The sequence below is a fragment of the Lolium rigidum genome, chromosome 6 (genome assembly GCF_022539505.1).
Source record: "Lolium rigidum isolate FL_2022 chromosome 6, APGP_CSIRO_Lrig_0.1, whole genome shotgun sequence".
Taxonomy (NCBI): Eukaryota; Viridiplantae; Streptophyta; class Magnoliopsida; order Poales; family Poaceae; genus Lolium; species Lolium rigidum.
Genome location: NC_061513.1, coordinates 199,861,578 through 199,933,666, shown reverse-complemented (window position 1 = coordinate 199,933,666; position 72,089 = coordinate 199,861,578). Strand labels below are relative to the sequence as shown.

General features: G+C 46.5%; 1 long non-coding RNA gene across 1 annotated transcript in view; it reads left to right on the top strand.

Annotated features, from left to right (window-relative positions):
- LOC124666309 overlaps positions 1-53 on the top strand; it is a 1,468-nt gene extending 1,415 nt beyond the window's left edge. The window contains exon 2 of the long non-coding RNA XR_006990857.1: positions 1-53. This exon is cut by the window's left edge and continues 251 nt beyond it. This is a non-coding gene — a long non-coding RNA (uncharacterized LOC124666309).
- Positions 54-72,089: the final 72,036 nt, after the last annotated feature.

Here is a 72,089-nt window from a genome sequence, read left to right as displayed (position 1 = left end):
TTTGTTGTGGATCTTCTTATAAATAAAGGAGGTGCTGCCCGATTTTAGCATTATTCTCATACTTGAGTTATTTAGATAGTGTGGTAGCATCGCCATGTATGGTAGAAACATGGGATGTTACATGTGCTTCTGCCGCCGCCCCCGTGCGGGTCTGCCACTGCCCGCGTGCGAGTCCACCGGCGACCTCCGTGGCTCTCGTTCGCCGCCTCCGCCATGAGCCCCTACTCGTCCATCCAGAGAGTATCCGCGGAGGCCAGATGAAAGGCTGGACCGAAGTGGCGGACCCGCACCTCCGACTGTCGGAGTTGAGGCCAACGGCGCTGCAGCATGACCATGACGCGGAGCCGCAAGCACATGCCACATCACTTTCTAGCGCCGCCAGGATCCTACCATCCTCAGGTATGACGAATCGAGCTCCAGGACGAGGACCTCCTGTGATATTGACTTTTCTCTCTCAATTATTCCATGTGATTTTCTGCTTTGTTCCAAAAATCTGGATGAGTAGTAGGGAGCTACCACTTCACCGACCTGTAAGTTCGATCGATCTAGGCGAGTCCGCAAGAACATTAATCGCTGCAACCTCGGCGAGTGTCGCCTGAACTTTTTCTAGTAGTGCCTCTGAACTTTCTGAAACGCCACCTCTGATCTTCCTTGAGCAAGTTCTCCTCTCATCCATCCATCGCCCAGACGCAGCAACCTTGATCTTCACCTCGTGTTCTTGTTCTGATTACCAGCGTTGCTGTCGGGCTGGAGAAACACGCTACGCTGTCCACTCTTTTGAATCGGAATGCCTTCATGGACTGCAGCCACTAGCTCCAGCTTGCGAACGCGGCTGTGGGCATATTCTGAACTTCCTCCTGAATCCCTTGCTGCCTACGCTGCACGTAGTCAACGATGGGAAGCATGAATGACCCTCTCAGCTCTGCTATTTTTCTTTAACGTTTATATCATTTTTGTTTGGTAAACTGTGAAATTATGTTGATGTAGAATAAGTACAAGCGTATTATTGTTGGCAGTATAAGAACATGGTTGATTGCAGTGCATCTTTTCGAGGAACAGGCACATGGTATGCTTCATGCATGGCTAGCCTCCTACTTATCTGCCTCTTGGGGTCGTCCATCAGCCACATAAGTTCTCCGACGTCTCTGGCGTTCGTCTTCTCAGCCTTGCACATTTTAGCGCCGCCAGTGCGCAAGTTCGGCGGCCGTAGGAAGAAAAGGCCGCGGCGACAACACCGCATCATGAGTGCGCCCGGCCGGAGGCTGCGGCGGTGAGACATTCCGTAGCGGGCTGTTCGGCCAAAGCGGAAGGTTGTCAAGACATATGCATTGGTCACCAGTGAGGCCTCCCGCTCCTCCATCCTATCCAGGTCGTGCTGCAGCCTGCAAATTCTTCACCTCGCCAGCGAAGCAGAGCAAGCAGGGAGGATGATTCATCCTGTCCAGTTTTTCTGCATCTTGCAATTCTTGGTTCCTTTGTCTGTAGCCTCAGGTGTGAAATTTGATTGCGGAAGGAAGCTAGGAAGGCCTCCAGTGAGGAATCCCCTCCACTTCGTCTGCGGTTCGCTGGCCGGGTCGTGCTACGGCAAAGCATCCGTGAGCTGAGAAGGTCAGCAAGCAGGTAATTCAATCCAGAGGCTTTCTCTTGTTCATTGCCCCATTTCATTTCTTACGGTTCGTGCACCACTTTCGTGTTCACTGAATAGGTACTTTTAGCGTGCCAAACATATTTTTTGTATGCATATGTACATCATCGAGAGGTGGGAGTGTCCTTTGCATTTTTATTTATGTAACCTGATAATTTCTTAGCTTCTTGATTTGTCATCGGATACTTTATATGTCCTGGACCAGCTCTCACTGAAAACTCCTAATGATTGCGGGGATTCAGCTTGACAGGCAGCTACATGAAGCACTCAACGAAAGGTCGAGTACTCGCCTATGTTCCCTGGATATGGGCAGCTTTTTCGAGCCTGAAACTAAATCATGTTGTTCTCATTTCTCTGCTTCCCCCTGTATGTATGTAGGAGGAACTATCCGGTGATTCTTAGACCGAGCAGTCTTCCGATGAAGTCGCTCATTCGGAGAGCAGGCATGTCTGATGGTAATTGCTCAGGTACAACAATGGAGCAAACGACTCCTGCTGCTGTTATTGTTGATAGAGACGAGAAAGTGGTTGTTAGCGGGTATGCATGGACCGTGCCGTGGTTCCACGAAGATTACTACGGGCCGGTCAGCCATGAATCAAACCACCACGCAGATATTTACTTACCTTAGAGTAGTAGTAGTTATTCTCTCTCAATGCTACAGCTTGGTTTGGAGCTGGGATAATGTAAAAGGGATAAGAAGCATCATGTAGTTCTGCTATTGTGTGTTGAGTTTTTATGTCACATAGTTAGTTCAACATGGTGTCCATCATATAAAAGACAATGAGTATGACTCTCTGCCAAGACGAGTTCTGATTGTGTGCTTTTTCCCCCAGTTCTGCACCTTCTTATTTTGTGTGTGTGTCAACTTTATGAATTGTCAAGAGAAACAAAAGTACAGTCGCAACTCTGCAGCAGTGCATTATATTTGTGGATAGCTAAGTGTTTAAAATGTTCATACCGGGTTGTGCTTTTCTTAATATCATGAAGTGTAAGTATACTGTGTTCTTAATATCATGAAGTGTAAGTATACTGCGTCGAGAGTGCTCCTCTATGTAGTAAAATGGGACATTGTCAAAGAAAGTGAAAATATGGTGTAATGTTGTCCGTAACAAAATACACAAAAAAAAACACACACTGGGAAGTACATCAAGCAACTGTTGGTAAGTACAAACTTACGTTAAGGGAAGTCTAGGCAAAAGAATAAATTTAAAATGATTAGATGGGGTAGAAGAGAACTTAGGCAAGTACACAAACAAACGTTGAGAAGTACAAACCTTGGTAATAGCTCAAAAGTACATTGCGTCAATCTGGGAACTCCAAAAATATACCAATGAATTTCCTTTACATGTTTTTCATACAAGCACTGAATAAATATTTCCAACAAAACAACAGTTCCCCTATTTAGGGTTGGCTGATAGGTCTAAATAAATTATCTATTAAATAAGTACACAAATATTTATTTTCGAAGTTGATAGAAACTAAAAAAATCATCTACATGGAAGTACAATATGCGTATTGCGGGCAAGTACATAGAAATATGACAAGAAGTAGAATGTACAATTTTAGGGAGCACACATATCAAAAATAATAAAAACTAGCGATCTAAAAATCGGTATGAACAAAAAACATTTATCCCATGGGAAGTGCAAGTTATGATTCCGAGAAGTACAAGTGGTGACTAGAGGAAGGACAAATGATCAACTTTGAAAGAGCAAAGTTCTTCGTGAAGTGCAAAATAAATAATAAAATATCTGGAAGAAGCTCACATAGCAACGTACAAACTTCATCCTTAAATTTTCATATGTTTCTTTTAATGTGGAGTGAATGTGCACCCTCAAAAATATGGCGATGAGAAGTACACCCATTCCACATGAGTAGTACACCCCACTTAATATATAAAGTACAAGAAAACCGACAAAAAGCAAATGTAGAAAAAATAAAATAATCCCGTCATTTGAGGAGAAGTTCAAATGCTTGACGGTAAGAAGTACAATCATTCGGCACAGTACACCCACTTAATATAGAAAGTACAAAAAACATAATCCCGTCATTCATGAGGAAGTTGAAATATTTGATGATGAGAAGTACAACCATACGACATGAGCAGTACAACCACTTATTGTAAGAATTACAAGAAAACCGACAAATTCCAAATGTAAAAAAGTAAAACAATCCCGTCATACGTGAGGAAGTTGAAATACTTGACAATGAGAAGTACAACCATTCGACATGAGCAGTACAACCACTTATTGTAGGAATTACAAGAAAACCGATAAAAACCCAAATGTACAAGAAAACAAAATAATCTCATCATCCGCGAGGAAGTTCAAATACTTGACGGCGAGAAGTACAACCATTGGACATGGGCAGTACAACCACTTATTATAGGAAGTACAAGAAAACAGATAACAATCCAAATATACAAAAAACAAAATAATCTCGTCATTCGCGAAGAAGTTCAAAGACTTCAAGTTGAGAAGTACAACCATTCGACACAAGAAGTACACCAACTTAATATAGGAAGTACAAAAAACCGACAAAATCCAAATGCACAAAAAACAAAAAAATCCCCTCATCCGCGGGAAGTACAATCAGTGATTCCGAGAAGTACGAGTGGTGATAGCAGGAAGTACAAGCGGTAACTACGGGAAGTAGAAAGTGTTTAGATTAAATTTTATCAATTTTTCTGAACAATTTCATGAAACCTCACCAAGAAGTACAAGCACATGTCGAGAGAAGTTCAATGCTCTGTTTTTTGCGAGGCGGAAATTTATTGTGCAAATCTCCTTGTTTTGATCACCAACCACCTCAACCATTGCCACCCAAAGGTTTGTATGATAGATTATGAGTCTAATTTCATCACCTACAACATTTCACAAGAAATAAATGGATCTAATCCATCAAATTCAAGTCGTGATCTCGCAAAGTATACCAGAAACATGATTTCAAAACTTCTAAAATTAGTTTTAAACCATTTGGATTTAGGAAAATGATAGATATGAAAAAGGTGCGCAATTTTGACACCTTTCCAACCGTATATCATTTCCATTGTTTAAATATACCACATGGAAATCGCGGGGGAAATCATTCGATGTCCGTCACATAAAACGGTCGGACAGTAATTCGAGTTATTCTCTTAATCTCTAAGGAATTAGAGAAAACAATTGGAATAAGAAAGATGCGCCTTGTTCATAGCTTTCCAACGCCATATCATTTGCATCATTCCGACAAACGGTTGAAACAAATCATTCAAATTACTATCCGCTCGTTTTCAAGTACGTCCGAATTTCGGTATTTTAAAAATTATTCAAAAACTGTGAGGATTTTGAAAAAACGTAAAACATGAAAAGGTTGCGAAATTTCATTATCAATCCAACGGTGTATCCTTTGGATAGTTTCGATAAGCGATTCGAAAATCAAACTAAAAGTTCGTTTTCTGGCCATATAGAAGCGTTTTTGTATTTTTCAAATTCAATTTAAACCGTGCATAATCTGCGAAAATTGTGAACATGAAAAAGTTGCGGTTTTTCATTATCTATCCAACGGTATATCATTTGCACAGTTCCTACAAATCATTGGGAAACACGAATTAGAATTAGTAGCTCTGAAGAAAATGAGAAGTTCAAGTATGTTCGACAGAAAGGTCAACCATGTTCTCCGGGAAGTTCAACTTTCTGTCGAACTTACCTGAACTTCCCATTTTCTTCAGAGCTACTGATTCTACTTCGTGTTTCCCAACCATTTGTCGGAACTATGCAAATGATATACCGTTGGTTAGATAATGAAAAACCACAACTTTTTCATGTTCACATTTTTCACAGATTTTGCACGGTTTAAATTTAATTTTGAAAATACGAAAACGCTTCTATATGGCCAGAAAACGAACTTTAGTTCGGTTTTTGAATCGCTTATCGAAACTGTGCAAATGATATACCGTTGGAAAGATAATGAAATTGCGCAACTTTTTCATGTTTTATGTTTTTTCAAAATCCTCACAGTTTTTGAACAATTTTGAAAATACCGAAATTCGGACGTACTCAAAAAACGAGCGGACAGTAATTTGGATGATTTGTTTCAACCGTATATCGGAATGATGCAAATGATATGGAGTTGGAAAGCTATGGACTAGGCGCAACTTTCTTATTCCAAATGATTTCTCTAATTCCTTACAGTTTAAGAGAAAAATTCGAATTACTGTCCGCCCATTTCATGTGACGGGCACCGAATGATTATCCACACGATTTCCATCTGGTATATTTAAACAACGCAAATGATATACGGTTGGAAAGGTGTCAAAATGGCGCATCTTTTTCGTATGTACCATTTTATCCAAATCCAAACGGTTTAAAAGTAATTTTAGAAGTTTTGAAATCATGTTTCTGGTATATTTTGTGGGATAATGATTTGAAATTGATGGATTAGATCCATTTATTTGTTGTAAAATGTTGTTGGTAATGAAATTAGATATATACTCTATCATATAAAGCCTTTGGTGACAAAGATTGAAGTGGTTGGTGATCAAATCGATGAGATTTGGACAATAGATTTCCGCTCCGTAAAAACAGAGCACTGAACTTCCCTCGACATGAACTTGTACTTATCGGGAAATGCGGTTGTACTTCTCGGCGTTATTTCATGGAAGTGTTCAGTAAAATGACTATAAGTTTCTCATAAGGTGTCCGTTTGAGGTCCATGGCCACACAAAATGCTCAGCACAACCGCCCGCATCTGAACTTCCCGCGACATGTCCTTGTACTTCCTAGCCTTCGTGGTTGTACTTCCTGGAAATATTTTGATACTAGTGCTTCGAAATGATAATTTTAGATTGTCCCTATATTCTATTTAAGAGATTCTGTACTTCCTGGATCCTAATATTTGAACTTCACAACGTTGCTATGTGAACTTATGTGGGGGTATTTTCTTGATGTAATTACCGCTTGTACTTACTGTTGTGTCCACCTGTACTTCTCGGAATCACTGCTCGTACTTCCTCGTAGATGATGACATTATTTTGTTTTTTTTCTAAATTTGGACTATATCGGGTTTCTTGTACTTCCTATATTAAGTGGGTTTATTGCTCGTGTCGAATGGTTGTACTTCTCATCGTCAAGTATATGAACTTCCTTACGGGTGATGGGATTTTTTTTGTACATTTGGATTTTGTCGGTCTTCTTGTACTTCCTATATTAAGTGGGTGTACTACTGGTGTCAAATAGTTGTACTTCTCTACGTCAACTATTTAAACTTCCCCTAGGGTGATGGGATTATTTCATTTTTCACATTTGGATTTTGCCGGTTTTCTTGTAGTTTTCTATAATAGGTGCTTGTACCGCTCGTGTAGAATGGTTGTACTTCTCGTCATCAACTATTTGAACTTCCTTGGGGGTGACGGGATTATTTCATTTTTACTACATTTGGATTTTGTCGGTTTCCTTGTACTTCCTATAATCAGTGCTTGTACTGCTCCTGTCGAATAGTTGTACTTCTCTTCGTCAATAATTGAAATTTCTCGGAGATGACAGGATTATTTTGTTTTTTCTTCATTTGGATTTTTGTCAGCTTTCTTGTACTTCCTATATTAAGTGTATGTACTGCTCGTGTCGAATGGTTGTACCTCTCAGCATCAAGTATTTGAACTTCCAAATTTTGAAGCACACCTATGTACACATCTCGAAGACCTTTGTCACTAACCGTGGTCGGCCAGCGTACATGCTCTACTTGTTTATTTTATCCCCTCTCTACGTTTTCTCTCTCGATATAGAAGGTTCCAGGCTGTTCGATGTCTACTTCTCGGATCTAGACAATTATACTACCAAGACTATAATTATTGTATCGCCGATATTAAATGGTTCTACTGCCGAGACTATAACGATGTGTACTTCTCGGATATAAACGGTTGTTCCTCCAAGACTAGAATGATTCTGCTGCCGATACTATAATGATTGTACCGAGGGTCTTAACGATGTATACTACTCGGTTATTCCCGCAACAAACAATTGTACTTATTTGCGACAAATAGTTTTACTTCTTTGACTGAATTGTTATACTTGTCTGACCAACTTTAGTGTATTTATTGAATTTATGTACCTCCCAATACTATTTAAAAGGTACACCGTTGGAACATGAGTGTATTTCTAGTTTTTTCAGATTATTTGCATAATTATCGACAAATCTGAACTACACTTGTACTTCTTGCGACTACAAATCGATATTGTTTTCCTTCTAGTAGACATTTTTAGTACGCATTTGAAATGAGCGTACTTCACTTCATTTTTTTATTCCTACACGTTCTAATAAATCATTTTAGGGATCGAACTACGCGGCGGCACCGCATGCTAGCGGTTCTATGCCGCGGATTGTGCCACGCGAAACTGCAAGCGAAACGGTATGCATGTGCATCACGTGGCTCAGCCCCATGTAAGAAAGGCTTTTGTTGGGCCAAAGTGTGGCCCAATCGTTCAATATCAGCTGCCGGTAATATCTCTCGAAAAACAAAACTCCCCGTTACCCGTTCTCTTATTATGCATCACCACATGTCCACATGATTTGCTGCTATCAAGATTTGTATCACGAGAACATTCAAAAAAAATCCGCGCTAGGCTTCAGATTCACTACAAACTTGCAATAGAGCAGCGGGTGCGGGCTCCGGTTCTCCGGTGAACAGAGAAAACAAATGAATAGGCGTGCCCTTCTCAGGCACGCGGCTCCATGTGCTCAGGACGCGCCTCCCACCTGCTTGCTCGTCGGCGGAGAACCTCCCCGCTCCCTGCTCGTCGACGGCGACCTCTTCATGCATGCCTCCTGCGTGGTGTTCCTCGACCTCCTGGCACCTCGCCGATTTGTGCTCGGCGGTGGCGTCCGGCTCTTCGCGAGCCTCCCGGTGTGGCGCCTCGCTGCTGTGTGTGCATGGCAGCATCCCCTCCTCTTGAGCATCCCGACGTGGGGCTCCGCAACCTCCCGCTCAATCAATGTTGTCCTCCACGACGGTCTGAGAGAGATAGAAGAAAGCGAGGAGAATTGTGTGGTCAGGAGTTCATGGCTGCGGGGGATAAGGATAAGCTCTGGGTGCGGGACTAAACAACATCGGGATGTTACACGCATCTCTACGCACCGTCGCAAGGTAGAGCGATGTGCGGAGCTTCTACATAGAATTTTCCTTCTATAAATTTCCCATGATTTCTTTTATTTCATCTGTATTGCCCGATACTGATTGAGCGACCTTCCAGTATATGTAAACTTTTGCACTTCCTAGTTTCAAAGGCTATATTTATCCACGAGAAGAACAGTTGTACTTTCCTGTATAAATGGGTTGTACTTACTGCTTATAGCCAGCTGCACTGCCCTCTACCCTGAAACTATATGTACCGGGAGAAACAAACAGAGAGATTAAGGTAGGAAAATCATGCAGTGGATCGAAACAAATTGAAGCCTACCATGGCCGGGAGCCATTAGCTGAACGAGCGTACTTTCCAACACGGAAGCAGAGTAGACACGCTCCTGCTCATCTCTATCTTCATGCTGCTCATCGTTTTTGCACTGCCTTTTCACAGATGTACAAAACTGAAGAAAAGGAAGTATAGAACTGAACAAGACGAACTGCACAGCGACTCTTCTTGGGAGCACCCGAAACAATTAACGGCTTCATTGTGCAGCGGTGTGCAGGGGTCGTCGGGGGCAGTAGCGCGTGGCTCAGGACAAACCACGGCGTCGGGTAGTCGGGGGGCGGCTCGCCAGAGTCGAAGACGTACGGGGGAAGGCCGGGGACAAGCGGCCGTCGACAAAGGAGGACGCTCGCGGAGCCATGGAGCCTGGCCGCAGGTACCACGGCGGCGGCGCCAGAGCTCGCGCGCAGCGATGCTGAAGCCAGGCGGCGCTCGAGAACAGCGGGATGCGGGAGATGAGCGTTGCCGGCGGCAGAGCCTGGGGTCGCGGTGTCGACCGGCCGTGATGAGGGAGACCGGCGGCCCGTGGGGAAAGGTGTGGGCGGCGCGCGGGGGCAGGGGCCGGCGGCGCTCAACGCCAGGAGCCGGCGGCGTGCATGCAGCGGGGCCAGCGGTCGCGGTTGCGGAGGCGCAGGGATTGGTGTGTCGTGCAGGAGGTTGGGAAAAAAAGGAGACGACGGTGCTTTTTTGCGGAGAGTTGTTTCGGGCTATTTTTCGTGGAACGGGCCTTATACTGACCGGGATGCTCAGAATATTATTTTGAGCACTGGTTTCAGAATAGTGTTACCCTATATATATATATATATATATATATATATATATATATATATATATATATATATATATATATATATATATATATATATATATATATATGATCGCACTATTCTGAAACCAGTGCTCAGAATATTATTTTGAGCACCACCGATATAATAAAGGTCCGTTCCGGCCAAAAACAGCCAAACAACTTTCGGGAAAGAAAAATGCAAAGACATTCTTCCGCAACCTCCCGCACAATCCACCAATCCATGCGTCTACCAAACCGCACACCACCGATCTCGCCACCCGTACGCCACTGGCCACTTCCCCTGCGTGTCTGTAGCACCCTACCTTTTAATAAAGGTAAGATACCTGTGTATCGTGCTATTCCCGGGATCACTGATAGCACACACATTACAAAATATAGTAATCATTGCAATAGTATCAAATTACTACATCTTTGATCCAGAGGGTAAAGTAAAACCTTACAAATTGCATAGTCACATGGACTAGCTCTGTACAATGTTCAGAACAAACACAACGGAAATGTTAATCATCAATGAGCCTTCATCATTTTCATGTGCCACAGGCAGTCATGTTGGAATGTAGACTCGAGATCCTACCACGTACTTCTCCTCAGAAAAACCTGCACGTTTGAATATGCAGCCCCACGAATGGAGGTCAGTACAATGATGTACTGGCAAATGACACTTATATGGTGGCAGTTTTTAGGCATGACTATCTACATGATATTTGGCTAGTGGAGTTTAGGCAAATTTGCATAAAGCCAATTTTATCCTATGTTTTTCAAAACAAAACATTTTATAACCTTTGAAAAAGATTTTTACAAAAAGGGGCACAAGTCGAGATGACTCCCAGGTCACCACCACATACCATGGTTTTCACTGCCAGGTATGTAGCCCTGGGGCCACTCAACTAGGATAAACCTCAGGTCACCACCACATACCATGGTTTTCACTGCCAGGTATGTAGCCCTGGGAAAATCCCGTTATATGTTTCTACACAAATTTTTAATCATTCAAAAAGGTGATGAGATTATTCCGTACTTCCTTGTCTAGAGACTCAAATTGTCCATAACAGGGGACACGGCTAAGATCTTAGTTTTTAACTCTGCAGAGGTTGTGCACTTTCACCTTACGACCCATTCTACCCAGAGAGAAGAATGAGACGAGACCTTTCAGAAGGAGAGATCAACCATACCCGCAAGACCCGTTCCCACCTATAATTCTGCTACCAGCCATTGTCTTGCAATAAGTTGAACCCTCGCATCTTACTCAATCAAGACAGAGCCCATAATATCATAAGGCTGCACTGGAAGTACACTAAACATGGAAGACATAGCAATCTCTTTGTTCCTGGGTGGCAAACCACAAGTGTACTCACCCCCCAGGTCACCACCACATACCATGGTTTTCACTGCGAGGTATGTAGCCCCAGGTAGCCACTCAACATAATCCAAAGCCACACCAATTCTACCCAGGTGTTTCATTAAGGTTATTAACTTTCAATTTTTCAAACAACACTTTAACCAACAAGTGAAACAAAGCATTGCCATTATTTTTAAATCACTTCTGACAATCCTAGAAAGTTGTGTTTAAGAGGTGGCTACACACTACTAGGATCTAGGCATAGCATAATACTTTTCTTTTGAAAACAAAAACCGTACCATGCATACTAATTTAAAAACACTAATGCATCATATAAAATAAGTAGGATTTGAATGTCACTTGCCTTTTTAGTAGTCGAAGCACGTTCACTTCTCGTAATCAAAATACGTGTCTCTCCGTACGAACTATAATATAAAATATAGCACAACATAAACACACCATTCAACAACAATGAAATCAAACCAAGCAAACAACAAGTAGTTATTCTTTGTGTTTTAGTCATCGGATAAAGAAGATATGGCATGAGGTATGGCTTGCAAGATATGAGTTGAAGATATTGAACGGATGGGTCAAATACCTGGAAAGAACATGATTATCTAAGTTAAGTACTTAGAAGAAAATGATTGATAAGAACCTATGGTCAAATGTTGTTTGCTACTCAAGAATGGGTACATGGAATGATCCCTGTGATAAAAATCACATGAGTCTCAAATGGCACAACTCAAAATATTATTTAGCAAAGTGTGACAACACTTACTAAGATAGTATGAGTTACACCTAAGTTTGGGTATAAACAAATTATAAATAGAATTACTCAATTTACTCATTTGTAAGTTGAATAGTTTTAAACTAAGTCAAAGAAGTGAATGAAAATGAATTTGGATAGACACGATATTGATTCAAGATAGAGTGTCTAGTGGTATTGGTGTGTGGATGTGATCATAAGTTTCACCTTCACAGAAGACTCATGTTTGAGAAATGATTATAGAAATCGATAATGCATATATACTCAAATTCTCATTTTTTAATTTGAATATTTGCAAAGTGATTCAAATATTTTGGACAGTGATACTATTGGATGGAGTACTGTAAAACAAGTTTTATGCAATTGGGTTCACTCCAAAATCATTTTTAAAACTCAGGTTATGATCAGATTAGTGACTTAAACGAATTTCAATACACCAAGTTTGTGCACATAACAACTTTGATATTTTCTGACTCCATGATGTTCCACATGTTCTAAGGATTCCAGAGACTACAAAATTGTAAGTTTTGGACCAGTAGATTATTTGATATAATTTTTATAGCGAAAAAGGATTAATTAAATCATTTGAATTATGATTCGAAAACTATTACATAACATATACAGTATTCTTGCATATTTGGTTCTTACAGGTTATAAGCTTTCCAACGATATAAAATTTGCAAATTTTCGACCTCTGGATGATTTTATAATGAATTTCTAATTTGGACAAAATTTAAAACGAGTTTGACCGAGTTGACTGAGACGCTGACTGGACTGCTTACTGTACCGCTGACTGTACTGCTGATTGTACCGATGACTGTAGTTTGACTTTGACCAGTCCGAGTTGACTATGCTGATGTCATGATGATGTCATAAAGGTTGACAGAAAATTTTACTCAGATGGAAAAACTTTCTACATCAAAGTTGTATAGAATTAATAGATCTATCTAACGCACAAATTACTTTTCACAACGGAATAATGAGTTTGACAAGATCTAGGTTATACCTTGTAAGATCTGAATCTTGTAATACGTTTTTCTCCTTGCTCGATGAATGAAACAAGGTGAGACTTTGCGGCAATTGAAAGATCTTGACGAGAGGAACAACTTCCGTGTTGGAGTCATGATGATTTGAGATCGTTTTGAAACTCGATTTGGCTCCGGTTGACTCGAGATAGATCTGTAGATGAGCGACAAATTGGTACTTTATATCGAAAAACTTCCAACATGAAAGTTGTAGAGCATGATCAGATCTACATACTCACCAAAGGAATTTGGATTTCGTGAAACGAGCACGAACTAATTGAGAATTTCCTTTGTCAGATCTGACGCCTTGCGATGCGAAATTATCCGTGTATGGTGGACGAAAAGAGATGAGATTGGTCGGGATTGAAAGATCTCGACGAGATCTACAACTTTCGTGTAGAGGCCGAAGCGATTTGAGGTGGTTTTGGTGGTCAAAACAACGAGTTAAGATTTTGCTGATCTAGGGTTTCGAGAGGAGGAAAGGGAAAACGAAACTGCGACGTGGTGGTGGCTTTATATAGGCCATAGGTCGGTGGAAAAGTTGGGCATCGATGTTAGGAACTCGTGGAAACAAACGGATCTGAATTCGAAGTTGTGTAGCTCAAGAAAAATAGATTTAAGTGGAGATAAGTTTTGCCAAAACAAATTTAGATCGTGCCTTGGAGAGACACGACCGACTCGGTTGTTCGGTCCGGCTGGGCCTGGTCGGCTGCTTGCTGGGCCATGCTCCAATGCTTGTCCTTCTCATCCATGCTAGGTCCATCATTCCTAAGAGTAACAAACATATCTGATTTAGGCAGCATCATATTCTCATGTATATGAGGAATAGTTCCAAGAAACGAAAGTACCTGATAGTTAAGTTGTTTGGCACGAGCTCGAGTGATTGGTCCTTGTATTTGTGTGGCTGTAGGTACAGCGGTTGTATCAATAGATGAGATGTCCTCATCATGCCCGCTTTCTTGAATTGAAGTCGTCCTCGACGCAAGCTCATCTTCACCAAAATAAGACTTCAAATCTGCAATGTTAAATGTAGGACTTACCGGACCCAATTCTGCAGGAAGCTCAAGTTTATATGCATTATCATTTATTTTCTCTAACACCTTAAAAGGACCAGCGGCACGGGGTATTAACTTAGACTTGCGCAATGCAGGAAAACGATCTTTGCGCAAATGCAACCAAACAAGATCACCAACATCAAACACAACATGCTTTCTTCCTCTATCCCCAGCAATTTTATACTTAGCATTCATGCGTTCGATGTTGTCTTTAGTAGTCTCATGCAATTTTAATATCAATTCAGCACGTTGTGTAGCATCCAAATCATTTTGTACTGAAGATGGTAAAGGCAATAAATCAATAGGTGCACGTGGAACAAAACCATACACAATCTCAAAAGGGCACATCTTAGTGGTAGAATGCAGCGAACGATTGTAAGCAAATTCAATATGAGGCAAACACTCTTCCCACAATTTTAAGTTCTTCTTCAAAACAGCCCGCAGCATAGTAGACAATTTTCTATTTACTACCTCAGTTTGTCCATCAGTTTGGAGATGACATGTAGTACTAAACAACAATTTAGTCCCCAACTTAGCCCATAAACATCTCCAAAAGTGGCTAAGAAATTTAGTATCATGATCAGAAACAATAGTATTTGGCACACCATGTAAACGCACAATTTCGCGAAAGAACAAATCAGCAACATGTGTAGCATCATCAGTTTTGTGACATGGAATAAAGTGTGCCATCTTAGAAAACCTATCCACAACAACAAAGATACTATCCCTCTCCTTCTGTGTACGAGGCAAACCCAAAACGAAATCCATAGAAATATCCTCCCAAGGTACACTAGGAACAGGAAGAGGCATATATAAACCATGTGGATTAAGGCGAGACTTAGCTTTTTGACATGTAGTGCAGCGTGCCACAAATCTCTCAACGTCTCGACGCATACGTGGCCAAAAGAAGTGATGCGGGGTGGCCTTCGGACACCTCCTCACCAAGACCAACAAGTCCCCCAAGTGGACCAATGACAAGGGCTCGAGTTAAAGCTCTACATGATAAGGTGAACTCGCTCCTCACCACCCTTGATCTCGGTACACCTTTGGATGGAATGCTACCTCATGCCGATGTGCTTTGTGTCATTAGGTATTACGAGGAGCATCAAGACCCCGGAGGGGAGGACGCACCATGGTCAAGGGAAGGAGAGGGACAGCGGGGCATGAAGATGGATACGAAGCTGGACCCGAAGTCACTCGAAGCGCTCAAAGGAAGAGAAGACGCAGGCCGGTCCAGGACCCGGTCAGACCGGCCCCAGCACCGGGCAGCCCGGTCCCCGGCCCGGTCAACCGGCCGCCAACCGGATTCCCCTCCGCCTCGGATCGAAAACCAACCGGACAAAAACTTGCGAAGTTTCCGGTTGGCGACCGGTCGACCGGACCCATGACCGATGCCCCCGGCGCCAGGCCCGATCTGACCGGCCCCACGACCGGATTCGTCGAGAAGGCCCCACCAAACTGCCTAAGTTATGTACCTTTTCGCCTTGCTGGCCATGTATGCCTATATAAGGACCCAGGACCCCTCCCTTATTACTCAGACATAATTTTGAGCTTAAACCAACTTTGAGCTTAGTCTCCCTAGGGTTAGCATCCATCTTGGACAAGCATCCCTCTGTAATCAAGGCATCCTTGTTGTTGATTTGGATATTGTTGAGTGAGATTCTAGTACAAGCTACTCTCTCTCCCTCACCAATCTCTTCTTCTCCAACACCAATCTCTCACCGGGAATTCTGCCGCGTGCCTCTTCCGGGTGATTCTATTGGCGTGGTCCATCGAGCCACGGGGTAAGTATCGGGTGTATCGGGTTGGTGTGCGTGCGTGAGTACCGGTGTTCTTCGTGTTCTTCGTGTTCCTCGCGCTCTCCCACCTTTTTCCCCTTGGATCTTGGGTCAAATCGCGAGATCGGGCCAATCCCTAGATCTCAGATCTCATCATATGGTATCAGCAGCTCTTGGTTACCGCGATTTTGACCCTCCACCCACCCGATTTCGTTTCTAGAAATTTTTCCAAAAAATAGCCCCAAATTGCCTTTGGACGGATCTATGATTTGGTTGAGTTTTGAGTGGTTTTGGTCCGTGGATTCGGTGTTTTTGTGCTTGATCTACTATTTCCCCAACTTTTAGCCTCCAATTCCATCGTTTCCCATCGATTTGATCTTTTGGAGTTGGTTTGGGGAAGAACAAGAGAGAAATTCGACGAACCCGGTTGAGAAACCCGGTCAACCGGACCCCGGACCGGACCGGTCGGCCCAGCACCCGGTCAACCGGGCGCCAACCGGACCAGCCGGCGCAGAATCCGGTTAGACCGGCCCCAAACCGGGCGCCGCTACGCGTCCTCCTCCGAGCTCGTTTCCGGCGACCACCACCACCACCACCACCACCACCATCATCGCAGGTATAACTTGCAGCTTTCCCTTGTAACCTTCTTCCTTTTGCGATCTATCCTATCGAGCATTGCTTGTTTAGTGTTGCGAGACATTGCACGTGGCCCCGATTGTGAGGTGTGTGTGTAGTGTGGAGTAAAGCATCCAAGCAAACACTCGTGTGGCAAGATAGCAAAAGCGAGGCTAACGCAAACATAGTGCGTGAAAAAGCCCCAAAAACACAAAAAGAGTGCAAGTAGCACCATACATACAAAAGAGTGCAAGTGCCACCATAGATACAAAAGAGTGCAAGTGTCACCGTATACAAAAGAGTCATAAGCTTTTAAGCAAAAGAGAGAAGAGAAGAGAGGCCGCGTGTGAATCTTGTTGTCTCTCTGTTGCAACCAAAGCTTTGGCTCTCCTTGTGTTAGTGTGACATCGAGCACCTTTACATACACTTTTCCGCTCACTTTTGGTTGCACTAACCCCGCTTATCTCGTGTGTGTGTTCCACATTTTTCCGTGTTTATAGTGATCGCCACTTTGACATTTGGATTTTGGACCTCACCCACTTTTCACAACATACTCGATTTCGGATTTTGTCTTTTGGCTTTCCACCATACCCACCTAACACCATATTTGCTAGCTTTTGCGTGTGTACCCGATACACTTGGTCTTGCTTTTGGCTTGGTTGATTGCCTCAATACTATCTTACCTCGGTAAGAGTGCGAGGTAGTCTCCTTCCACTAACACAAACAACATAGTTCTTGTCTTTCCATCATGGATAGGAACGGAGATGAAACAAGGGATGGAGAAGTCCTCCGGAACACCGAGAGGTTGGCTACTCAACACAACCTATGGACGCAACGCCAAGAGTTCAAGGAGCAACTCACACTCTTCGAGACTCGCATCGACGAGCAATACGACGAGGTGGCTCACAACTTCTCCGCCGTGAACCAAGACTTGGCTCTCCTCCGTGAAGCTACGGACAACTTGAATGGCCAAATGGCGGCCAATGATGCGAACATGGAGCGGCGCATGGATAGCCCCGAGCGCGCCATCACCAACTTGGGTCGTCATCGCCGACACCGCTCTACTTCATCATCATCAAGCTCGTCACAAGATTACTACTCTCATGGTCACCGTTCGTCCTCAAGCTCCTCCTCAAGGCATGAAGACCATCCTCGACCTCATCGCCCACATGCTCGTCATGAAGACTCTCGCTCAAACTCTCGGCGAGGAGAAATCCATCGCCATGCTCGTCCACATGAACGTCCTCCACAAGATCATCCTCAACCGGCTCGCCATGCCCACCATGGGCGTGACGACCAACCCCACGACAACGTCTTCCACAACATGGCGCCACATGGTGATGCTCACGCCCAAGGTCGTCAAGAGCAACCGAGGCGTGATCTCCGAAATCATCCTCGCCATGACCAACGTGGAAGAGGAGACCCACAACATGATCAAGACGAGAGGGCCATCCTTGGACATCGCCAACAACCTCGTCAAGATCCTCAACAACAACATCCACGTGAACCAAGTGAAGCAAGTGTTCAACTCCACCGCCAACCCAATGCTATGGTTGGACGTGAAAGACCTCCTCTACCACCTCAAGCCGCAAGAGATGAAGGCAATCGTCCTCGCCGCCGAAATTTCAAAGATGAAGAGAACATGTATGGCAAACTCAAGTTCAACATGCCCAAGTTCAAAGGTGAAGACGACGCCGAGGCCTACCTCTCATGGGCACTCAAGGTGGACAAGATCTTTCGCATCCACAACTACTCCGGTGCCAAGAAAGTGGCTATGGCATCGCTTGAGTTTGAAGACTACGCCAACACTTGGTGGGAGCAAGTCCTCACTCTAAGCGAAGAAAAGGGTGAACCTCCAATTGACACTTGGGAAGAGATGAAGGAAGAGATGCAAGCTCGCTTTGTCCCAACACACTACATGACCGACCTCTTCAACAAACTCCAAAAATTGAAGCAAGGCACCAAAACCGTTGAGGAGTTCTTCAAGGAGATGGAGTTAACAATGATGCGAGCCAACATCCAAGAGTCCGAGAACCAAACCATCGCTAGATTCTTGAATGGACTCAACTATCCCATCAAGAGAATTGTGGAGTTCCAACCTTATTCCAACATGGTTGAGTTAGTTCACCAAGCCTCCAAGGCCGAGCGCCAAGTGAATGAGGACCTCAAGTACTCCAAGTCAAAGTCATACTTCACCTCCAAGTTCTCTACAACACCTCCTTCAACAAGTGTCAAACCCACCGTGTCCTCTACAACATCCAAGCAACCGACTATACAAAGTCGCATGAAGCAAACGGTGTCCTCCACCGCCTCCTCAAAGGCCTCTACGGGACCCTCCAATGTCACTTGCTTCAAGTGTGGCACCCAAGGCCACAAATCCTTTGAGTGCAAGAATACCAAGGTCATGATCACCATGGAGAATGGCGACATAGAGACGCTAAGCGAAGATGAGTATGAAGCTATGGTACAAGCCGCCGTCACACATGAAGAAGCTTATGATGAAGATAGTGGAGAAGACCCTCTCTTATGTGTGCATGACCCCAACCCTTCACTTGTGGTCACAAGGGTGCTCACTACTCAACCTCAAGCTATGGAAGACCAACGTTGCAACATTTTCCAAACCCGTGCCGGAATTGGTGGCAAGTCAATCAAGGTCATCATCGACGGGGGAAGTTGTCACAACCTCGCAAGCACCGAGTTGTGTGAGAAGCTCAACCTCACGCTTCGCAAGAATCCTCACCCTCACCATATCCAATGGTTGAGCGACAAGGGCAATGTCAAGATACAACATACCGTCACCGTCAACTTCAAGATCGGCCCCTATGAAGATACCATTGAGTGTGACGTGGTGCCCATGACGGTGTGCCACATGTTGCTCGGCCGCCCATGGCAATTTGACAAGAAGGCTATACATGACGGACACACCAACGCATACACCTTCAAGGTCAAGGATAAGAAGTTCGAGCTTCGCCCAGTGACTCCTAGCCAAATCATCGCCGACAATGCGAAGGCTTTAGCGAGGGCACAACAACACACCCACCATAGTGAGTTGAGAGGAGAGGGAGCGACCCACCAAAAAGAGAGTGAGCGCCACAAGCCCTATATGAGTGAGAGAAAGAGCGTCCTCCTAGCCACCAAAAGCGAGTGGAGAGAAGTGCAAGAAAACCCATCCACCATATTGCACTTTGTGCTAATTTGCAAGGGCCCGTCATCGGAGACTAACGACTTAACCAACATTCCTTCGTCTTTGTTGTCTCTTTTGAAGGAGTTCCAAGACGTCTTCCCCGACGAGCTACCTCATGGACTTCCACCGCTTCGGGGCATCGAGCACCGCATCGACCTCATACCCGGCGCTCCCCTTCCAAACCGTGCCGCCTACCGCACCAACCCCGAAGACACAAAGGAGATTCAACGCCAAATACAAGATCTCCTCGCTAAAGGGTACGTGCGAGAAAGCCTTAGCGCTTGTGCCGTTCCCGTGATTCTTGTGCCTAAACCGGATGAGACGCAACGAATGTGTATGGATTGCCGCCCCATCAATGCCATTACCGTTTGTTACCGCCATCCTATTCCGCGTTTAGATGACATGCTTGATGAGTTGAGCGGTGCCACTATTTTCTCTAAAGTCGATTTGCGTAGTGGCTACCATCAAATCCGCATGGCAATTGGTGATGAATGGAAGACGGCATTCAAGACTAAACTTGGTCTCTATGAATGGCTTGTCATGCCATTTGGTCTTTCAAATGCTCCATCAACTTTCATGCGTCTCATGAATCACATCTTGCGTCCTCTCATTGGCAAGAGTGTGGTTGTCTATTTCGATGATATTCTCATTTATAGCCAAAACCTCGAGGACCATGTGCAACATGTGAGAGAAGTCTTATGCATCTTGCGTCATGAGAAGCTTTATGCAAATTTTCCCAAATGCACTTTTGCCCAAAACAAATTGGTTTTCCTTGGTTTTGTGGTTTCCGCCAATGGCATTGAAATTGATTCTTCGAAGGTTGAGGCCATCCACAATTGGCCTACTCCTACAAACCTTGCTCAAGTCCGAAGTTTTCATGGACTCGCCGGTTTCTATCGCCGCTTTGTGAAAGATTTTAGCACCATTGCTTGCCCTTTGATCGAGCTTACCAAAAAGAATGTTCCGTTTGTGTGGGGCAAGGCCCAACAAAATGCTTTTGATGAGTTGAAGAAACGCCTTACCGAAGCTCCTCTTCTCGTCCTTCCAAATTTTGCAAAAACTTTTGAGATTGAGTGTGATGCGAGTGGACTTGGTATTGGTGGCGTCCTTATGCAAGATGGTAAACCCATGGAATATTATAGTGAGAAGTTGGATGGCGCACGCCTCAACTATCCTATATATGACAAGGAGCTTTACGCTTTGGTTCGTGTTCTTGAAGTTTGGCAACACTACCTTTGGCCAAAAGAGTTTGTTATCCATTCCGACCATGAATCTTTGAAGTATTTGAAAACTCAACACAATTTGAACAAACGACACGCAAAATGGGTTGAGTTCATTGAGTCCTTCCCGTATGTAATCAAATACAAGAAGGGCAAGGACAATGTAGTAGCGGATGCGCTTTCCCGCAAACTCACCCTTTTACTCACTCGTTTGGATGTTCATGTCTTGGGACTTGAGGAGATCAAAGAACTCTATTCTTCCGATTCTTTCTTTGCACCAGTCTTTGAGAAGTGTTCCGCTCTTCGAGGAGTTGATGATTTCTATTTGCATGATGGTTACTTGTTCAAAGCCAACAAACTTTGTATTCCTTCGTCGTCTCTTCGCCTTTTGCTCTTACAAGAATCGCATGGAGGTGGTCTTATGGGCCACTTCGGAAGAGAGAAGACATATGCCATGCTCTCAACCCACTACTATTGGCCAAGAATGTACCGCGACGTGGAACGCCTTTGCCGCCGGTGTACAACATGCTTACAAGCTAAGTCCACTTCCAACCCCTATGGTCTTTATACACCGTTGCCCATTCCTCATGCTCCTTGGTCGGATATAAGCATGGACTTTGTTCTAGGCTTACCACGCACAAAACATGGGCATGATTCCATCTTTGTGGTAGTGGATAGGTTCTCTAAAATGGCTCATTTCATACCATGCCATAAGACGGATGATGCTTCACACATTGCTACATTGTTTTTCAGGGAAGTGGTTCGCCTACACGGAATACCGGCAAGCATTGTGTCGGATCGGGACGTCAAGTTTATGAGTTATCTATGGAAGTCGCTCATGGCAAAGTTTGGAGTGAAGCTCTTGTTCTCATCGTCCTCGCACCCTCAAACCGATGGACAAACGGAAGTGGTCAATCGAAGCCTCTCAACCCTTCTACGCATCCTAGTGAAGAAAAATTTGAAGTCATGGGAAGAGTGTCTACCCCACGCGGAGTTCGCCTACAATCGAGCCAAGCACTCCACAACATCACGGAGTCCGTTCATGGTCGTATATGGCTTCGAACCACACACGGCGCTCGACCTCCTCCCACTACCTCTTCATGAAAGGACCAACATGGACTTCGACAAGCGCACCACCGCCATGAAGAAACTACATGAAGACACAAGAGCAACCATACAAGAGCATGTGCTTCGCCAAGCTACTCGCCTCAACGCCAAGAAGAAGGAACGCGTGTTTGAAGAAGGAGACCTCGTTTGGATTCACCTAAGGAAAGAAAGGTTCCCTCAAGAACGCAACTCCAAGCTCAAGCCAAGAGGAGATGGGCCTTTCAAGGTCCTCAAGCGCATCAACAACAACGCCTACGTCATCGACATACCAACCTCCAAGTACTTGGTGAGCAACACTTTCAACATCTCGGATCTCTCACCCTATCATGGAGATGAGGAGGAACAAGAGTCGAGGACGACTCTCTCCCAAGGGGGGGGGAGATGATGCGGGGTGGCCTTCGGACACCTCCTCACCAAGACCAACAAGTCCCCCAAGTGGACCAATGACAAGGGCTCGAGTTAAAGCTCTACATGATAAGTTGAAATCGCTCCTCACCACCCTTGATCTCGGTACACCTTTGGATGGAATGCTACCTCATGCCGATGTGCTTTGTGTCATTAGGTATTACGAGGAGCATCAAGACCCCGGAGGGGAGGACGCACCATGGTCAAGGGAAGGAGAGGGACAGCGGGGCATGAAGATGGATACGAAGCTGGACCCGAAGTCGGTCGAAGCGCTCAAAGGAAGAGAAGACGCAGGCCGGTCCAGGACCCGGTCAGACCGGCCCCAGCACCGGGCAGCCCGGTCCCCGGCCCGGTCAACCGGCCGCCAACCGGATTCCCCTCCGCCTCGGACCGGAAACCAACCGGACAAAAACTTGCGAAGTTTCCGGTTGGCGACCGGTCGACCGGACCCACGACCGGAGCCCCCGGCGCCAGGCCCGGTCTGACCGGCCCCACGACCGGATTCGTCGAGAAGGCCCCACCAAACTGCCTAAGTTATGTACCTTTTCGCCTTGCTGGCCATGTATGCCTATATAAGGACCCAGGACCCCTCCCTTATTGCTTAGACATAATTTTGAGCTTAAACCAACTTTGAGCTTAGTCTCCCTAGGGTTAGCATCCATCTTGGACAAGCATCCCTCTGTAATCAAGGCATCCTTGTTGTTGATTTGGATATTGTTGAGTGAGATTCTAGTACAAGCTACTCTCTCTCCCTCACCAATCTCTTCTTCTCCAACACCAATCTCTCACCGGGAATTCCGCCGCGTGCCTCTTCCGGGTGATTCTATTGGCGTGGTCCATCGATCCACGGGGGTAAGTATCGGGTGTATCGGGTTGGTGTGCGTGCGTGAGTACCGGTGTTCTTCGTGTTCCTCGCGCTCTCCCACCTTTTTCCCCTTGGATCTTGGGTCAAATCGCGAGATCGGGCCAATCCCTAGATCTCAGATCTCATCAAGAAGTGTGCAGCAAGTACATCCTCCGTCTTCTTGACACCAAAGTGACCCATCAATCCTCCTCCATGCGCCTCCTGCAACAACAAAAGATGAACGGAACTATCTGGGATGCATAGTTTGTTAGCACGAAACACAAATCCATCATTGAGGACGAATTTGTTCCATGTTCTACCATCTCTACAATTCAGCAACACATCTTTAAAATCAGCATCATGCAAGTATTGTTCCTTTATAGTTTCTAATCCAAAAATCTTGAAGTCAAGTTGAGATAGCATAGTATAACAGCGCGACAAAGCATCAGCAATAACATTATCTTTACCCTTTTTGTGTTTGATAACATAAGGAAAAGGCTCAATAAATTCAACCCACTTTGCATGGCGACGATTCAACTTAGCTTGACTACGAATATGCTTCAAAGATTCATGATCAGAATGTATAACAAATTCTTTAGGCCATAAATAATGTTGCCAAGTTTCTAATGTCCGAACCAGCGCATATAATTCTTTATCATAAGTAGAATAGTTCAGACTAGGCCCACTCAATTTCTCACTAAAATATGCAACATGTTTGCCTTCTTGTCATAACACACCTCTCAAACCAATTCCACTAGCATCACATTCAAGCTCAAAAGTCTTATTGAAATCAGGAAGTTGGAGTAATGGAGCATGTGTTAACTTATCTTTCAATATCATGAAGGCTTCTTGTTGTGCATCGCCCCACACAAAGGGCACATCCTTCTTTGTAAGCTCATTCAGCGGCGCAGCAATGGATCCAAAATCTTTCACAAAGCGCCTATAGAAACCAGCGAGGCCAAGAAAACTCCTCACTTGGGTGACCGTCTTTGGCTGCGGCCAACTCTCAATTGCCTCAATCTTGGCTGGATCAACCTCAATACCCTGCGCAGTAACAACATAGCCAAGAAACGCAACTCGATTGGTGCAAAAGGTGCACTTCTCAAGATTACCATACAAACGTGCATCACGTAAAGCATTGAAAACAACACGTAAATGATCCTCCAAAGATTTGCTATAAATCAGAATATCATCAAAGTATACCACCACAAAGCGTCCAATAAAAGCACGTAAAACTTCGTTCATCAGTCTCATGAAAGTACTAGGTGCATTAGTTAAACCAAACGGCATTACTAACCACTCATATAAACCGAACTTAGTTTTAAACGCTGTTTTCCATTCATCTCCTAATTGCATACGAATCTGGTGGTAACCACTATGCAAATCAACTTTAGAGAACATAATAGAACCACTCAATTCATCAAGCATATCATCTAGACGAGGTATAGGATGACGGTATCGAATGGTAATATTATTAATAGCCCTACAATCAGTACACATGCGTGAAGAACCATCTTTCTTAGGTACCAAGATAATAGGAAAAGCACATGGGCTAAGAGACTCACGAATGTAACCTTTATCTTGGAGAACCTGAATTTGTCGCTGAATCTCTTTGGTCTCTTCAGGATTGGTACGATGTGGCGCACGGTTGGGAAGCGAAGCACCTGGAATCAAGTCAATCTGGTGTTCTATCCCACTGATAGGTGGTAGTCCAGGTGGTACATCTTGGGGGAACACATCAATGAATTCCTGCAAAAGGTTAGCAACCGCAGGTGGGAAAGAAGGAGGCATATCCTCAAAAGAAAACAAAACTTCTTTGCAAATAATAGCATAGCATTGAGTAGTGTTCACATCAAGTTCAGCAATATCAGATTTGCTAGCAAGCAAACAAGGATTTTTCAAACGAATTTCAGTAGCATGGTTCGAATCAGATTTAGTATTAGTCTTATGTGGCACAAAATCTGCAGCAACAATCTGATTCTCACTCTTATGTTTCTCCTCGTTTTTTTACTCTACTAGCTCTAGCAAGATCATCTTTTAGTATTTGTTCAGGAGTCATAGGTTTGAGACCAATTTTCTTTCCATCATGCATAAGAGAATACTGATTAGTTTTACCATTATGAACAGATTCTCTATCAAATTGCCAAGGTCTACCAAGTAACAAAGAACAAGCTTGCATAGGTACAATATCACAATCCACAAAATCAGAATATGTACCAATAGTAAAATGCACACGTGTAGTTCTTGTTACCTTGAGCTTCCGAGAGCTCTCAAACCATTGAATGTAATATGGATGTGTGCGCTGTCTTATAGGAAGAGAAAGCTTCTCCACCATGTCAACGCTAGCCAGATTATTGCAACTCCCTCCATCAATAATGATCCGTATAGCTCGCTCTTTTACAACGCCTCTTGTTTGGAACAGGTTGTGGCATTGATCATGCTCAACTTTGCTCAATTGCACGCTCAACACACGCTGTGCAACTAAGCTCCTGTACTGATCAGCAGTGTCAGCTTCCATTACCTCCATCTCTCTTAGAATCAGAATTGGCACCATCACGTGCAGCAATAAGGGCCAATGTATCTTCATCAACGTCACTTGCAGAATCATATTCTCCATCTTCACGCACCAACATCACACGCTTGGTTCTGCATTCTCTCTCTATGTGACCAAATCCCAAGCATTTGCGACATTGAATGTCGCGCGTCTTCCCCGTGGAGGCCATGGAAGATGAACTCCGAGGAGGACCAGCAGATGGTGGTGGAGTAGCAGCAGGTGGTGCTCGTGATGCAGGCGCGGTGTACTTGGAGGTAGTAGGTGCTGGTGCAGCCCCACGAGATGGTGGCGCTGATTGTCGCGGAGTCCATGACGATGTACGACCTGCAGAAACATTAGCTCTTCTCCATGGTGGTTGACGATCCTGCACTTCACGTTCAGCTGTGCAAGCAAGATGAAACAAGCGAGTAATAGTGTTGTACTCCATATAATCTAGAATATGCTGAATCTCTTTATTCAAATCACCAAAGAAACGTGCAAGCATAGCCTCATTATCCTCTACAAGACCACAACGAATCATGCCAGTTTGTAATTCTTGATAATAGTCTTCTACAGAATTTTTTCCTTGTTCTAAGCGAGACAATTTCTTAAGCAAATCACGCTGATAATGTGGAGGAACAAAACGAGTACGCATAGCAAGTTTTAAACCAACCCAAGTAGTAGGAATATTAGCATGATGTACTCTACAATGCTCAGACCACCAAATAGATGCAAAATCCGTGAACTCACAAGTAGCAGCACTAACACGCAAATGATCAGGATAACGTAAACATGCAAAGCGTTGCTCTACTTCCAATTCCCATGTAAGATATGCATCAGGATTATATCTACCCTCAAATGGCGGAATATTCAATTTTAGTTTAGCAACATGATCATCATCACGTACCGGCCGTGGAGGTGGTCGAGCGTGGCGGTTCAGCTGCCGTGGACGACCAGGTGCAGGTTGTTGGACCTCCTCGTCATTCAACGCGTTCTCATCTACTTGCTCATCCTCGTTCCCTCCATAATCCTCGTATCCTTCATCAGAAGGCGCGTCATGTGCGGCTGCCGTAGTAGGAGCGGTACCCGCTGGCACGTCCGCACGGGGAACGCGGCGTGCGCGACGTCGCACGGGCTGCGGTAACCGAGTCAACAGCTCCTGGAACTTGGCGTCGAGCTTGGAGTTGAAGGCTGCCTCGAGGCCATCGATCTTGTCCAGCGCGTCGGTGAGTTTGGCGTCAACATCACCAAGGCGCCCATCCACGTCGGTTGCATGCCCGCCCAGAAGATGGGTGAAGTGAGCATGCATCTCTGCGTTCGTCATCTTATCCGGGTCAACGGTCGCTGACTCTATGCCTGTCATGCTTAGTACAAAAAAAGCACAAATGTATATGCCTACAAACTACGGAATATGGTGGTTCACACGCAAGTCATCAAGCAAAATACAAAGCTCTTACAAGTTCTTACCAAATAGGATTAAGGCGATGTAGCAACCAGCAGGAATCATCGTCTCCAAGGATTGCCAAAGCGATTACCAGGGGTCGACACCAAGCACGTGGAGACAATATGAAGAGCTGTAGGAAGGCTAATATGGTAGCAGAAACAACAATTGTCAAAACAGCGATGCAGTATTGAAAGTATGCTCAACAACAGTACTGTGCTGGTCCTAGGCTAGACCGTACTAGGGACGCGAGCCTAGAACACAAACGAGGTCACGGTGCCGCACACAAGCAACTAGCAGCGATGAGGTGGCGATGATGTGGTGACCCGAGATGTGAAAAATCACTATGATGGCGAGTGTCTCAAACGGATCCCCAAGGTCTAAAAACAGTATAGCCTCAGAAATTTTTTTTGTCGGAATTTCTGGAAAGTGCTCCGGAAAGTGCGCAGGCGCCAAAAAAATGTCGCTATAACGGCCAATGGCGAAAAGTGATCGCCAAGGTGAAAAACCAATGTAGCCAGAATTTTTTTTCGGAGGCGGTTCCAGACTTTTTTTTTGCTCTCCTTCCAAATACTTACTGGCGGCCGAAACTTATCTCACGGAAATTTTTTCTACAGCACATGATGAAGTTAGAAGGCAACAACTATTAAGGAAAAACAGAAAAACCTTATTCTACACGGACTCTGTCGCGGCAGAGAAACAGCACAAATCCGTGTCGTGGTAGGAACCGGGGTATATGGCAGGTGTATATGGCGATGGCGGAAGTATATGGCAGGTGTATATGGCGATGGCGGAAGTATATGGCAGGTGTATATGATAGTGGCGGAAGTATATGGTGGGTGTATATGGTGGTGATCTGCGGATGGTGCGAGCGGCCGGCGATCTGGTGGGTGTATATGGTGGGTGATGATCTGCGAGCGATGCGAGTATGCAGCGGCGGCGTAACTACTATGACCAGAACTCGAAACTCTAAAGGAACTAGACGCTAAGACCAGCAACTCGACATGAAGATGCAGACACAAATTCAACTATGCAAACCTGAAAAGACAATGCAAGGCGTGGCAGGGGGTTTATGGGATGATGATCTAAAACCCTAACAGTATTTTTTGGCTTTTTCGTGGTTTATGGGTATGATGGCAGATGCAATCTACACTAGGAAAACTGTAAATTCTCACCGAGCAACCTGAAATCTGATACCACTTGATAGCGCAAAGGTGGCCGATCTTTCGATGAGACGAGGATAATTCGATTTGTTGGTGGAGTTCGTGCTTGACGGTCCGACTCACGTGCAAAGCTCGTGCGCCAATGCAATCGCTAGGACAATCTCCGGGAGTTACTGATCTTGCGGATGCACGATCAGCCTGACTAGCGAGGGTCTTAATTCCTACCTGAAATCGAGAACAAGTAAGAACTAATATTGCAATCAGAATATTGCGGATATAGATGAAAGCTTTATTGAATAAGGTGGGATTCCGAATAGTCGGTCTTGTTCTGGGCGTTGGCCTGAAAAGAAGTACACGAGAGTTGCAGCAATGGCTAACTTTTAGTCTAATCAAAATCCGAGTCTAAACGTGACGACTATGGGGGTATTTAAAGGAGGAAAAGGTGGGGTTTCGACCAGCCATACGTATGGTGGCCGAACCAAACCCTAGAAGGCCTTTTCCCCTTCAATACGGACTCTAAAAAGTGGCTGACATAATTCCTGCGAAAATGACATGGGCCTGGCCCAAAACTAAAGGTGACGCAGCACCATATTATGCTATGGACGAAATTATGAAGTGGAGAACCCTATATTTCGTCCATGTCTTCATCTCTTCTTATGGTGGCTTCAAAGTTCTGAAATCTCCACTTGTGGCGTCATCTTCAATCCTCAAGTGCTTGCTGCCATCTCCTCCATGTGTGATCATGCTCCAATGCTTGTCCTTCTCATCCATGCTAGGTCCATCATTCCTAAGAGTAACAAACATATCTGATTTAGGCAGCATCATATTCTCATGTATATGAGGAATAGTTCCAAGAAACGAAAGTACCTGATAGTTAAGTTGTTTGGCACGAGCTCGAGTGATTGGTCCTTGTATTTGTGTGGCTGTAGGTACAGCGGTTGTATCAATAGATGGGATGTCCTCATCAGCTCCCGATGGGAGTAGCCCCCGAGTCTAGGTGCGGATGCTTGCAATCCGTGCGTAGACTCAAGTTGACCTCCCGATGGTTTGGTTTTTCTTCCAATACCTCAAGCAAGCTTCATGACGTCACTGATGACGCAATCACTGCTGCAATTCTGACTGACAGGACACGACCTGTTGGGCCCAACCTACTTCTGCGTGTTTCTGTTTTAAGAAATGACCGCTACTTGCGTACAGTTATCAAGGCGTCTCCTTGATTTCCGCGATCAATGATTAAAAGAGGTCCTCTTAATAAATTGGGAACACCGACACGTGCCCGCTCATTCCTCAGGTTTCCTTGTACTTTATAATCTTTCGAGGCAAGCTCTCCCCTTTCCATACTCCATCCTTGCGTCCTTTTCTCCTTCATTTATCTTCTTCACCCATAACCGCTGTGCCGCCGCCGCCGCTTCCAGATCTTCCTCAGATCCAAAAATGGTGAAGAAGAAGAACTCCACGGTCGCCACCAGCGCTGCGAACAACGGCGCCGCCGCCAAGGCTTCTCCAAATCCGCCGAAGAAAGGCGCTCCAGATGCTCCTCCTCCAGCTCCGGCGCCGCCAGCGCCGTCAAGCTCCACGGCTGGGCCCAACCCCGGCGATTGGCCGGCGTCTACCACCACAAAGCGTGATGAGAAGAAGGCTCGGAGCCTCTGATTGATTCTTCAGACGAAGGGAATGTCATTCTTCCAGGTGCGATTTCACGGCCCAATCCCCGTGCTGGTTTTACCGTGATGTTCTTATCTTTCTTGTACCGAGGTCTCTCACTCCCCGCTCACAAATTCCTTCGCCACCTCCTTCGAGTTTACGAGATCCAACTGTGGCAGTTGACTCCTAATTCAATCCTTCATCTTGCTATTTTTATCACCCTCTGCGAAGCGTTTTTGGGCATTGAGCCACACTTTGGTTTGTGGAAGAAAATTTTCTTTGTAAAAAGGTACAACAGCAGTGGCGGATCCTTTGTCATTGGCGGAGTTGGGTTTGTCGCTCGCAAAGAAGTTAACTATTTGAATTTTCCGATGAGAGAGTCTGTGCAAGGGTGGAGGCTGAAGTGGTTCTATATTAGGGACTCTTCAACAATTGCATCCCAACTCCCTTGCTTCTCCGATGTTCTTGAAGCCAAGCCTAAGCAGTCTCGGAAAAATATCCTTTCTCCCGATGAAAAACCAGCAGTCGACAAGTTATTTGACAGATTTCTTCGGATCAAAGATGCCGATGGTCAGACCATGATAGGCACGGAGGTAGCCGCTGTGTTCTTGAAGCGTCGAGTTCAGCCGAGCATGGTTAGGGCTCATCCGATGTGGTTGTATTCGGGTCCCAAGGACGAGACTAGGATAAATATCGCCGAATTATCCGAAAAGGAACTGCTTGATGAAGTTCGGCGCCTTACTCTCTTTAGCCAGGAAGATTCAATCCCACTGATATCTTCCCGTCCGCCATTTGATGCTTACCATCCGCCGATCGAGGTAAATTTTCCCCTTCATACTCTCATTGTGTTGTTTCTCTTGATCAACGTGACTGCCATTGTCCTTATTTGTTTACTTCGACAGATCCACATAGCTCTCGAACACTTGCGAGAGCCGTCGAATGATAATTCTGAGGGAAGAGATTCCTCAGTCCCCGTAGGATTTCATGCCGAAGAAAACACGAGCCCAACAGAAGAACTTGATGATCCAATGAACCCTGAAGCTGCCTTTAACAATCCTCAATCTCCAGCCAACGATATTAGCGACACGGCGGGGTCAATGCATGATGATGACGCTGATCGTGCTGCCTTTGTTGATGCAGCTGTGGAGGAGGCCAAAGCGTCGCCTTTGAAGAGACCATCCGGCGGCTTTGCCGACGAAGATGATCTTTTTGATCTGTAAGTCCTTGCTTTCGTTCCCCGAATTTGTGTTCTGTCCTTGCCATTCGCATCCTCTTTTTGACCTTGCCAATTTCCATTTTCGCAGTGACGAAGGTCTCATCGAGCCTCCGTCCAAAAAGGATAAATCTAGCACTGTTCTGCCGAATCCTGCAGCTTCCGAGGCTTCGGCCCCTGCTGCAGCCCCTACGGTCCAGATGTCGACTGCTTCTTCCCTTTCCAAGGGGAAGGATATTCCTTCAACTGCCGCAGACGCAACTCCTCCTCCAGGGAAATCTGTAAGTCTTTTTCTATTTTAATGCAACATCTCCCGAATGGATCTTGATTAGGTTCTTCGTCTGATAACTGTTTCTTCCTTATTTTTAAGGATTTGCGAGCTGTCATATCATCTCTAGAAGCTTTTGCCTCCCAATATACTTCTCTGGAAGTTGACAAGGCCCAACTGCAAAAGGAGGTCAAGTCTTCTTCCTCGAAGTTGGAAGGTGCAATAAAGATGGCTGCCGAGGCTCGTCAAGAGGTTGACTCCTTGAAGGAGGAACTCGAGGAGCTGAAGAAGAGGCTGAAGGATGAAGAGGCATCCAGAATAACTGCTGAAGCCCGGGTGATTGAGAAGGAGGATCTTCTTCGCTAGTCTTCCTTGGCCTTGCTTAGTAATCCTCTTTTTGTTCTCTCACTGATTATTGCTTTTGCGAATTCAATTCTTTAGTTAATGTGTTCCCCTTATTTTGTTCTTCCTAGAGGCTGCTGACATTCCTGTCGAGGCTCTGGACAAGCTCCCGAGCAATTCTCCGGAAAATTCTCTGTCGATGACCCTTGCGTCTCATCAGTTTGTTCAGGACCTCCTCCAAAAGGGTAAGGGAGCCATGGCGCGGATGCACTCGATGATTTTCCCCAAGATCAATCAAGACAGGACTTTGGGGCAACTAATCGACGCTTTTGCCGTCAACACAAAGGAGGTTATCGAGGTATTCAAACGTACTTCGCGTACCTATGGTGCCCTCCTAGCCTTCCAGCTTATGATGGGTCACGGCTTCAAAGCCGATATTGAAGAGATGTCCAAAGAGCTGCCGAAGGAGCAAGATGGGCAATTTGTCGACCTGGGTGTCTTTAAAACCTCGGCTCTTAAGTGTGCTCGCTAGCTCCTTGAGCTGGTCTCGGCAAAGAAATCATCAGTTGGTCCAAGCTTGTCAAACCAGACCTAGGCCCCCTGATTCTGTAATTCTGCTTGGTTAAAACAATGTCCTGTCATAAGACTTGTGTGGTTGTAATGAATTCCATACTGGCAATGTTGCCAGTGTACTCTTGCTATAACATTTTTATTTGCACGCTCCCGATGGGAGTAATTTCCAGTGCTGAATCCATATAATCCATCATGCCCTTTAACAATGTTTTGTAGGTTTTTCCTGTGCCTGCATTTGTCGATGATCCTTCAGGTGCTTGCCCTGATAGTGATCGACTCCAGCGTATGAAGGATCGGATCGCGCAGATGGAGAAGGATATGCGCAGTACTTATGCCTTGGCTGCTATTATCAGAAAGAAGAACGAGCTTGCGGTTGACGCAGAGCGCTATGCTCTTACTGAATTGCATAGAGCCACAGAAAGTTTGAACTGTAAGCCCCCTTGTCTTCTTGCTCCTTGTTTTTCCATAACATGCGTTTTCTTATCTTCCGTTGTTTCTTTTTCATAGCTCTGAACCCCGCTGAGGAGAACAAACGGATCCACGAGCGTGTGAACACATTTACTTAGCTATCATCATCAGATGAAGTTTTATGGAAAGAGCACTCGAAGGCTTCTACTGTCGCGAAGTTCCAAGATCGGGTCCAGCAGGTCCATCGTTTCTTCGACAAGTGCTATAAAGGGCTGAGAGTAATATGGAAGACGATGTTCCCTTTGAACGCGGTCCCTCCCACGCTGTTGACTTTAATGTCAGAATTTAGTAATGCCAAGAAGATCCGAAGCTTGGTTCGAGCTCAACTTCTTGCAGGAGCTAGAAATACACTTGCCCTCATCTTGGTGCGTTATCCTTCGGCAAACCTGCTGGCAATTGCCAATGCGGTCGGCGAGTTAGAGCCGCTGTACCCGAAGGTGGGCTTACATGCCGCCATTATTGTCGAAAGGCTTGAAGGAACCTCGATGGCATCCGAAGCAAAGGAAACTCCACAGGAGTAATTCGGAGTCATGTCCCTATTGTAAATAGAAGACTTGGTTACTTACTACATCCGAGTGTTTGGATGATTATGGTTAAACTATTTTATCGGTAGGTGCATATATACGCACCTTCACCATGTTAATGCCGTTGGCAAATTTTGAGGGAGCAAATCTTAATTACTCGTTTTTACGTGTGTGTGTGTTTGTCGGCAGCAAATGATTTGAGTGATCAGCTCATGTTGCGGGTCTTGCTAAAACCCGTTGTATGTGCAACTTTGCTTTCAACCGATGCATGTCTTGACAGCAGCTCTCGAATATATCGGTAGCACTAGCTCTGCCGATGACTTCGTCGCTCTTTGATACTTCCATAATTAAAGTACCAAACGTGGGTCGTTAGTATACGTGTTTGATGTTCCTTGGTATTTGCGGCACTCTTTGAGGCATCTATAGCAAAGGAAAAGAGCAGGGTCCCCGTTGATTTTGCATCATAGCACTCGTAATTTCAGAGGCTTTGTTAGAGTGCAATCTCTGGGCGTGTTTTTCATCACACCAATGTTCGCCGAAATATGCAAAACAAGGTTCATGTTGATGTGGTTCGGGCGACCCGAATTACTGCAATGCTTCAAAGAAACAAAACTTAAGTTTTCATTAATAAAGTAAGCAGAAAACTAAGGGGCGAAAAAGAGCCCTGCTGAAAAAAGAAAAAACAAAATGCTATCCGTCCTTTTAAGCAAGAGGAGGGTTCTTCTTATCTTCGAGCTTGTCCATCGCGTCAGCGGTTTTGGAAGCGTCACTGATTTCACCAGGAGTCCTGGCGATGATTGCCAGGGTTTGTTTTCTTCTATGACTGTCGTGCCATCAGCTGCCGAAGTTTTCACTGTTGGAGCTTCTAAAGCAAGATCGGCTGGCTTCTTCTTCATCTTCCTGACGCGTTCATCTTCCTTACTATCGTGTGCCGACGATTTTGAGGGGAGATCGACAGTTTCCTGCCTGAGCCCAAACTTTGCAGCGATCCTCTGAAACTCGCGATCACAATTATCCGAGCGTGAGAAACTTCCATAGACTGTGATGTTTGTCCCATTGTTCCCAGACATTTTCAGCTTGAGGTATGCGTAGTGCGGCACAGCCATGAACTTGCCATAAGCTGATCTTCCGAGTATAGCATGGTACTGTGATTCCCAATTTACTACCTCGAACTCGATCTTTTCCTTCCTGAAGTTGTCGGGTTTACCAAAGACAACGTTCAAGTAAACTTTGCCAATAGAGTACGCCGGTGAGGTGGGGAGGATCCCATGAAAGCAGGTATCTGTTTCTTCTAGCATCCTCATCGTAATTCCCATACTTTTAATCGTGTCGAGGAATATCAGGTTTAGTCCGCTTCCACCGTCCATGAAAACTTTGCTCATCTTAAATCCTCCAATCTGCGCCTCAACTACTAACGCAGCATGTCCTGGCTTTGGAATTGTCATCGGGTGATCTGCTCTGCTGAACATAATGCTCTGAGATGACCAGTCGATATATTCAGGGATATTAGCCATGATGTGATACGGGGCGACCTTCGGTCTCCACCGCATCATGTGCGTCAACGCCGACCCGTCACGCAAAGGTGAATCTTCTCCTTTATGCGTGCCTACAATTGTCTCTCATGAATGGTATGCTACTTCATCCTCCTTCATATGACCATGATAGGAACACATCGCCAAGTACGGAGGAAGTGGACGACACCATGGAGGCTCGAGGACTCAAGGCCGAGGTCGCGGAAGCATGGAAGAGAACGTCGAGGATAAGGAGACGCGCCAGGAAGACCGGCACTGCCGCACCGCCACTACGCTTGAGGACGACGGCACCGCCGCCTCTACTCGCGCCGGCCCTATCGCCCTACATGTGCCGGCCCCGACGCCCCACCGCAAAGAGCATCAAATCTGAACCCTTTATCCCTTTGTATGCCTAAACTACCCCTCCTTTGGTGGCTCCCTATATATAGGCTCCCACCTCCCCTTCATTAGGTTAGGAATGAACTTGAGAGAATTAGGCTCATGCCTCCACCATCCCTTTGGGATTAGGGAAACCCCTCCTTAGATTTACCCAAATCTATTGTACAAGGCACTCCTTATATGATTAGTCTCTCGCACTCGTGATTCAACCACCGGTCTCTCACTCGTGTGATTCTACCGATCGTATACCGATCTTCCTCTCGGGGATTCTACCGCGTGTCTCTCTCTTGAGAGATTCTATCGGGATAGTGGTTCGGGCTATCGGGAGTAAACCGAATTGTATCGGGTTGGTGTGTGTTTGCGTGTGTTCATCGTGTTCTTCGCCGTGTTCTTCGTGTTCTTCCTCTCCCCCGCCTTTCCCTCGGTCAATTCGTGAGATCGGGCAACCCACGTGGTCTTAGGCCGCATCATATGGTACCAGAGCAAAGGTTGCCACGAATTTGACCACAAATCTCTCCAATTTTCGCCCAAAAATTTTCCCAAAAAAATTGCCCCAAATTTTGACAACTTTCCGGAGCCCGTTTGACTCCAAATTTTAACAGCATCCCCCAAATACTCCACATAGTATACCCTCAATTTTTGACGATTTTTGGAACCCAACTTTTGACCGCTCGTTTTGACCCAACTTTTCGGGCATTGACTTAATTTGCCTGGTTTCCGTTTTGGAGTGCCTTTGGCCCGTGAGAACCGCTTCCGCGCCTACATCAACACCGCGACAACGGCATCGGCACCCCGGATTCCGGCACATCTTCGCCACTTCGACACCACCACTTCGCCATCGCAAGTTCGTGTGCTTGACACCGCCTAACGTCAATAGGTATAACTTGCCTCCCCTACCCCTTGTAGCCTTTTCTTCCTTTGCGTACCTATCCCATTGAGAGTGGCTTTCCGAGCGTTGCGAAGCATTGCACAAGTGTCACGACCGTGAGAGGGTGTGTGTGCGTTGTGTTGAGCAAAGCTCCGAAGCAAGCTCGGTGAGAAAGATACACAAAAGAAGAAAAAGTGTGACATATACATAGAGAAAAATAAAGCTTCTAAGCACAGAAAAAAAAAGTGAAAAAAAAAGAGAAAAAGAAAAAGGAATAGAAAAAGAGTGTGTGTCCACCGATATCGAGAAGTGCAAAGCTTGTGAGCACTAAGAGAGATAAGAGAAGAGTGGCCCTTGTGCAAATCTTGTTGCTTCTATCTTGTGCAACCAAGCTACGGTCTCTCTTGTGTTGGCGTGACACCGAGCTAATAGCCTTCGCTAGGACCATCTTGTCACTTGCTCACTTCCTTGGTCGCGCTAACCCCATTGATCTTCTCGTCTGTGTTTCCGTGTTTTCTTAACATAGATCACCACTCTTGACATTTGACTTTGGATTTTACCCACATTTGACAATAGACTTTTCCGTTGATCTTTTTCGTTTGCTATCCACCCCTTACCCACCACATATAGAGTTTCTTAGCCTTTTGCGTGTGCTTTGAGTGTGTGTGTGAGTAACCCCGATACATTTTGGCTTTGCTCTTGACTTGAACCATTTTTCCGATACATTCTTGAAAAGTGGGATACTTGTGTAGCTTTCCTTCCACCACATACATATACACCTATCCTAGTGACATATACATGATGACCCCACAAGAGGAAGCCGAGATGAGAGCATACTTCGCCGAGCTAGATGCTCGAGAGGCCCAAATGACACCCAAAGATAAAGCCGAGTGCAACGCATACTTCAAACACCTTGAGAGCGTGAGTGACACACCCCATGAGTTGAGTGAGGACACTTTGATTTCTAACAACTTAACCTCTACTCCTCTTGTGTTGTCTTCCTCTTTGCTAGGTTGCTCGGACATCGACGACGCCATTGCCATGAAGATGAGGGACTCCACTATAGGTGAGATGAGCGACTCCACTATATGTGAGATGAGCGATTCCACCATAGGTGAGCTTGAGTGCCTCCACTTCGAGAGCATGAGCGATACACCAAGTGAGATGAGAGTGGTAGTTGATAGGTCATGTGAGGCCATTTCAAGTTCTAACAACTTACCCTCTACCTCTAGTGTGTTCTCTTGTATCTCATTAGGTACCATGGATGACGAGACGCCGATCATGGAGAAGATGTACATGGTGCATGAAGATGATTATATCACACCATGCTTGCTTGAAGATGAACATGGAGGCCACATCGAGCCTACCACTTCCACAACACCTACCTCATATGAGCGGGACTACAAAGGTACCTATATGGGTGTTGATGATACCATGATCCCACTAGTGGACATGATGATTTGTGAGTGCTTGCATGAGTTGGATGATCCTATTGCTATGTCATATGCTTCTTTCACTTTCCCTTGTGATACTTGTGCCATTGTTGATCATGTGGAAGTAGTTGCTTGTGACACTTTGACCATGCCATGCTATGAGTGTTACGATTTCTATCCTATTGCTTGCAATATGTCGAACAATTGCTCTTTCCCATGTATTGCTTGCAATGAAAATGATAATGCTTGTGTTGTGACAACCTTGATGAACAATTGCTCTTTCCCTAGGTTGGTCAACAACAATGATGAAATTTTGAAAATGTTTTGTGCTACATGCTTGCAATATTCTCCCATTAGTGCAACCAAAATGTTGAATACTTTCTCTTTCCAATGCTTGGTTTGCAATGATGTTAATATGCTTGTGAATGAGATTGGCCCCATAGCTCTCTCACCTTTTGGAGACTTTGCACCTATCCATGTTGAGCATGTTCCTAAGTTTTCCCCGCATATTCACCATGTGTACTATAATATCTTGCTTACCGCTAATGGTGATGTGCAAAAGAAATGGCGCATCATGATGGATGATGTGTTCATATACCATGCACACACATTGTTCTTGTTGTCTAACATGTGTGTAGGTACCCACACTCCAATGTCAACCTCGATTGAGCACGAGTTGACAAAAAGAGCTCTTGAGAGCATGATACACGTGAGCTCCAATGAGTGGTTTTGCCCGCACACTTCCACTACACAAGACCTCTCAATGAGAGCACACCGACACTTTGATAAGGTGACCTCCTTCTACTTGCGCCCTCTTCCTAAATCCATTGAACTTTGGCTACGCTTTGATTGCTCCTTTGCTTTTCTTGTGCTATTCATAGGGCTCTTGACAAGTGAAGGGACATTCAAGCGTTGGTGTCATCTACCTCCTCTACACGTTCACGAAGACTCATCGTCGAGGACGACTCTTTTTCAAGTGGGGGAGATGATACGGGGCGACCTTCGGTCTCCACCGCATCATGTGCGTCAACGCCGACCCGTCACGCAAAGGTGAATCTTCTCATTTATGCGTGCCTACAATTGTCTCTCATGAATGGTATGCTACTTCATCCTCCTTCATATGACCATGATAGGAACACATCGCCAAGTACGGAGGAAGTGGACGACACCATGGAGGCTCGAGGACTCAAGGCCGAGGTCGCGGAAGCATGGAAGAGAACGTCGAGGATAAGGAGACGCGCCGAGAAGACCGGCACTGCCGCACCGCCACTACGCTCGAGGACGACGGCACCGCCGCCCTACCTCGCGCCGGCCCTATCGCCCTACATGTGCTTGGCCCCGACGCCCCCACCGCAAAGAGCATCAAATCTGAACCCTTTATCCCTTTGTATGCCTAAACTACCCCTCCTTTGGTGGCTCCCTATATATAGGCTCCCACCTCCCCCTTCATTAGGTTAGGAATGAACTTGAGAGAATTAGGCTCATGCCTCCACCATCCCTTTGGGATTAGGGAAACCCCTCCTTAGATTTACCCAAATCTATTGTACAAGGCACTCCTTATATGATTAGTCTCTCGCACTCGTGATTCAACCACCGGTCTCTCACTCGTGTGATTCTACCGATCGTATACCGATCTTCCTCTCGGGGATTCTACCGCGTGTCTCTCTCTTGAGAGATTCTATCGGGATAGTGGTTCGGGCTATCGGGAGTAAACCGAATTGTATCGGGTTGGTGTGTGTTTGCGTGTGTTCATCGTGTTCTTCGCCGTGTTCTTCGTGTTCTTCCTCTCCCCCGCCTTTCCCTCGGTCAATTCGTGAGATCGGGCAACCCACGTGGTCTTAGGCCGCATCATGATGCTTTCCGCCAGGTTGATTTCTTGGGTGAGCTTGTGGATCATGCTCATCTGCCCGCGTGGTGGCGGAAAGGACTCGTTGGGGTTGTGAGGCTGAACTTGCTGGACCTGGTGCTGAGGTGGAGGCGGTGGTGGTGGCGGCTGCTGCTGCTGCTGAATGAGCTTCTGCATCTCGATGAACTGTCGACAATCTCTGAGCAGGTGACTTGACTTCTTCTTATTGTCTTTAGAATCGATGTACGCGTGCAGGTAACAAGGAGTGTTTATCTGCTCAGCGAAGGGTAACTCGGGTGTCCTCTGAGGTCGTGGTTTGTAGTTGCTGCGATTCCCAGAGTTGCTCAGGTTGTCGTCCTGTCGATCATCTCGCCTGTCATCATACCGATCATCTTGTCGATCGGAATATCTAGCGGCTACCAGGTTGTTGTCATCGTAACTGCGGTCTTTCCTTTTCTTGCGGCGATTCCTGCGACCACCCGAATCGTTCTTCGGCTGGTCGTCGTCTTCGTCATCGCTGCGTTGTCGTGGTCTCCGCACGTTATCTTCGCCATCAACCCAGCTGTTGGCGATTTCCATTAACTTGGTTATGGTCTTCGGCTTCTTGCGCCCAAGTTCCTCTATGTAGGTTTCACGTCGGATGCCGTCGCTGAAGGCATCAATTGCTCTGTCGACGGAAACATCTTCGGCATCGTTCAAGAGTTTGGTGAATCTTCCGATATATGCACGCATCGACTCCTTCTGCTTCTGCTGGCAATGCCGTAATTCTTCAATCCCAACAGGCCTCTTGTATGTTGCTTGAAAATTCGCGACGAAAGCGTCCACCAGGTCGTCCCATGATTTGATGGATCCCTTCGGCAGGCCTCTCAGCCAGGCCCATGCCGAATCTTTCAGGTAAAGCTGCAAGCACTGCATTGCTGCTATCTGATTTCTTTTATGTAGGATCACAATCTGCAGGTAGTTGTCTATCCATGACCTTGGCTCCTGCTGTCCGTCATACTTAGCAGCGTCAGTAGGGATAGGTTTAAACTTCTTTGGTGGCATTGTCTCATGGATCTTGTAGCTCAAGCAGTCAGCCCCCCTCAACTCGCCGTCGTACTCCTGGCTTTCTTCTGAGGCGTCGCTATCGTCTTCCCCCCTTGCGGCTCGCCGTCGCCTGGCTTTGTCGATTCTGCTCTGGGTAATCTCGTCTCGGGCATCCCTTGAACGATGCTTTGAGCCGCTAGCTTGGAGCGTGGTCTTTTCCTTTCGTGGGACCAGATTGTCTCCCAGGATTGTGAGGCTTTCCAGGGCGCCCCGATGAGCTTGAGCCATAGAACCTTCGGGTCGTTGGTTGATGAGGTATGCCGCGAGGTTGGTAGTTGCTCCCTCGACGGTCTTTGGCCTTAACATTCCTGCAGTGTCCGTGGTCATGAAGGACTTGGATAGGTTTGACGTTATTTCCCTAGCATCGTCTTCCGAAAGTCTGGATAGCCTTGATCGGTGCTTCCCCGCGCCTTGGCTGCTTCGGGAAGCACTTCCTCGCGAGCCCCTTCGTCGTTCACTAGATTGTTCTGCCGCGAGCAAAGTCTCTCGACGGTGGCTTGCCCATTCGATAGGCGCTCCCGATTCTTCTCCAATATTGAGCGATAGGCATTGAGGGTTCCAACCGAAGTTCCGGCGGGAAGCGGTGTGTTGTTAAGCACGGCTGCCCTGGCGGCTGCCCATTCTTCCTCCGCGATGGTGTAATCGCTATTAGTGTTACTGGCGCTGTTTTCAAAGCTACGTCGCCTGCTGGAGCGAGGGGTGTGGTCTCCACCTCCCCCGTTCCTTGCGTTTCCTGTGTTGTTGGCAGCATAAACTTGGTGGTGCGCCATTTTCCAGGTGACTTCCTTGACGACGCTGTCGACACTGTCCTCTCCCGATGAATATTGGGCACTGCAGATGAACGGTGTGTCACTCGATCCCAACCCGTGCCTGGTGTCGCAGTTCAAGCAGTAGTACGAGGTCATCTCTGATGGTACGGGGTTATCGGATCCAACCGACATCGAAGACGTCGATCGAGGGGTGGATGGCGAGGATGAATTCGTCGAGTCTGTCAGGCCAGCCGAAAGGTCGATCTATGATGACATGATTGACCCTGCGGCCGACAGGGGTGATTTCCTCGCTGATCTGGGGGCGTACGGTTCTAACAGTCGAAGAACTCCTTCCGCGTTGACGTTGTAGTGGACGCTCCCGAACGTCATCTCCATGTTCCCTTGTAGATCTCAAAAAGTCGAGCGAGAGGAGTCACTGTGCGGGGTGAACTCATAGGAGCCGAATCGGATCGGACTTCCCAAGATTGGCGGTGGTGACGATGATGGCGTCGACGAAGCTGCCGACGACATGGCTGGATCTGCCGATGGCGGATCTTGTGCCGACAGGGTTCCCATAGACGGCGCCAATTGTCGAGGGTACTCCTCGGCAATGCCCTCCGATTGGGGCTTAGGGTTGATGGAATCCTGTAGGCTGACACGAGACATTGGTTAACAGACAAGCGGGGAGAGCGATTTACCCGAGTTCGGGGCCCTCGATGAGGTAAAACCCTTACGTCCCGCTCGTCCGATCTTGATTATGAAAATATCGGGTTACAATGGGGTGTCGAAGGTTTCGGCTGTGATCTCGTCGAGAGGCTAAGTGCTACGGCGACCTAGCTCTAGACTTATGGTGGCTAAAGTTGCTAAGATTGATTGTGTCCCTCGGCAGCCCCTCTCCTGGCCCTTATATGGGGGGCCAGGTCTCAAGAGATCTGTCCGGGTATGACTAGGTTACAAAAGACCTAGCTCTAAACTTTCCTTGTTCGGCTCCTCTTCGTCTTGTTCTTCAAGGAATCTTCTTCGGCACCGCCCTAGTGGCCCACCTTGCCATCGGGTGTCTTCATGGGCCTCCAGTTGGGCCGTATAGGATAGGGCAATAATAGTTACCCGAAGGATAATGCCCACGTCACTAGACAAAAAGGTATTTAACAAAAGGTATTTAATGAAAAACATAAAAAAGAAAAAAATAACCTTGTCAGCAGCAACATCATCTTGAGAGGCACCTGGGGCGTATGTCTGCTGCACAGGATTTCTGGCCTGGGCAGCAGCAGCAGCTTTCGCCAAAGGTGAATTCTCTTTTACCTTCCTGCAAATAACCCTTTCTTTCCTCACTTTAGGGGGAATAGTTTCAGCAGCACATTCATCACGTGTGGTTTCAGCAGCCTCGCCATCACATGAAGTTTCAGCAGCCTCGCCATCACGTGCAACATCATGGACAACAGCATTACCCTTAGCAGACTTTGCTTTCGCAGGATATTTCCAGTAATATGTAGTCAGTTTCTCCTGGTGCTGAGCTAATTTAGCAGCTTGTCTCTCCTTTTCCTTCGCAAGCTGGTCTTCAACCATGTAATCCTGAGTAACTACTTGAGTACCAACCACAAATTGCGATTGGGTTTCTTCCATAACAGGTGTAGCTTCAACTGTTTCAAATTCAAGAACTTGCCGCAGAGGAGTATAATCAAAGACATGGCTGCCCATGTTACCCTTCTCCATAGCAGGAGTCCTATCAAAAACAGGGATATCTAAGAAACGTGGTACACTGAAAGATGAGTAAGCAACAAAATCCTGGTTCAGCAAGTCCAGAGATTCTCTTATAGTCTGGTCAGCTGCATAACATAAACAAAAACACAAAAAAAGACATGTAAACAAAAGATTGTATGGATTGCAGAAAAAGGAAGTTCACTAGACACTGTTTATGAGGTTCACATATGTATGTATGCTAACCTGACTCATCAGCATCATCTGTCATATTAGAAGGTAGATTCCCCAAACCAGAAAACACAGCATCACCACAATCATTAACATGGTCAAATGCCTTGCCTAAAATATACAAAAAAAGTTCACTATCAAAACCTAAAAATAAAAAATTCATGTTCAGACTTATACTTCCTATGTGCAGCAAAATGTTAATTTCATGATTCACTTAAAAACACAGCCTCTACATGAAAAGAAAAATTATAAATATGGGGAATTAACATAATTAATACAGAGAATTCATTTAATGACCAGTAATTGATAACATGTGCTATATAGAAAACAGATAAATATATAAATTAATAGAGAAAAAGAGGTGACCACGGGGAATTATAACACAGAAAAAAGCCTACAGAAGCAAACCCTAGAACAATAAATGGTCTAATCATAAGACAGAACAAAAAAAACATTAAAATGACATAGTTCTTTCATTTTTGACAACACAAAAAAGCATGAATTTATGGGTAATAAATTACAAAACGAAAACAAACCTCCACCACCTAACGGAGCATCCTTATCCATCACCCAGAAATAGAAGAGGAACAGACTCCAAAACCAGAAACTGAAGACGAGCAGCCCGTCTGGGACGAAGTAGAACCATCGCGAGAAGAATTAGAGGACCGGCGGAGTTGCAACCGCCGGTCGAACGGGAAATATCGCCGGCAAACACCGAAGACGGCGAGGATGAGGAAACTCCCGCGGACCTAGGGTTTAGAACAAAGGGGAAATGGTGGATTTCGAGTAGAAAAAAGGAAGAAGAACACGGGACGACGGAGAGGAAAAACTGCGGGGTGCAGCAGTTACCTAGAGCGCCGCCGCCATTGCGGAGAGGATGGAGCAGTTTTGGATGGTCCGTCTGCGAGTGTGGAGTGGGGAGAGAGAAGACGCAGACAAGCGGAGTAAAAAGAGGAGTTGGGAAATAACTGCAAGAAAATTATTATAATAATAAGAAAAGAGGCAACAATAGAAAAACACCAAACGTTACCTCTATCAGTCATATTGAAACGACCGGAAGTTCACATAAAACTGCGATTGCGATTCACTTTATGTATAAAAGTGAAAAATTATATGGTGGAGGGTCCCACACGCAAAAGACCCCACAACCATTATGAAGTGCACTTGAAAACCTCCAAGAGTTCACTCAACTTGAAAAAAAGTATTCAACTATGTTTTAAAACCATTTATTGATTTCCTAAAATGGCAGGTGGGGGTTCCCCACCACAATTACGAAGTGCACTTGTGAAAACGCCAAGAGTTCACTCATTTTAAAAAAGGTACTTTACTGTGTTTTAAATATTTGTTAAAAACCATTTATTCATTTCCTAATATGATGTGGGGTCCCCCCATGATGAGGTCTAAGACCCCGTGTGTGGCCCGATCTTGCGGTTGACCCGAAATCCAAGGAGGGAGAGAGGGAGAGCGCGAAGAACATGATGAACACGAAGAACACGAGGAACTCACGCACGCACACCAACCCGATACAATCGATACTTACCCCCGTGGCTCGATGGACCACGCCAATAGAATCAACCCGGGAGAGACGCGCGGTAGAATCCCGGAGTGAGAGATCGGTGAGAGAGATGAATCTAGGAGTGGGAGAGAGAGTGGGTAGCACTAGAATCTCACACTCACAAATCCAATCATCCAACAAGGGTAGCCTTGATACAAAGGGGATGAAACCCTAGGGAGACAAAGCTCAAATGATGAGGACATCTCTATGATAGATACAACCAATACTCCTACAACCACATCTCAGGTACATTCGTTACTAGGAATCCTTCCTGATATATATGAGAATATGATGCTGCCTAAATCAAATGTATTTATATTATTTAGGAATGGATCTAGCATGGACGTCAAGCATTGGATTAGGAACGTGCATGGAGATGGCAGCAGACCTGCAAGGATTCGGGATGGCGTTGCAAGCGAGGATTTCAGAACATTGAAGCCACCATAGTGAAGCAACGATGCTTGGATGAATTATACAAGTTACTCCATCATAAAATTCGTCCAAAGAGTTATTTGTGGTGCTGCGTCACCTTATTTAATGGGCCAGGCCCATGTATTTTCGGATTAGGTATTTTAGGGGATTTTAAGAGGCCATATAAGTGGAGGAAGGCCCATTTAGGGGTGTTTTTGGCCAACCCTAGCTGGTTGGACGAAAATCCCTTGACTTCCCCATATATATCCCTCTCGTAGCCATCATTAGAACTTGGATTTTGATTAGATTAAAAGTTAGCCAATTGCTGCAACTACGTGTACTTCTTTTGAGGCCAACGCCCGAACAAGACCGACTATTCGGAATCCCACCATTATCAATCAAGCTTTCATCTATATTCGCAATATTCTGATTGCATCTTTAGTTCTTACTTGTTCTCGATTTCAGGTAGGAATTAAGACCCTTGTTGAGTCGAGCTGATCGTGCTCCCGCAAGATCGGTAACTCCCGGAGATTGTCCTAGCGATTGCATTGGCGCACGAGCTTTGCACGTGTAGTCGGATCGTCAAGCACGAACTCCACCAACAAATCGAATTATCTTCATCTCATCGAAAGATCGGACACCTTTGCCCTATCAAGTGGTATCGGATTTCGAGGTTGCTCGGTGAGATTTACGGTTTTCCTAGTGTAGATTTGTTTTTACCTATAACCTGAGAAAAAGCCCCCAAAAAAAAGTTAGATTAGTTCATCCTCGCCTAAAACCAGTCTTAGCCTTTTCGCTATCGCCACTTTGTTTTTGTTTTGTTGAATTTTCGTTGCATCGTGTGTCGAGTTGCTGGTTTTAGATCTAGTCTTTAGAGTTTCGAGTTCTAACCACGTTCTTGTCACGTCGCCCAACTTCATCCACCTTTGTTTCCGCCTAGCCACCATTATCATATTTTTTATCCCTCGCCATCGTCCGCTCATTGTCTCCGCCACCATATTTAGAGTTAGATCGACTTGCTTCATCCTGTGAGGTTCTACAGCGTAAAAGAAAAAGAGATTGATTCCGCTTTTGCTTCTTTCATGTTCCAAGCCGAACGATTTTGTTTGGTCAGATTTTACCGGATCAATTCCCAAGCAAAAGCCGTGTGTTAGTTGGTTTCCAAGTCTCATCAAATCGTTAGGCTGCTTGGAAGGCTTGGGCAGATCGAAACTAGCTCCATGCATGTTTACTGATACGTGAAAAAAAAAGGACGTACAGATTTGAGTGCCCTGTGTTGTTTCGGCCAGGTTCCAAGAGTACTTATTTTGTTTGGCCAGATTTTTTCCGATCCTGGTTTCACGTTCCCAAATAACGGAACAGATAGTCTTGCACCTGTTTGTTTTGGAAAGTTTTGAATCGGCCAAAGAAAATAGAAAGAGAGAGAAAAAAAAACGGAGTTTAAAAAAAAAAGCGAAAAAAAGTGAGAAAGAGAAAAAAAAAAGTGAAGCAAAGAAAAAGGAAGGGCCGATCAGATCCTGGTAGCTAGGTTGAAATTTCTTTTGCATATCTTGGTTGACTCGTGCTGCAGCAAAAGAAGAATAAAAGAGTTGTGCTATTGTTTATCCTTTTGGGAACCGTGCGGATAAAAGAAAAGAGAGGGTCATGGAACTTGAATCGCTGTTTCTCTATCATTGCTAGACTTGTCAGTTGTTATTTACCTTGGACTTGATATATCTGCACTTGATTCCTTCCGCTCAGCCTATCTACTGCCACCGTAGATCATCTTTTTCGTACCGTACGAAGGCTTCCGGAGAGTAGCAGGATTTGTTTTCGGACAAGCCGCGTAGGCTTGCTATCTATGGCTTTCCGCTGCTAGCCAGATTAATCTATAACGATCGAATCTTTGTATTGCACTGAGTGTCTTGTGGACATTTGAGTTGTTCTCGGTAGCGAGCGTGCAAAGCCCTTCTCTCCATTGTATTAAAACATCGGAGGTTCAATTATCTTCTATTCCGCGTGATATCTTATATGTGTCTTAGGCTCGCGTCTCTAGCACGGTTTAGCCTAGAACCAGCACTTGACAATTTTGAACGAGTTTTCAGCTTTACATTGATTATTGTGGTTGTAGTTCCACATATATTAAGCCTACCTACAGCTCTACATATTTCTACATCGTGCGGTATACGTGTGCTTGGCAATCGCTTCGCTCAATCTTTGGAGTTACTTGATACTGCTGGTTGCCGATCACCACCTCCTGAATGGTAAGAACTTGTAAGAATTTTTGATTCGCAATACTTGTGAGCGACTGACCACCACATCCTAGTAGTTAATAGGAACATATACTTGTGATTTGTTTCTTGTTTCCCACTAATGATGACAGGTTCCGAAGTTCCGAGTTGTGGGCGGACGAGTAAATCCTCCATGTCACGAGAGATGGGACTACTTTCGGGGGATCATGATCGGGTTATTTCTTTACCAATTTACGAGGGTAGATATAATCCTGATGCTTATTTTGATTGGGAGTTTGAAGTCGACCATATTTTTGGATGCCATGATTTTACTTGAACATGAGAAAGTAAGAACTGTCTGCTAGAGTTTTGACAGATTTTGCTTCCATTTGGTGGGATATGACTTATAAAGAAAATATTGATAATAAACCTACTACTTGGAGAGATTTAAAATCTGCTTTGCGACATAGATTTGTGCCTCTTTATCATCAACGTGAAATGCTCCGCAAACTTGAACGATTAGAACAAGGTAGTAACACCGTGCATGTTTACTATCAGGAATTTAAATTTTACATGTACCGTTGTGATATAAAGGAATTTGAGGAAAGTACTAGAAACATGTTTTTCAATGGCTTGAACCCTGATATTAAGGTTATGTTTAAGTATATTCCTCGTTCTACTATTGGTATATATGTTCTAGAACTTGGATTTTGATTAGATTAAAAGTTAGCCAATTGCTGCAACTACGTGTACTTCTTTTGAGGCCAACGCCCAGAACAAGACCGACTATTCGGAATCCCACCATTATCAATCAAGCTTTCATCTATATTCGCAATATTCTGATTGCATCTTTAGTTCTTACTTGTTCTCGATTTCGGGTAGGAATTAAGACCCTTGCTTGGTCGAGGCTGATCGTGCTCCACAAGATCGGTAACTCCCGGAGATTGTCCTAGCGATTGCATTGGCGCACGAGCTTTGCACGTGTAGTCGGATCGTCAAGCACGAACTCCACCAACAAATCGAATTATCTTCATCTCATCGAAAGATCGGACACCTTTGCCCTATCATCAAATCCATGTCTAAGCCTAAATCTTGTCTAAAAAGGTAAGGGGGGTGCCTTGGGTCTATATATAGGCATACAAGGCCAGCAAGGGCGAACAGGTACGCGAATGGATAAGTTAAGGCAGTTTGGTGGGTCATTCCCGTCGGATCCGGTTTGGGGTCCGGTCGGACCGGGACTCGTGACCGGGCTGTCCGGTCGTGGAGTCGGTCGACCGGTCGCCGGAAGCTGCGAGGTTCCGGTCTTCGCCGGTACGAGGGAGCTGCGCCCGGTTGGGCGTCCGGTTGACCGGGCCTGGGACCGGACGGCCCGGTTGTGGGTCCGGTCTGACCGGGTCCTGGACCGGCCAGGCTGGGCCTCTTCCTCCGGCCTCTTCTTCCTCTTCCTTCTTCTCTTCTTCCTTGCACCATGGGAGTTCCTTCTCTCTTGGTCCTTGTCGATGTCGGCACCTATAGACACAATGATGATAGGCATGAGGTAGCATACCATTCAAGTTGGTGTTGAGGTCGACCATAGAGAGGAAGGAGTTCACCTTTACATATATGGCGGGGTTTTGTGTTGTTGGTCCACTTGGGGGACTCCTTGGCCATGGTGTAGCGTCGACGATAGGCGGGGCTGCATCATCTCCCCCCCCCTTGGGGAAGAGTCGTCCTCGACTCTTGCTCCTCCTCACCGATGAGGTAGACGTTGATCCTTGTAGCTTGTGGAAGGACTTGTATAGTTGCCCTTGTATCCTTATGGATGCTCGTCGTGGTGCGGGCGTCCTTGTTGTAGTCCATGATGGGTCTCTCATGTCGTGGTGGAGGGACAAAGTTGCGGTCGAAGAAGAAGTTGGAGAAAAACAACTTGCAAAGGGAAAGCTTGTGGATGCCAATTTTGTGATCGGCGAACAAGAGGCTCTCAATCAAATACGAAGCATCAAGTCGTTTCTCAAAGAGGCATTTCGCAAAATTGGGAACCAAAAGAGTATCGATGTATCCAAAATGTGGTATGGCAAAAATTTGTGCATGTAAGATTTGTAAGGTGTCAAAAATGTGTGGTGTAGAATTGTCCCAAACAAATGGAACAACCAAAAGGCAAGTGTCGGCGGCAAAATTTGGGGCAAAATTTGGGGCAAAATTGTTATGTGCAATGGCAAAGAGATGGAAACTTCTAGCTTGGGAAAGTATGGTTGGCTTGAGCCAAGTATGGGTATCCTCAAGTGTCAAAGAATCCATTTCAATTGCCAAAGATGAAATGAGAAATCCAAAGAAGAGCAACTTTGTGTGTGACATGTGGCACAAGATGCATAAGGTGTCTCTCACATGTATGACATGGTCCTTGAGATTCTCGGAGTGTATGATGATAACATCAAGACATACAACAATCATTGTGCCAACAAGATGTTTCAAGATATGTTGCATAAGAGGCAAAAGGGGTGACGAGGAGTTGGCCCAAACCGGAAACTCGACAAGGCAAGTCGGAAACACATGATGGCGAAGGCTTGTGGGAACATACCCTTTGGTGTGGTTCCCGCGGGTTAGGTCCTTGATGGGGTAGCTCTCAATTGCGCGTTTCGTGAGCTCATGCTCCGTAGCGGTGGAAGTGGTCGTCCGTGTACCTACACATGGAATAAACAAGACAAAGAGCGTGTGTGCATGGTAGATGAACACATCATCCATCATAATGGTCCAAGTCTTGTGCACATCACCATTAGTGTCAAGCAAGATATTATGAAATGCATGGTAATAGTGCATATGGCATGAAGGTGCATTCGTGGCATGTGGTAACTCATGATCATCAAAAAGTGAGAAGGCTATGGGGGCCATCTCGTGGACAATGAAATAAGCATTCTTGCATACCAAGCATAAGAAAGAGCAATTGTTAGCAATCTTGGATGCAAGGATCATGGAAGAGTGTAAACATTTGGGGCAAAGCATGCGGAAGCTAATGTCATCCTTGTCATTATCATTGCAAGCAATACATGGTAAAGAGCAAGTGGTCGACATATTGCAAGGAATGGTGGAAAAATTGAAGCTCTCATAGCATGGCATGGTCATGGTATCACAAACATTCACTTCCACATGATCAACAATGTTATCAAGCAAAGTATCGCATGGGAAAATGAAAGTAGCATGTGACGTAGCAAATGTATCATCAAGAGCATGCATGCACTCATAAGTCATCATGTCCACTAGTGGGATCATGGCATCATCAACACCTATGTTGTTATCTTTGTAGGCCGACTCATTTGAGGTAGGTGTTGTGGAAGTAGGAGGATCCGTGTGGTCGACATGTCCATCTTGGAGCAAGCATGGTGAGATGTCATCATCTTCATGCACCATGTACATCGTCTCCATGAGCGGGAACTCATCCTCCGTGGAACCTAGTGCAACATAAGAAGACACAAACGAGGGAGAGGTTAATGTGTTAGCAAAAGCGATGTCCTCCATGGACCTATCATCTACCTCTCTCAACTCACTTTGTGTATCACTCATGTCCTCCAAACGGAAGCACTCAAACTCACATATGGGGTGGAAGTCACTCCACTCACTATCATTCTCACTCAAGTGGGCTAAGTGGCTCTCATTCTCACATGGGATTGGTACCAACTCATCAATCAAGCATATAGGAGTAGGCTCGACTATCTCATCTCCATGCGCCTCCTTGGTTGAAGGGAAAATCCCATGCTCAACCATCTCAACTCCATGCGCCTCCGTAGGTGAAGGGAGAATCCCATGCTCACCATGCTCAACTCCATGCGCCTCCGTAGGTGAAGGGAGAATCCCATGCTCACCATGCTCAACTCCGTTGCCTCCCAAGTCATCCTCAAGCGGTGGCGCCGTAGTGATGAGGAGAGCTAGGCTCGGATCCACATCCTCCTTGCGATGGCCTTGGAGTTCTTCATCTTGAAGTGTGGGCGCAATAGGCATTTTGGGGACTTGTGCTTGTAGCTTGTCGAAGTAGAGCATCTTGGCACTTGGCGTTGTGCATTGCCATGCCACGTGACCCTTGGCCTTGCACACCTCACATAGGAGATTGGGACATTCCCGTGGAGGGTGGCCTTGTTGCTTGCACTTGTAGCATCGGAGTCCATAGGCACGTGACGAGGTAGAGGCCATTGTGGTGGTGGCACAAGAGGTGGAAGTCGCCTTATGAGGAAGGTATGCTCGATGTGCACTTGCCATCCTTGGAGTGGTAGGCACCCTATCATGGTGTTTGTCGCCTTCATGTCGAGGCTCTCGTCTTCGTGCATCATCACCATGGCTTGAGTGGTGTCGTCGAAGACTCGTGGAAGATGTTGGTCGATGACGATCATGAAGTGGCTTGTGGCGGCGAAGCTCATGTGGTGACGTATGTCGATGTAGACCATGAGGTGGTAGTGGTCGACGACTATCATGAGATGGTGTGAGTCGATGACGGTCCTTGCCATGCCGAGATGATGGCTCATGCGACTTGGCATGTTGCTTGCGGCGCCTTGTGGAGCTTGGAGAAGAGTGTCGATGACGCTCATGATGAGGACGCTCTTGATGCTCCATATGATGAACTCGCCGTAGATGATCATGTGCATAAGCACTCTCATGGTGGCGCCTCGTGGAGCTCGAAGAAGTGTGTCGATGGTGATCATGTTGGGGACGCTCTTGATGATCCATATGATGGTGCCATCGTTGAGGTCCTCTATCTTCATATGTAGCTCCATTGGCCAAGTAGGTGACTAGGTGAGGCTCCGCCATGGTGTCGATGTCGTAGGTGCTGGCGTTGCTCCACCATGTCGTCCATGCTTGATGAGCCATTGTCGATGTAGAGCTCGTCGAAGTCGTCCTCAAAGTGGTGCTCCACCATGTCATCCATGCTTGAGGAGCCATTGTCGATGTAGAGCTCCTCGATGTCGGAGATGTCGGTGATGCTTGGGGAGCCATGGTCGTTGTCGAGCTCCTCGATGTCGGAGATGTCGGTGATGCTTGGGGAGCCATAGTCGGAGTAGAGCTCCACATGTTCCTCCACATCCGCGGTGCTTGAGGAGGTATCTTCCTCGAAGTGCTCCATGTACTCCTCCGTATCTTCATCTTCGCTATCCATGTTAGCACGATGGTATCTATATGGTGTATGTTAGTGGAAGGAGACTACCTCGCAATCTTACCGTGGTATGACAAGATTGGGGTGATCCAACAAACCGAGAGTTAGAACAATTGTATCGGGCACTCACACAAAGACACACGCAAAAGCTAGCAAATATGGTGGTAGGTGAGTGTGGTGGAAAGCCAAAAGACGAAATCCGAAATCAAGTGTATTGTCAAGAGTGGTGGAAATCCAAAAATCAAATGTTAAAGCGATGATCACTATACACACGGAAAAGATGTGGAACACACACACGAGATGAACGGGGTTAGTGCGACCAAGGAATGAGCGGAAAAGTGTATGAAGCCCTTAAGCAAGGGTGCTCGGTGTCACACTAACACAAGAAGAGATCAAAGCTTCGGTTGCAAGGAAGAGACAACAAGATTCACACGTGGCCTCTCTTCTCTTATCTCTCTTTTGCTTAAAAGCTTATGACACTCTTTTGTATATGGTGGCACTTGCACTCTTTTGTATCTATGGTGGCACTTTGTACACTTTTGTATGTATGATGGCACTTGCACTCTTTTGGTGCTTTGGCGGCTTTTTCTCGCCCTATGTTAGCGTTAGCTCGCTTTTGCTATCTTGCCACACGAGTTTTGCTTAGAAGCTTGACTCCACACTACACACACACCTCACAATCGGGGCCACGTGCAATGTCTCGCAACACTTGATAAGCAATGCTCGATAGGATAGATCGCAAAAGAAGAGGGGTTACAATGGGGATGCAAGTTATACCTAAGATGTTAGGCGGTGATGAACACACAACTTGCGATGATGGTGGTGGTGTCGATGCTCTTGCGGATGCGGCGGTGTTTGTTGGGGCCGCGGTGGTGTTTGCCGGTGGTTGGGGATGATGGCGGTGCTCGGCGGTGGAGGTGGAGGGGTGGCGCCCGGTCCAGGGGCCGGTTGGGCCGGACCTGGGACCGGCCTGGCCGGTCACACGGCCGGTCGACCGGGTTCTGGGCTGGCCCGGCCGGTCTGCAGCCCGGTTGACCGGATTCTCAACCGGGACGCGAGCTTTCTCTCCTGTTCTTCACGAAAACCAAGCCAAAACGACCAAATCGGAGGGGAAACGATGGAATTGGGGGCTAAAAGTTGGGGAGATAGTAGATCAAGCACTCCAACACCAAATCCATGGACCAAAACCACTCAAAACGCAACCAAATCACAGATCGGTCCAAAGGCAAATTAGGGCTATTTTTGGGGATTTTTGGGGAAAAATTTTAGAGACGAAATTGGATGGGTGGGGGGTCAAATCCGCGGAAACCAAAGGCTGCTGATACCATATGATGAGGTCTAAGACCCCGTGTGTGGCCCGATCTTGCGGTTGACCCGAAATCCAAGGAGGGAGAGAGGGAGAGCGCGAAGAACATGATGAACACGAAGAACACGAGGAACTCACGCACGCACACCAACCCGATACAATCGATACTTACCCCGTGGCTCGATGGACCACGCCAATAGAATCAACCCGGGAGAGACGCGCGGTAGAATCCGGAGTGAGAGATCGGTGAGGGAGATGAATCTAGGAGTGGGAGAGAGAGTGGGTAGCACTAGAATCTCACACTCACAAATCCAATCATCCAACAAGGGTAGCCTTGATACAAAGGGGATGAAACCCTAGGGAGACAAAGCTCAAATCCATGTCTAAGCCTAAATCTTGTCTAAAGAGGTAAGGGGGTGCCTTGGGTCTATATATAGGCATACAAGGCCGACAAGGGCGAACAGGTACGCGAATGGATAAGTTAAGGCGAGTTTGGTGGGTCATTCCCGTCGGATCCGGTTTGGGGTCCGGTCGACCGGGCTCGTGACCGGGCTGTCCGGTCGGGGTCCGGTCGATCGGGCTGTGACCGGGCTGTCCGGTCGAGTCGGTCGACCGGTCGGAAGCCGGAAGCTGCGAGGTTCCGGTCTTCGCCCGTACGAGGAGCTGCGCCGGTTGGCGTCCGGTTGACCGGGCTCGGGACCGGACGGCCCGGTTGTGGGTCGGTCTGGCCGGGTCCTGGACCGGCTGGTCGGGCCTCTTCCTCGGCCTCTTCTTCCTCTTCCTTCTTCTCTTCTTCCTTGCACCATGGGAGTTCCTTCTCTCTTGGTCCTTGTCGATGTCGGCACCTATAGACACAATGATGATAGGCATGAGGTAGCATACCATTCAAGTTGGTGTTGAGGTCGACCATAGAGAGGAAGGAGTTCACCTTTACATATATGGCGGGGTTTTGTGTTGTTGGTCCACTTGGGGGACTCCTTGGCCATGGTGTAGCGTCGACGATAGGCGGGGCTGCATCACCCCAACCCCCCTTTACCTAAAACAACTATACTTAAAATGTATGTACAAGGATAAAAACAATTAAAACTGGTTAATTCATACATGGAGTTGAAACAATATAAAAAACCAGAAGTAAAGTGACAGTAGTTCACGTAATAAAAGTAACAGCAGTTCATTTTTAGATAAAAAAGATAAAAACATACGTAGTAATGAAAAAACAAAAAATACAACAAATGGTTTGTACATTAACGAGAAGTTCCCAACTTACTAACAAAGAAATACATACATGCTCGATGTAGATTTACATGAAAATAGACGCCCTAAGTTATCTGGATCATGAAAATAAAACAGGCAAAATGACTAAGTTCATGCATTTCGGTAGTTCACATCATAAAGTTAAAGAAATTCATCTGTAATAACAACAAAAACATTAACCGGTGGTAATGAAAAACAGAACAGAAACTTGTAAGCTACAAAAAAAACACAGATGCAAAGATAAAGATATATGCTAGACGTGGATTCCATCAAACATATGCCAAAAATTATCTGGATGTTGTTGCTACATCACGTGTAACATGAAGACCACCGCGTCATCACTGCATCAACTGAGAAAAACATAACTACAAGAGCATACGCAAAAGCGAACTAAGCAGTAACATAGATCTGTGAAAACAAAAATCGTGCATAAGGATCAAGCAAACCTATCAAAACAAAACCTATAGGGGAGACATACACAAAACCATTACCGAAGACAAACCATGCGCGGAGTAAAAAGGCGGAGCCATGAACGTCAAGGATTTCATGAAGAAGAACGCCGGAGCTGTGCGACGGCCATCGCAAAACAATTCTGCAGATCAGGATAAAAAAGATAAGAGCAGTGTACGGCTAGCATAGAGGAAACTGTGCCGCAGACATCGACGATCTGCGATGCACCAGTGGAGAACAAATTCGTCGATGGAGCGTCGGAGTAGAGCACGGAGATGAGCGGCCGCCGTCGACGAAGTTCTCAGATACGCATCGAGCGAACGAGTACGGAGGGGGAGGAGAGCGAGCAGGGAGGAGGTGGGTATCGAGCGGGAAGTGCGACGCGGAACGTTTGGCTGGCTCGTAAGAAGTTCACTTGCGAGCGGGAGCGGGACGCGAAAAACACGTGTGCTGCGGGGGTGGGATTCAATTTGTTGACTATTGGGAAGTTCACATGCGACGATTTTGGAAGTTCAGAATATCGACGCGGATTTTCTAACTAGGGTGATAGCTACGCACGCTGTAACCATCGTTAGATCTTCTGCAGTGATTCGTGAGATCCAAACGTCCGTCAGCCGCTGGCCGTTACCCCAATCCGTCCTCACATTTCCTTGGCCGTGCTTACAAGACATGATGATGTAGCCCCACCCAAGGTCGACACTACATCAAGACCGACAAGACCTCCTCGTGGTCCAATGACACAAGCTCGAGCCAAAGCTCTACACCAAGAGGTGAATTCGCTCCTCTCTACATATGCCTTTGATACCCCGTTGGATGGCGTGCTACTTCATGCAAATACCCTATGTTCAATCAGGTACATCGACCAAGACGCAAGCCATGGAGACCAAGCCAATGAAGAGAGAGCTGGAAATGATGAAGATGGAGCTACAGCGCCCAGGCCGGAACTTCCGCCCTCCAGGACCAGAACTTCCGGCCAGATGCCTCCCAGATGCCTCCAAGATGCCTTCCAGCGCCCAGAAGAATGGGTCAGGCTGGAACTTCCGCCCCGAGGGACCGGAACTTCCGCCCACTCGGAACTTCCGCCCAAGTTCCGCCCAAGTTCCGAAAGTCCGCTAAAACGCCCCTGGATGTTACTGCAAGGAAATGGGCTAAATTCGGAACTAGGCCGGAACTTCCGGCGCGACCGGAACTTCCGGCCCCCAAGACCGGAACTTCCGCCCCTGACCGGAACTTCCGCCCAAGACGGCCGGAACTTCCGCCCCATCGAACTTCAGCACAACAACACTTTTCAGCGTGTAACTTATCCCTTCGCCCCCACCTATAAATAGGCTTGTTGCCTCAGATCTGAGATGAGACTTGATGTGAAATTAAACCTGAGCTTTGCTCTTGACCCTTGTGGGAACCCTTCTAGATCTACCCATCTACGAAGTTATCAACTCTTCTAGGAATTCGGTCTCTTCCATTCTAGGAATTCTAGTGTTTGGATCTTTTGCTATTTGCAATTCTATCTTTGCGCTCTTTTCCTCTTTGGAACTCTATCGATTTCTATTGCCAATCTTTTGTGAGGGCTTCTACTCCTCGTGAGTCTTTTACCTCGCAATTCTATTGGGTTGGTGTATCGGGCCAACGAAGAACAACCGGTTTGTGTGTGTGCGTTGCGTTTGTATCTTCGATCCACCCCGCCTTCCACCGTGTTCTTCGCGTTCCTCCACCTCCCCCCACGAATCCCTCCAAATCCGTGAAGATCGGGCACATCCTTGGGCTTAGCCCTTATCATATGGTATCAAGAGCTCCTTGGTTGCCACGGATTTGACCCCCACAACCCCCAATTCCACCGATTTCACCCAAAAATTTTCCCAAAAAAATTTCCCAAAAAATAGCCCCAAATTGGCCTTGGTTGGATCTCGCGATTTGTTGAGTTTTTGGTGGTTTTGGTCCAATAGAAACTTGTCTTTGGTGTTGATCTGCAATTCCCCCACCTTCCCACAGCTCCTAGTGCCAAATTTTCCGCGAATTCGAAGATTTTCGGCCCGGATTTCCGCCCAAATCGAAGAACAGCCCGCAGATCTGATTGCGACCGGAAGTTCCGCCCGGCAGAACCGGAAGTTCCGCCCGGGACCGGAAGTACAGCCCCTCAGGACCGGAAGTTCCGGCCAGCCGAAAGTTTGACAGCATCCTTCGTTTTTCGTTTTGGCACTAACCCCCTTGTGTTTGGAGTTCGGTTTGTGTGCCATTTCAGCTACCACAAAGCTTCCGCAACATCGACAAACGACGACGGCACCCCGAGGATCCAAGCGGTTCATTTGACACCTCCACCATAGCAAGTTCAAGCTCGTCGGCCACCATCATCAAGTGGTATAACTTGCCTCTAACTTGTAGCCTTAGCTTCCTTTGCGTACCTTTCCTATCGAGAGTGGCTTTCTAGTGTTGCGAAGCATTGCGCAAGCGTCCCGACCGTGAGGGTGTGCATGTGTTGAGCAAAGCTACGAAGCAAGCTCGTTGTGAAAAGATAAGCAAAAGAAGTGAGACATACTTACATAGATAGTAGTATCCTTACATAGTGAGAAAAAGAAAGAAAAATACAAAAAGAAAAAGTGTGTGAGTGACACCTATACACAAAAGAGTCCAAAGCTTATAAGCAAAAGAGAGAAAAGAGAAGAGAGGCGTCTTGCGCAAATCTTGTTGCTTAGCATTTTTGCAACCAAGCCACGGTCTCTCTTGCGTTAGCGTGACACCGAGCTAGTAGTCTTCGTTAGGACCAATTTTGTTCGTGCTCATTTTCCGTCGCGCTAACCCCATTTTGTCCCACGCGTGTGTTCCACCTTGTGTATGCCTTTTGTGATCACCGCTTTTGACTTGTGACTTTTGGATCTTACCCACTTTTGACAATAGAGTTTTCGTTTGGTTCTTCCATTTGGCTTTCCACATCCATACCTAACACCATATAGAGTTCTTAGCCTTTTGCGTGTGTTTTTGTGTGTGTAACCGGTTGTTCCTCACCTTGACACACCTTTCCAATTTTGTTGTGAGTCTTTGACTTACTTGTGAGTTTTCCTCTAACCCCCACAACATAGTTCTTGTTTTAGTTTGTAACCATGTCTAGTGGAGAGGGGAACCAACTACCAATGACGCGGCACCAACATTGGATAGCTACTCAAGCCGTCAACAAGAGCATACATGATCTCACGGCAAGGATAGATGAGACCGTCATACGCTATGAAGAACGAGCTCAAGTGCAAAGAAGGGACCTCAATGTCCAAGTGCAAGACCTCCATGACAAGCTTGATGCTCAAGCCCATGATATGAGGGCCACACTCGCTACTCAAGGTCAACAAAACATGGCAAGCATGAGAAGACAAGAAGAAAGGTTGGCACGCCTTAAACAAGCTATTGCCAACATCGCCAACAATCGAAGCCAACACTCAAGGTCTTCGCGTTCTCATAGTTCAAGGCATCGAACTCCGTCGCCATCTCATCATGCCTCTAATGAAGACCCACACAACCATAATGTGGATGCTCAAGTACTTCAACGACAAGCTCAAGAGATGGAGCAAGCAAGAGCTCAACTTGAACAAGAAAGGCTCCAACAAGCAAATCGTGAAGCTCAATTCCAAGAGGAACAACACCGTCTTCGTCATGATCAAGATCTCCTTCATGCACGTGAGCAAGAACGTCATCGACGTGAACAAGAGGAACATCAACAACAAGGGCAACCTCGCCCATCTCAAGTGAACCAAGAACGCCAAATCATCAATATTGATGCTCCTCAAGATGATGGCGCAAGAAGGAACAACATGGACAATAGAAGACATAATCCCTTCAATCATCGAGCTCGTCAACAACCTCATGCACATCAAGATGAAGCAAGGCACCACAATGAAGACGACGCACCAAGTGAAGCTAGTGTAAGGCAACACCCTCGGCCACCACTTGGAAGGCGTCCTCCTCCTCCAAACAGCCGCAATGATGATGAGGATCTTCATCAACAACCTCACAACCATAATGAGGATGAAGAGGATGAAAGACCAATGCCTCGACGCAATGACCGTAATGAGGAAGAAATCTTTGGGAAGCTAAAATTCACCATGCCCAAGTTCCAAGGAGAAGAAGACCCCGATGCATACTTGTCTTGGGTCCTCAAGGTTGAAAAGATCTTGATACGGGGCGACCTTCGGTCTCCACCGCATCATGTGCGTCAACGCCGACACGTCACGCAAAGGTGAATCTTCTCCTTTATGCGTGCCTACAATTGTCTCTCATGAATGGTATGCTACTTCATCCTCCTTCATATGACCATGATAGGAACACATCGCCAAGTACGGAGGAAGTGGACGACACCATGGAGGCTCGAGGACTCAAGGCCGAGGTCGTGGAAGCATGGAAGAGAACGTCGAGGATAAGGAGACGCGCTAGGAAGACCGCACGTGCCGCGCGCCGCCACTACGCTCGAGGATGACGGCACGCTGCCGCCCTACTCGCGCCGGCCCTATCGCCCTACCTGTGCTGGCCCCGACGCCCCACTGCAAGAGCATCAAATCTGAACCCTTTATCCCTTTGTATGCCTAAACTACCTCTCCTTTGGTGGCTCCCTATATATAGGCTCCCACCTCCCCTTCATTAGGTTAGAGTTGAACTTGAGAGAACCTAGGCTCATGCCTCCACCATCCCTTTGGGATTAGGGAAACCCCCTCCTTAGATTATCCAAATCTATTGTACAAGGCACTCCTTATATGATTAGTCTCTCACACTTGTGATTCTACCACCGGTCTCTCACTTGTGTGATTCCACCGATCGTATACCGATCTTCCTCTCGGGGATTCTACCGCGTGTCTCTCCCTTGAGAGATTCTATCGGGATAGTGGTTCGGGCTATCGGGAGTAAACCGGAATTGTATCGGGTTGTGTTGCGTGCGTTCGCGTGTGTTCATCGTGTTCTTCGCCGTGTTCTTCGTGTTCTTCCTCTCCCGCCTTTCCCTCGGTCAATTCGTGAGATCGGGCAACCCACGTGGCCTTAGGCCGCATCATATGGTATCAGAGCAAAGGTTGCCACGAATTTGACCCTCCAATTTCACCAATTTTCGCCCAAAAATTTTCCCAAAAAATAGCCCCAAAAAATAGCTCGAAATTTGATCTGCGGATTTGTTGCGTTTTTTGTGGTTTTGGTCCACAGATCTGTGTCCTTAGTGGTTGATCTACCATCCCTCAAATTTTCGCAGGCCAATTCTTCCTATTTCCGCTCGAATCTGAGCAATTCGTTTTGTTCCAGTTCGTGTTGTTCTTGTGGTGTTCATCGAGCAAGAACAAATCGATCCCGATCGAGGTCAACGCCCGCGCGTGGCCACAATTTCCTTCAGCAGCTGGCCCTGCTCGCCTCCACGCCGTGCGCGATCCTCGCCCGCCGCAAATCGCGCCTGGCCCGCCTGGCCCGCTCCTGCTCCTCCCTGCTGCAACCAGCTCCCGCCGCTCCTTGGCGCCACCCCCGCTGGCCCACGCGCCCACCACCTCCCGCTCGAGCAGCTCCCGCGCCGGCCGCGTCCATCCTCGCACGCCAGGCCCTCAAGCCGCCCACGCCCATCACTGCGCGCCGGCCGACCAAGGCCCACCTCCAACGCCTGCTGCCCGCGCGCGCCCCTGGCCTCTGCGCGCAGCTCACCAAACACGGCACCAATCGCCGCCAGGGCCTCGCCGCGCAGCTCGCTGCTTCCGCTCGCTCCAGGCCGGCCAACGCGCGCGCCGCTGCGCCGCTCCACCGAGCCACACCACCCGCTCCTTCCGCGCCCGCTTGCTGTGCAGGTCCCGCCGCTGCTGCCAGTTCCGTCAGCCGCCAGGCCACCCGCGGCTTCCTCCTTGCTGCTCCAACCGCCGGCCTCTGCCCCCCGTGCTCAACCAAGCCGGCCGCCCCGCTCTTCCACAGCTTCGCAGCAGCAGCACTCCACGCACTCCTCAATCCATTCACCTCGCTGCTCCTCAATACAGTCACCTGGCTGCTCACATCTCCCAAGAATCGCAAGAAAAATCACCAACCGGAGCCAAACCGGAGCCAGACCGGGTAGCAACCGGAAAAAACTGCTCGGACCGGAGCGAAACCGGGCGGCAACCGGATGGTCCGGCCAGGAATCCGGTTGACCGGGTTCTGGACCAGTTTCGTCCAATTTTGACTCCACTTTTTGCCCAAATTTTGACAACTTTCCGGAGCCCGTTTGACTCCAAATTTTAACAGCATCCCCCAAATACTCCACGTAGTCTACCCTCAATTTTTGACGATTTTTGGAACATATTTTTTGACCGCTCGTTTCGACCCAACTTTTCGGGCATTGACTTAATTTGCCCGGTTTCCGTTTTGGAGTGCCTTTGGTCCGTGAGAACCGCTTCCGCGCCTACATCAACACCGCGACAACGGCATCGGCACCCCGGATTCCGGCGCATCTTCGCCACTTCGACACCACCACTTCGCCATCGCAAGTTCGTGTGCTTGACACCGCCTAACGTCAATATGTATAACTTGCCTCCCCTACCCCTTGTAGCCTTTTCTTTCTTTGTGTACCTATCCCATTGAGAGTGGCTTTCCGAGTGTTGCGAAGCATTGCACAAGTGTCACGACCGTGAGAGGGTTTGTGTGTGTGCGTTGTGTTGAGCGAAGCTCCGAAGCAAGCTCGGTGTGAAAGATACACAAAACAAGAAAAAGTGTGACATATACATAGAGAAAAAGAAAGCTTCTAAGCATAGAAAAAAAAGTGAAAAAAAAAGAGAAAAGAAAAAAGAAATAGAAAAGAGTGTGTGTCCACCGATACCGAGAAGTGCAAAGCTTGTGAGCACTAAGAGAGAAAAGAGAAGAGTGGCATTTGTGCAAATCTTGTTGCTTCTTTCTTGTGCAACCAAGCTACGGTCTCTCTTGTGTTGGCGTGACATCGAGCATATAGTCTTCGTTAGGACCATCTTTGTCACTTGCTCACTTCCTTGGTCGCGCTAACCCCATTGTTCTCCGTTGTGTGTGTTTCCGTGTTTCCTTGACATAGATCACCACTTTTGACATTTGACTTTGGATCTTACCCACATTTGACAATAGACTTTTCCGTTGATCTTTTTCGTTTGCTATCCACCCCTTACCCACCACATATAGAGTTCTTAGCCTTTTGTGTGTGCTTTGAGTGTGTGTGTGAGTAACCCCGATACATTTCGACTTTGCTCTTGACTTGAACCATTTTTCCGATACTTTCTTGAAAGGTGGGATACTTGTGTAGTTTTCCTTCCACCATACATATACACCTATCCTAGTGAGATATACATGATGACCCCACAAGAGCAAGCCGAGATGAGAGCATACTTCGCCGAGCTAGATGCTCGAGAGGCCAAAATGACCCTCCAAGACAAAGCCGAGTGCAAATCCTACTTCAAACACCTTGAGAGCAAGAGTGATACACACCATGAGTCGAGTGAGGATGTTTCGATTTCTAACAACTTAACCTCTACTCCTCTTGTGTTGTCTTCCTCTTTGCTAGGTTGCTCGGACATCGACGACGCCATTGCCATGGAGATGAGGGACTCCACTATATGTGAGATGAGCGACTCCACTATATGTGAGATGAGTGACTCCACTATATGTGAACTTGATGAGTGCCTCCACTTCGAGAGCATGAGTGATACACCGAGTGAGATGAGAGTGGTAGTTGATAGGTCATGTGAGGCCATTTCGAATTCTAACAACTTACCCTCTACCTCTAGTGTGTTTCCTTGTGTCTCATTAGGTTCCATGGATGACGCGACGCCGATCATGGAGAAGATGTACATGGTGCATGAAGATGATGATATCACACCATGCTTGAGTGAAGATGAACATGGAGGCCACATCGAGCCTACCTCTTCCACAACACCTACCTCATATGAGCGGGACTACAAAGGTATCTATATGGGTGTTGATGATGCCATGATCCCACTAGTGGACATGATGATTTGTGAGTGCTTGCATGAGTTGGATGATCCTATTGCTATGTCATATGCTTCTTTCACTTTCCCTTGTGATACTTGTGCCATTGTTGATCATGTGGAAGTAGTTGCTTGTGACCCTTTGACCATGCCATGCTATGAGTGTTTCGATTTCTATCCTATTGCTTGCAATATGTCGAACAATTTCTCTTTCCCATGTATTGCTTACAATGTTGATAATGATGCTTGTGTTGTGACAACCTTGCCGAACAATTGCTCTTTCCCTAGGTTTGTCGACATCAATGATCAAATGTTGAACATGTTTTGTGCTACATGCTTGCAATATTCTCCCATTAATGCAACCAAAATGTTGAATACTTTCTCTTTCCAATGCTTGGTTTGCAATGATGTTCATATGCTTGTGAATGAGAATGCCCCCATAGCTCTCTCACCTTTTGGAGACTTTGCACCTATCCATGTTGAGCATGTTCCTAAGTTTTCCCCGCATATTCACCATGTGTACTATAATATCTTGCTTACCGCTAATGGTGATGTGCAAAAGAAATGGCGCATCATGATGGATGATGTGTTCATATACCATGCACACACATTGTTCTTGTTGTCTAACATGTGTGTAGGTACCCACACTCCAATGTCAACCACGATTGAGCACGAGTTGACAAAAAGAGCTCTTGAGAGCATGATACACGTGAGCTCCAATGAGTGGTTTTGCCCGCACACTTCCACTACACAAGACCTCTCAATGAGAGCACACCGACACTTTGATAAGGTGACCTCCTTCTACTTGCGCCCTCTTCCTAAATCCATTGAACTTTGGCTACGCTTTGAGTGCTCCTTTGCTTTTCTTGTGCTATTCATAGGGCTCTTGACAAGTGAAGGGACATTCAAGTGTTGGTGTCATCTACCTCCTCTACACGTTCACGAAGACTCATCGTCGAGGACGACTCTTTTTCAAGTGGGGGGAGATGATACGGGCGACCTTCGGTCTCCACCGCATCATGTGCGTCAACGCCGACACGTCACGCAAAGGTGAATCTTCTCCTTTATGCGTGCCTACAATTGTCTCTCATGAATGGTATGCTACTTCATCCTCCTTCATATGACCATGATAGGAACACATCGCCAAGTACGGAGGAAGTGGACGACACCATGGAGGCTCGAGGACTCAAGGCCGAGGTCGTGGAAGCATGGAAGAGAACGTCGAGGATAAGGAGACGCGCTAGGAAGACCGGCACTGCCGCACCGCCACTACGCCTGAGGATGACGGCACTGCCGCCCTACCTGCGCCGGCCCTATCGCCCTACCTGTGCTGGCCCTGACGCCCCACTGCAAGAGCATCAAATCTGAACCCTTTATCCCTTTGTATGCCTAAACTACCCCTCCTTTGGTGGCTCCCTATATATAGGCTCCCACCTCCCCCTTCATTAGGTTAGAGTTGAACTTGAGAGAACCTAGGCTCATGCCTCCACCATCCCTTTGGGATTAGGGAAACCCCTCCTTAGATTATCCAAATCTATTGTACAAGGCACTCCTTATATGATTAGTCTCTCACACTTGTGATTCTACCACCGGTCTCTCACTTGTGTGATTCCACCGATCGTATACCGATCTTCCTCTCGGGGATTCTACCGCGTGTCTCTCCCTTGAGAGATTCTATCGGGATAGTGGTTCGGGCTATCGGGAGTAAACCGGAATTGTATCGGGTTGTGTTGCGTGCGTTCGCGTGTGTTCATCGTGTTCTTCGCCGTGTTCTTCGTGTTCTTCCTCTCCCCCGCCTTTCCCTCGGTCAATTCGTGAGATCGGGCAACCCACGTGGCCTTAGGCCGCATCAGATCTTCCGCATCCACAACTTCTCCGAAGTAAAGAAAGTTGCCATGGCATCGCTTGAGTTTGAGGGATATGCAAATGTTTGGTGGGAAGAAGTGAACAAGAAGCATGAGAAGGAAGACTTAGAGCCCATTGACACATGGGAAGAGATGCAAGAAGTCATGCACACCCGCTTTGTGCCCACCCACCACAAACGTGACCTCTTCAACAAGCTCACTCAACTCAAACAAAGCTTCAAGTCCGTTGAGGAATACTACAAGGAGATGCACATGACAATGATGAGTGCGAATGTGGATGAGCGAGAAGAGCAAACTATGGCAAGATTCTTGAATGGATTGAACATCCCCGTCAAGAGGATAGTGGAATTCTTGCCTTACACCAACATGGTTGAGTTACTTCATCAAGCTACAAGGGCCGAGCGCCAAGTGCGAGAAGACTTAGCAAGTGCAAAAACAAAGTCCTTCTTCGCCGCAAGAAATGCAACTAACACATCCTCAAGCATAAAAAATACAAGTGCTATTGCTTCCAAGGATCCTCCCAAGCAAACAAGAAGTGTCATCAAAACTACAAGCTTCAAGCCGGACCAATCAACTATGTCCTCCAAAGCTTCCACGGGATCTAGTAACATCACTTGCTTCAAGTGTGGTGCTCAAGGACATAAATCTTTTGAATGCAAGAACACAAGAGTTATGATAACTCGAGATGATGGAGATGTGGAGTACTTGAGTGAAGGTGAATATGAAGCCTTGGTACAAGCCGCAACTAATCATGAAGATGATGACTTGGAAGACCAAGAGCAAGTCCTATGTGTGCATGATGCAAGCCCATCACTTGTGGTGCCCAAAGTGTTGACAACCCATGCACTCCCCAATGAAGACCAAAGATGCAATATCTTCCAAACAAGAGCCGGAATCAATGGAAAGTCAATAAAGGTTATCATCAATGGAGGGAGTTGTCACAATCTTGCAAGCACCAAACTATGCTCCAAGCTCAACCTCCCGCTCCGGAAACACCCCCATCCCTACCATGTGCAATGGCTAAGTGACAATGGAAAACGTGAAGATACAACACACCGTCACAATATCCTGCAAGATTGGCGCCTATGAAGACACCGTTGATTGTGATGTCGTGCCCATGACGGTGTGCCACATGCTACTTGGTCGCCCTTGGCAATATGGCAAAAGAGCAAACCATGATGGCTACACAAATGCCTATAGCTTCAAGGTCGGCGACAAGACATTCATCCTACGCCCAATGACTCCTAGCCAAGTAATTGCGGACAATGCAAAGGCTTTAGCGAGGGCTAAGGAAGCTACAATCACTAGTGAGATGAGCGGTGAGAGAGTGACCCACCAAAAAGAAAGTGAGCGCCACAAGCCATATGTGAGTGAGATGAAGAGTGTCCTCATAGCTACCAAGAGTGAGATGAGAGGAGTGCACCACAACCCATCCACCAAATTGCACTATGTGCTCATTTGCAAGGGGCCACCCTCGGAGACTAACAACTTAACAACACTTCCTTCGTCTTTGTTGTCTCTTTTGAACGAGTTCCAAGATGTTTTCCCCGACGAGCTTCCTCATGGACTCCCACCGCTTCGAGGCATCGAGCACCGCATTGACCTCATACCCGGCGCTCCTCTACCAAACCGTGCCGCCTACCGCACCAACCCCAAAGACACAAAGGAGATTCAACGCCAAATTCAAGATCTCCTCGAAAAAGGGTATGTTCGTGAAAGCTTAAGCCCTTGTGCGGTTCCCGTGATTCTCGTTCCTAAACCGGATGAGTCGCAACGAATGTGTATGGATTGTCGCCCCATCAATGCCATTACCGTTCGATACCGACATCCCATTCCGCGTTTAGATGACATGCTTGATGAATTGAGTGGTGCCACGATTTTCTCTAAGATAGATTTGCGTAGTGGCTACCACCAAATCCGCATGGCAATTGGTGATGAATGGAAGACGGCATTCAAGACCAAACTTGGTCTCTATGAATGGCTTGTCATGCCATTTGGTCTTTCAAATGCTCCATCTACTTTCATGCGACTCATGATCACATCTTGCGACCTCTCATTGGCAAGAGTGTGGTTGTCTACTTTGATGATATTCTCATTTATAGCAAAAATCTCGAGGACCATGTGCAACATGTGAGAGAAGTCTTATGCATCTTGCGTCGTGAAAAGCTCTTTGCAAATCTTCCCAAGTGCACCTTTGCACAAAGCAAGTTGGTTTTTCTTGGCTTCGTGGTTTCCGCCAATGGGATTGAGGTTGATTCTTCCAAGGTTGAGGCCATCCACAATTGGCCCACTCCTACAAACGTTGGTCAAGTTCGAAGTTTTCATGGACTCGCCGGTTTCTATAGACGCTTTGTGAAAGATTTTAGCACCATTGCTTGCCCTTTGAATGAACTTACCAAAAAGAATGTCCCATTTGTATGGGGCAAGGCCCAACAAAATGTTTTGATGAGTTGAAGAAACGCCTTACCGAAGCTCCTCTTCTTGTTCTTCCAAACTTTGCCAAAACTTTTGAGATTGAATGTGACGCGAGTGGGCTTGGTATTGGTGGAGTCCTTATGCAAGATGGAAAACTCGTGGCATATTATAGTGAGAAGTTGGATGGCGCACGCCTCAACTATCCTATATATGACAAGGAACTTTATGCTTTGGTTCGTGTTCTTGAAGTTTGGCAACATTACCTTTGGCCAAAAGAGTTTGTTATTCACTCCGACCATGAATCTTTGAAGTATTTGAAAAGTCAACACAATTTGAGCAAAAGACATGCAAAATGGGTTGAGTTCATTGAGTCCTTTCCATATATAATCAAATACAAGAAGGGCAAGGACAATGTAGTTGCGGATGCCCTTTCCCGCAAGCTCACCCTTTTACTCACTCGTTTGGATTTCCATGTTTTGGATCTTGATGAAATCAAAGACCAATATGCCTCCGATACCTTCTTCGGCCCAATTTTTGCAAAGTGTTTCATTGAAAAGGGCATCGATGATTTCTATTTGCACCAAGGATTCTTGTTCAAAGGCAACAAACTTTGTGTTCCAATGTCGTCGCTTCGCCTTTTGCTCTTACAAGAATCGCATGGTGGTGGTCTCATGGGTCACTTTGGGCGAGACAAGACGCTCTCCATGCTATCCACCCATTACTATTGGCCAAGAATGAAGCGCGATGTGGAGCGCCTATGCAACCGTTGCACGACATGCTTACAAGCTAAGTCCACATCCAACTCTTATGGTCTTTACACACCGTTGCCTATTCCTTATGCTCCTTGGTCCGATATAAGCTTGGACTTTGTACTAGGACTACCTCGAACTAAATATGGTCATGATTCAATTTTTGTGGTAGTTGATAGATTCTCAAAAATGGCTCATTTTATTCCATGCTCCCGAACGGATGATGCTTCACATATTGCCTCCTTGTTTTTTAGGGAAATTGTGAGACTCCACGGCGTACCAAGAAGCATTGTCTCCTACCGAGATGTCAAGTTCATGAGTTATCTTTGGAAGACACTCATGGCCAAGTTCAACGTCAAGCTTTTGTTCTCATCATCCTCGCACCCTCAAACCGATGGGCAAACCGAAGTGGTGAACCGAAGCCTCTCCACACTACTACGAGTCCTTGTCAAGAAGAATTTGAAAGCATGGGAAGATTGCATCCCACATGCGGAGTTTGCCTACAACCGCGCCAAGCACTCTACAACAATGAGAAGCCCCTTCATCTTCCGCTACATGATCAAGTGAACATGGACATCGACAAGCGAGCCCAATACATGAAGAAACTCCATGAAGACACAAGGGCAACGATCGAGCAACAAGTTCTTCGTCAAGCCACTAGACTAAACATGAAGAAAAAGGCACGGATCTTCAATGAAGGAGACCTAGTGTGGATACACCTTCGCAAGGACCGCTCCCCTCAAGAAAGAAACTCCAAGCTCAAGCCCCGAGGCGATGGTCCCTTCAAGGTCCTCAAGCGCATCAACGACAATGCCTACGTCGTCGACATACCAACATCCAAGTACTTGGTGAGCAACACATTCAATGTGTCCGACCTCTCACCCTATCATGTCGATGAGGAGAACATAGAGTCGAGGACGACTCTTTCCCAAGGGGGGGAGATGATGTAGCCCCACCCAAGGTCGACACTACATCAAGACCGACAAGCCCTCCTCGTGGTCCAATGACACGAGCTCGAGCCAAAGCTCTACACCAAGAGGTGAATTCGCTCCTCTCTACATATGCCTTTGATACCCCGTTGGATGGCGTGCTACTTCATGCAAATACCCTATGTCAATCAGGTACATCGACCAAGACGCAAGCCATGGAGACCAAGCCAATGAAGAGAGAGCTGGAAATGATGAAGATGGAGCTACAGCGCCCAGGCCGGAACTTCCACCCTCCAGGACCGGAACTTCCGGCCAGATGCCTCCCAGATGCCTTCCAGCGCCCAGAAGAATGGGTCAGGCCGGAACTTCCGCCCCGAGGGACCGGAACTTCCGCCCACTCGGAACTTCCGCCCAAGTTCCGAAAGTCCGCTAAAACGCCCCTGGATGTTACTGCAAGGAAATGGGCTAAATTCGGAACTAGGCCGGAACTTGGCCGGAACTTCCGGCCCCCAAGACCGGAACTTCCGCCCCTGACCGGAACTTCCGCCCAAGACGGCCGGAACTTCCGCCCCATCGAACTTCAGCACAACAACACTTTTCAGCGTGTAACTTATCCCTTCGCCCCCACCTATAAATAGGCTCGTTGCCTCAGATCTGAGATTAGACTTGATGTGAAATTAAACCTGAGCTTTGCTCTTGACCCTTGTGGGAACCCTTCTAGATCTACCTATCTACGAAGTTATCAACTCTTCTAGGAATTCGGTCTCTTCCATTCTAGGAATTCTAGTGTTTGGATCTTTTGCTATTTGCAATTCTATCTTTGCGCTCTTTTCCTCTTTGGAACTCTATCGATTTCTATTGCCAATCTTTTGTGAGGGCTTCTACTCCTCGTGAGTCTTTTACCTCGCAATTCTATTGGGTTGGTGTATCGGGCCAACGAAGCACAACCGGTTTGTGTGTGTGCGTTGCGTTTGTATCTTCGATCCACCCCGCCTTCCACCGTGTTCTTCGCGTTCCTCCACCTCCCCCACGAATCCCTCCAAATCCGTGAAGATCGGGCACATCCTTGGGCTTAGCCCTTATCACATGACAACTTGAATTTTTAATGCATGGCAGGACAAGACCAATCACTTCGTGGTGTGCGGCATGGTTTTGTTTCTGAAACTTTTTGACTTATTCTATCTGCTTCCACTACGCTTTTCAGGACCGAGAATTAATTAGGGCTAAAAACGGCTCACCCACTTAGTAGCGAAAACGGTTTTAATTAGGGAGAGACAAGAGAAAAAGGTAAACACCCACTGTCCATCTCCATCACCTCCACTATTTTAGTCCAATTAAATACATAGTTAAGATCAATTAAAATCAGCTTTGGAATTTATAAATCATCAGCTCTTCTTAATGCGAGATACGAAGGTGGTGTCACACAAAAAAATGAGCAAATTGTCACACAGTTAACATCAAATCTCTCAAATTTACAGAAGTTAGTAATTAAAAAATTACATATAGAAATTTGAGTGGATTACAGATGTTATGAAGACGAGTAAATCTGCATCTGAAATTTGAGTGGATTACAGATCTAAGCGAGACTCTAGAAAAAACTTGCAAAAGAAAAACATGCACTTAGCTTCAGCGCGGTCACCAAAGAATAATCACATGTCTAGGTCGATGCATGAAACAAAATCTAGATCAGAAAATGAAAAGGTGGAGCAAATAGGGCGCCCGTGCAAATACAGCTACGAACACAAAAAGGATCTAGATAAAGAGGCAAGAATGTGGACAACCATATACAAAGGGGCTGCGGCAATTTCATGGCGCCCGCCTGCATCCACGCACTGCCTCCTTCGCCGCCGGCAGAACCGCATCCCCCGAGCCACCTCCTTCCCCCACGGCAGCCGCACCTCCTTCCCTAGCTGTCGCCCGCGTCCCAACACGGCTCCTTCCCCGTCGGCCGGAAATCACGAAGGTATGGGGCTCCAAGCGGTGGCCGGGATTTTCGGCCAGGGCTGCGTCTGCCTGCGGTGCTGTTGCAGAGTGCTGGAGCTCCCCATCACATCCCCGGGCAACACCACACCTTCGCCCAAAGAATCGGATGCCACCGACCACGGATACGCCGCTGCCCCCGTGACGGGTGGCCGGAGGATCCGAGGCCATCAATAATCAATGGAAAACTTCAAATACGCTGCAGAAAATTTGTACGGCGTGCAGAAAATGGAATCGATTGGAAAGTCCTCATCTCAACTTTTTATACATGGGACAAGGCTGGAACTTAAACATGCCGTATAAATGAAAAAGGATCAGAAGAGAGAGGAACAACAACCACGGCAAGGAGGATAAAACGTGGAGGAAGAAATAAAATTCACGAACTGGAACATGTAATTTGGATCAAGCGCAAGAACAATTTGGTGCGTGAGCAAGAACAATTACCAACTAAGTTTTGCGTTCAGACTCCCTACAAAATTCGAGGCATGAAGATCCTTAAAAATCATGTCGACCCCATTGCGTCTGAGCAAATGAATGCCATGGATCGAGGCATGAACATGACAGAGGACATGCTAAAATTGATAGAAAAATCATCACCAGGAATCCAGATCGGAAAAAAATCCATGTTAGAATCCGACTGCCTCCACTCCTGATGTAGCCCCGCTCACCGACGACACTACATCAAGACCAACAAGTCCCCCAAG